The 69739-nt window shown below is 53.0% G+C and overlaps 2 protein-coding genes across 3 annotated transcripts in view; one reads left to right on the forward strand and one right to left on the reverse strand.

Annotated features, from left to right (window-relative positions):
• The first annotated feature begins 40311 nt into the window (after window positions 1-40311).
• Window positions 40312-54167, forward strand: DRD2 (dopamine receptor D2). 2 transcript variants are annotated; one of them, XM_057749849.1, is made up of 7 exons: window positions 40312-40623; window positions 45304-45413; window positions 46477-46613; window positions 47802-47992; window positions 48893-48979; window positions 50775-51102; window positions 52826-54167. In XM_057749849.1, exons 1-7 carry the CDS (start codon window positions 40339-40341, stop codon window positions 53017-53019), a joined length of 1332 nt encoding a protein of 443 aa, XP_057605832.1. In that variant the 5' UTR covers window positions 40312-40338; the 3' UTR covers window positions 53020-54167. The 2 variants fall into 2 exon arrangements, with proteins under 2 accessions (XP_057605832.1, XP_057605831.1); XM_057749848.1 differs by lacking the exon at window positions 48893-48979 and having other exon boundaries at window positions 40339-40623; window positions 52826-53019.
• Window positions 54168-62663: 8496 nt separating this feature from the next.
• ANKK1 (ankyrin repeat and kinase domain containing 1) overlaps window positions 62664-69739 on the reverse strand; it is a 14446-nt gene continuing 7370 nt past the window's right edge. Inside the window, exons 2-8 of the mRNA XM_057750303.1 lie at window positions 69449-69739; window positions 68124-68275; window positions 67837-67886; window positions 67077-67232; window positions 66241-66359; window positions 65565-65601; window positions 62664-64740 (exon numbers count right to left, since the gene is read on the reverse strand). The exon at window positions 69449-69739 is cut by the window's right edge and continues 4 nt beyond it. Coding sequence (XP_057606286.1) covers window positions 63437-64740; window positions 65565-65601; window positions 66241-66359; window positions 67077-67232; window positions 67837-67886; window positions 68124-68275; window positions 69449-69739 — 2109 coding nt within the window. The 3' untranslated portion in view covers window positions 62664-63436. The remainder of the gene's footprint in view (window positions 64741-65564; window positions 65602-66240; window positions 66360-67076; window positions 67233-67836; window positions 67887-68123; window positions 68276-69448) is intronic.

Here is a 69739-nt window from a genome sequence, read left to right on the forward strand (position 1 = left end):
GAATGAACTTGGAAGCCAGACTGATGCAGGCTCAGACCTGTGTTCTGCCAGAAACCAGCTATGCTACCTCAGTCGAATTATTACAACCCCTTTGAGATTCAGTGTATTTCCTCCATAGAATAGGGGTGACCATGGCACTCACTTCATAAGGTTTTATAGGAAGTGAACGAATCATGCCTATAAAGTACTTGGCCTAGTACCTGACATGTGGTAAACTCTTAGTGAGCATTCACTGTCATTATTCTTATAATAATTATTAAGAAGAGTTGAAATGTCTATGGGATCCTTCCAATCTCCAAATTTTGTCTTCTTTCTTCTGGAGGGAAGAAGGACAATATTGCAGATGAGGAAATTAGAGAAGGAAGGATTTGACTTATAGAATGTTATCCTTGGAAGGACCCCCTCTCACACAGCAAGGGAGCACAGCAGAGCAGGACTAGTACTCAATTCTACCCTGGGGCCCTTTCTGCCACACTCTACTGTCACCAACCGCAGGTTAGAACATAGAGAATTCAAGAAACTCAGGGACTTCCCTGGTGGTCCAGTGGTTAAGACTCTGCACTTGTGCTGCAGGGAGGCATGGGTTTGATTCCTGGTCAGGGAACTAAGATCCCGCATGCCACGTGGTGTGGCAAAAAATAAAAAAAAAAAAAATTAAAAATTCAAGGAGCTCAAAGAAATTAAAGGCTGAAGAGTGGAGTTTGAGCCAGGAACAGTCCAAAGTGAGGCCAGAAACATAGGCAGGAGCCAGACTATGAACCCTGAGGCCTTTGGAAGGAGACTGGACTCCATCCTGAGGACAACAAGAAGCCATTCTGAAGGATTGGGTTTTAGGCAATAAAATAACTCAATTGATCTAATTTTCATTAAAAAAAAATTACGGAGGCTGCCCAGTGGGAGAACTGATGGTAAAGAAGGAGGTTGGAAACAGAGTATTGAGGAGGGTTGTCAGTTGTCTGGGAGAGCCATCCTGGGGGCCTAGAGTAAGTGGGGAAGTGGAGATGGAAAGACATGGGTGATTCGAAAAATTATTTAAAATTCAACAGAACTTGGTGATTGATGGACCAAGGAGAATGAAGGCAAGGGAGAAACCAAGGATCATTTAAGGAGAATGAAACTATGGAATTAAGGATGTTGGGAAAAGAGTCTGAATGTTGGGCCAGAAATCTGATTCAGGTAGAAAGGAACATGAAGACAGGTTGTGGATATTAGGAGGGAGTTAAAATCAGTGGACTGATGGTGTGGAAGAGATCAGAGATCTGCTATACTTGGAGTAATTGAGTATGGAACTGGGATGCAAAGGCAATTGTGGTCACAGAGAGAGAGAACTAAATTTCTGACTCCAGAGAGGAGAGGTCCTGGGCGACAATAAGGTCCAGGATGCAATCAGGAATCCAGGAGCAGGTGAATTAAGTGGAGCGTGTACTTGGAGATGAGGCGGTCAAGACCAAGGTATTTGAAGCCCAGTCAATGGCAGGACATGGGCTGGAGTGGAAGACAGTGAGCTAGGTGCCAGAATCTTCAGTGAAGTAGGGGATGTGACTAGGAATCTATGGTCACATCAGGAATCTATGTTTATCTGACAGAGAGGGGTGGAGAGGTCATGGAAGGGTGGCCTGTACCTCAAGGGAAGGGGGTCTTACAAGAGGGTGGAGGAGGTGGTCAGGAGTTATAGGGAAGGACTGCAGAGAAGTGGGGCCCTCGGTTGAGGCTGGGATGGGAGGAGCCCCCTGCTGTGACCCAGGGCACACCTTTCCAGGCCTCATTATGCTGGATTTCTCCTCTGCTCCTTCACTAGCCCATGAACTCATTAGATTACATTCCTCTCTTTATCTACAGAGAATGGAAGAGAAAGAGGAGAAGAAAAGCGATAAAAGGGTGGTGGGAGGGTATAAAGCTGCAGATGAGAGAGGTGAAAGGGGTGGCGATTACAAGGAAGAGGAAAGAAAAAGGATCTGTGGACATTTGTTGTTCCTCTGGGCTCACTGTACCACACCCGACTTTGAGTATGTTGTTTTCTCTGCTTGAATGCTCCAGCTCTTGACCTGAAAGGCCAACTTCTAGTCACCTCTTCCAGGCAGCCTTCAATGATTTTCCCCCTACACTATCCCACCAGCCTAGGCTAGGAAGCCCTCCTTTATATTTCTATAGCATGAAGTGTATGATTTATCATGTTGTACTGTAATTGCCTGCTTACTGGTCTGTTTCCCCACTAGATGGTAAATTCCTCAAAGACAAAAATGCAGTCCTTACCTCTCCAGGTTTAGGTACCAGCTTACTGCACTGCACGTGGCGAGACAGTGATCAGGGGAATCCCCCCGCACTCCACGTGCATACAAGAAGAAGACAGGAGGACACGCTGTCTTCTGCTCATCCTTAAACTCCCCCATATTATTAAGGCAGGCTAGAAAGCTCCTCCAGCAAGAGATGTAGACTGGAGAGCTCCCAGCATGTCAAGGTTGTAAAGAATCTTAGGGACCTCACCTAACTCTTCATGCGTGGATGAGAAAATCGTGCCCAGAGAGGTGAGTGACGCATCCAGAGTCTCAGGGCTGCTTAGCCCAGACCAGACCCGGATCCCGGGCCTGCCAGCGACCCAGGCCATTCCCCGCCACACTGAGCCCTTGCCCTGCACTGTGCCTGATAGCCAGAGACAGTGTTTGCCACACAGCTTGGCCTCAGATAGCCACATCAAGAGTTTCCTCTGTAACCAGCTTCAAAAATCATCCCCTTATCCTTTCTTCCCATTTCTAGGTACAGAATTGCTGAGTTGGTGACCCTTATTTCTCAGCTCTACTCTGTTGCCTGGAAAAGACAGACAAGTGAAATGAAGTAGGACCAAGTGGGTACTTACATATTTTGAGGGGCTTACAGCTTTGAGTGATGGGGCTGCATGAATGGCTATGAATGCTTCCCTTTTCTCACAAAGAAACAGATTGTAGGCAAGCTGGTGCTCACTGTGTGTATCAAGTGACATGTGAAAGCCCTTTGCATGCTATGTTGTTGTCATTCACAATAACATAATAAGGAGCACTGATCACTCCTTTGTCATCAGTCAGATCTTAGGGCTGGGCAGCAAGGAGAGGACAGGAGAAGGAGGAGTTTCCAGGCCCTACACTGAGCACATGCTTGGTGGTTGGTAGGCTGTCAATAAATAATTGTTGTGTGAATGAATGAGTGCTGTTTTCTTGCAGAGCAGGCTGAGATTTACTAAAAAGCTGATACATCACATCCTGAAGGAATTGCGTTCCATCATTCTAAAGGAACTGGATAAAACCCAGGCAACCAGCCCAGAGAAACTAAGTATCCACTGTCTTCATTTCTAAGCACTTTTGCTTGGCTCCCAGATGTGATAAGAAAAGCACATAGGAAAGGATGGCTGCAAACCTATGTGGGTTCCCTGAGCCCAGAGGCATCAAGAAGCCTGAAATCAAGGTGCCAGCAGGGCTGTGCTCCCCTGAAAGCTCCAGGCTCTTCCTTGCCTCTTGTAGCTTCTCACTGCTACTACTGGCTTCCTTGGCTTGTGGCAGCATAACTCCAATCTCTGCCTCCAGCTCCACATCATCTTTGTCTCCCTGTGTCTGTCTGTCTCCTCTTCTCTTACAAGGATACCAGCTGTTGGACTCAGGGCCCACCCCAACCCCATACAATCCTATCTACAACCTTAACTGATTACCTCTGCAAAGACCCTATTTCCAAATAAGGTCAGATTCTGAGGTTCTGAGTGGACATGAATTTGGGGGACACTGTTCAACCCACTACAGAGAGCTTCCTGCTTCCCTGGTTCCTTGTCCCTAGAGACATCCTTTGTCTCTTCTGGGGCAGGACCATTTCTCTTCCAGACACCTGTTCTTGGAATGGCTGCTTGTTTATCTAATTGAAGCCTCATCTCCTGAGTTAGAAAGCAAATAAGGATAAGAAAGAAAGCGATTAGTAAGACTGGGAGTTCGGGATTAAGAGAGATTCACTGACCGGCTGGCTCGATGGTCAGTAAAGGGGAAGCTAGGGAAAGTTTGGAGAAAGAGAGGAAGAGGAAGGGGGTCCCTGGAGTATTTCAGAAAGGGGAAGCCTGTGGGAACCTGGATTCCTGCAGCAATTTGGCTGAGGCCCAGTGAGGGTGGTGGCTGGGTGTAAGTATAAAGTGCCTGATATAGTCGTAAGGAGCTCAGTGATGTGGAGTTGTTCAGTCAATGTTCACCCTACAAGCATTTATTAAATGCCTTCTGTGTGCCCTGGTCCTCAGTCTAATGTACTCATTTCACAGGTGAGAACACTGAGGCTCCAGTCGGCCGCGGGAGTCATCCAAGGTCTCTTGGGGGCAGAGTCATGGCCAAAAGCCAAGTCTTCTAATTCAACGTACCTTGCACAAAGCAGTGTTCTTCTGTCACATTCTCTAGCCTGCCAAGGAATCCCTGGCCCTTATCAGGGAATAGTAATAATAATAATAGCAACCTGTGCATCTGGGCAGGGCTTGATCATCCACAGAGTGTGTCCCCAGATGGCATTTTTCTACTGCTCCCTGATGTGGTGGGACTGGAGGCAACAGTGCCGAGGGCTTCCTGACTCCTGCCCCAGAGCTCAGCTTTGCTGGGAGTGGAGGAGGGGAGGTATGGGATCTCCCTGGAGAGAGAAGAAGGGCTGGGACCACAGACAGAGGCTATCAGAGACTCTGCATTAGAAACTGTAGACCTGGAGGGAACTCCATCATTAAGTTTGTCCAGATGGCTGGTCCTCTAGGACCTGGGAGATGCTGATAGAGCTTTCTGGGTCCATGCCTGCAAATAAGGAACCCAGAGCCTTGCAGATTCACCTTCTTGGGGTCCTGCCTTAGAAGACAGCATGGCCGCATTTCGAGCTACCTACAGTGTCTTCCAGTGGGGCTGGGCCCTCCGAGCCTGCTCTCTTGAGCTTTCGAATCTGGGTGCTGGTCTATAGTAGATGCTCAGTAATTACATATTAAGTGACTTCAGTGAACTGGAGAGAAAAGTGAATTCACTCACTGTGACAGGTGTCTTTGGTGGGAGTGGGGGGTGTAATCAGGGAAGGAGCTGCTCTCAGCCCAACTTTGGGATTTGAAGTCTTAGACCCTCAACCTGTGGCCTGGCTTGGGACCTGCACCAGCACCCTGAGCGCCTGGAATGCCGGGGCTTCCCAGTTTCTCTGGTTTCCTGAGCATTTACCTGCCCTTGGCAGCATCTCCCTACTCTGTCTCCATGGTAATGTCATAGCCTAGCGGTCTGCGGTCCTGGTAGGGAGAAATGTGGAAAAGGGTAAGGACAGAGGACATGTGGCCAGTGGTGTCCACATGTCTCTTCTGAGCAGTGAGTCTCCAGCAGGCGAGGGAGGGGCCCCCATCAAGGCTGGAAACGAGGAGGGGCCGGGGCTGAGGGCCCCACAGCAGTGCCCCCAGACATTTCAGAAAAGGAGCCAGTAGCTCTTGAGCAGCAGGTGAAGGGGGCTTATGGAGGCTGGTGGCTCAGGGATCTCTGTGGACCCCCACAGGGTCCTCAGCCAACAGCACTGGCTGCTGGGCCCTGGGAGCAGCCAGACACACTGGGATAGTGATCAAAATGTGCAGTCTGTCTGCAGACAGCCCATGTGATGGTGCCTCTCCGCATGCCCTCTGAGTTTTAGTCTGTGAGACAGAGATCCACGAAAACCTAACGGAATGGACACAAAAAGCAAAGAGAGAAAAGGTAGAACTGGGATCCCGAGCATTTGGCCAGGCCACAACGCTGCTCCTTGGTGCCCACTGCCCAGTTTCTTGGAGATCCTATCTGGCCGTCTGCTATTTGCTTTCTGCTTGTACAGCCAAGACCCACATGGGCCTCTATAGAGATCTAGAGAGTCAGGAGTCTTAGATTCTAGCCTCATTATTCTGACATTGTGAAGACAGTAGGGAAGACTTGATTCAGGACTATTGTCACAGGGGTCAAGACTATTATGAGATGGGAGAGAGGCCCGCTGCAACTCCAAATATGCAAGACAGCTGGGGGATTACAACCAATGAGCAAAGTTCAGTGTGGGGAGCAGTGGATGGGAGGTTACTCAGTGCAGACATCAGGGGTAGGGGATTCTTGCTGAAGGTGGGCCACTGTGACCAGGTATAAAGGATGGGAAGTTTTCTCCAAACGCACAGCAGGATTCTTGCTAAAACTGAGCTGGGCCAAGACAAGGACCAAGGACAAGGTCTAGTTGAAAAAGATTCTCAGAGGAGCCTAACTAAAGTTTGGTCAACCCTAACTGGGTGGCCTAGGGATATTTAACCTCCATTGTCCTCTGATTCTTATTTCTGAAATGATGGGATTGGATTGCATGAAGTCCCTTCCAGTGCAAACAGACCACAACCCGCAGCAGCTGCTCTCATTCTTTATATATATGTTATTTATTTATTTATTTATTTATTTATTTATTTTTGGCTGTATTGGGTCTTCGTTGCTGCCCACAGGCTTTCTCTAGTTGCGGTGAGTGGGGGCTACTCTTTGTTGTGGTGCTTGGGCTTCTAATTGTGGTGGCTTCTCTTGTTGTGGAGCACGAGGTCTAGGAGTGTGGGCTTCAGTAGTTGCAGTGCATGGGCTCAGTAGTTATGGCTCACGGGCTCTAGAGCACAGGCTCAGTAGTAGTGGCACACGGGCTTAGTTGCTCTGTGGCACGTGCGATCCTGCTGGACCAGGGATCGAACCCGTGTCCCCTGCACTGACAGGCAGATTCTTAACCACTGTGCCACCAGGGAAGTCCCAGAAATTCAATGAATTCCAATCCATATGCACGTGTGCGCGCGTGCGCACGCGTGCGCACACACACACACACACACACACACACACACACAAGTAATGAGAGCTTGTTTGTGGTGGTATCCGCACAGCATAAGTTGTGATGGACAAGCACATTTTTTTTTTCTAGATCACAACTGATACATGTCCTTTCAAATAAATTAGTCCTATAATCCTGGCTGCCGTATTTGGAGGAAGAGTAAACCTGCATGCCAGTGTGAGGGTAACGCCCGCGGCCTCTCCATCAAAACCCATCAGGGGCTGTGTCTCCACAGGGCAAAAACATTGAGAAGCAGTAAACACAACCTTTTTCTCATTTTTTCCTAGTGATATTTGTAGGCCTACACCTGGCGTTCTGTGTCACCCCTGTGGGCCAGAGATTACAAATGCAGGGGAGTCGAGGCATGAAGTAAGGAAACTGGGGAAAGAAGCATTTATCAAAATATCAGACCTGGAAAGTGATCTTATAATTTAAAAAATTACACTTGTGTGTTTATGTATAAAAATTGCTAAAGACTCAGGTTAGTTATAATTAACCAGCTGAGCTATTGCCTCAGGCAGTTGTTTTTCTAATTACAGGTCTTGGGTGTGTCACCAGCTAGCCGGGAGCCCCAGGGGGAGCTAAGAAAGTCTGGTTCTGTGCTTTCAATCCCTTTTAGAGGGCCTTGCTGCTGGCCCTCCACCCCCACCCCCCTCCCTTGCACTGGGTCTAGGAGGGTGCAGGTCTTCTGAGCCCCTCTCCGGCCCAGACTGGTCCTGGCAGGGCCCTGACCCACGCCCAGTGAGCAGCCCTGGAAACCAGAGGCTCCTGGTGGGTCCAGCTTTCATGGCTGGGTGGTAATTGGCCCAGGCTCTAATGAGCAGGGCCAAGGTGACAAAGCCCATCAGCCACTTAGAACTGCTACCTCCAGAGGGACCAGGCTACTGCATCAAACCAGTGGCCCGGAGAGCTGCCACTTGGATGGCACATAATTTCCAAATTAGATATTTCTGGGGCTTGGATTTTGTGGTGCAGACAGTGTTCAGAGGCGGCTCTGGCAGAAACTGCAGAAAGCAAACAAATGGAAATCTTACAGGGAAAGTGATTTCATTCATAGTCAACAGGCCCGGGTTTCCCTCTCCCTCTCCACCTTTTTCATTAAGATGCAAATGGAGCTTTTGTTGCCAGGAAGTCCTGATGCTCCAGTCCTGCTCCAGGGGGTTGTGGTGATGGTGAGGATTCCTGCTCAGGTTCTAGGGGATCGAGTTATCCAGTGACAGGGGCCTGGAAGAGGGGAAGGAACTGTTGGAATCAGAGAAGCAGCAGCTGGCTAAGTGCCAGGGCTATTGCTCTCCTTCAACTCGGCGGAAGCAGAAGTACTATCAACCCTGCAGATTAATCCGCAAGTCCCTGCCTAGAAAGATACAGACACACAGAGACCACTGCGAAGTGCTGTATGAGAGCACAGGGCCATTGTTTTCATTGCTGGGAGCTGTCCTTCTTGCTGTTTACTTGTAGCTCTCTCTGGTCGAAAGAATGAATATTCATTGAATAAAGCATAGGAGGCATATATCCTTTAATCATTCAGACCCACTGGGGGAGAGCCACCATCTCCATTTACAGGCGGGTCTGCTGAGCCTCAGGGAAGTGCAGTGACTGATCAAGAAAGTGGTACAGTCAGGATTCAAAAGCAGCTCCGTGTGACCTTTCCAAGAGCTCCGTGCACTCAGTCTGCCTCTCCCACATACATACAAGCTTTGAGAAGGAGCGTGTTTTCTTTTGATAGCCCCGCAGGGCCTAGCAAAGTGCTTTGCATCCAGTAGGCACAGATGCATATTTGTTAAATAAAATGAACGCGTTCGCTTTTAGAGTTCTTGTAAAGCTACTTGAGGTTGCCCTAGTTTCCTACGGAGACTTAGGCAAGTTACGGACATTTGGTGTCTTGGCTTCCTCCTGGGAGAATCTTAGATGACGGTCACCTCCAGAGCTGGTTGGATCTTGGATTGTCTGAGGTCAGTGTCTCAGCCCAGTGGCTCCTACGGAGATGGCTCCCTCTCAGAAGATGCACATGAAGACGCACGTGGTTCACTCATCCTTTTGAGGGGCGGGGGAGAGGGGAAGGTCAATTCCATTTGGAACCACTAGTCATTGCTTTTTCTTTTCTTTTTTTATTGTGGTAAAAAATAAACCCGTATAACATAAAATTCACCATCTTAACCATTTTTAAGTGTTCCGTTCAGGAGTGTTAAGTGTACTCACATTGCTATGTAACGGATCTCCAGAGCTTTCTCATTTTGCAACACTGAAACTCTATATGCATAGACAGTAATTCTGCATTTCGCCTTCTGCTCAGCCCCTGGCAACCACCATTTCACTTCAGTTTCTGTGAGTTTGACTACTTTAGATACCTCCTATGAGTGAAATCACAATATTTGTCCTTTTGTGACTAGCTTATTCCACTTAGCATAATGTCTTCAAAGTTGATCTATGTTGTAGCACGCATGAGAATTCCCTGCCTTTTCAAGGCTGGATAGTATTCCATTGTATATGTAGATTACGTTTTAAAAAGTTTATTCATCCATTGATAGACACTTAGGTTGCTTCCACCTCTTGGCTATTGTGAATAATACTGCCACGAACATGAGTGTGCAAATATCTCTTTGAGATACTTTTAATACTTTTAGATGTATACGCAAAAGTAGAATTGTTGGGCTTCCTTGGTGGCACAGTGGTTAAGAACCTGGCTGCCAATGCAGGGGACACGGGTTCGATCCCTGGTCTGGGAAGATCCCACATGCCGTGGAGCAACTAAGCCCATGCGCTACAACTACTGAACCTGAGCTCTAAAGCCTGTGAGCCACGACTATCGAGCCCATGTGCCACAACTACTGAAGCCAGCCCGCCTAAAGCTGGTGCTCCACAACAATAGAAGCCACCACAATAAGAAGCCTGTGCACAGCAGCGAAGAGTAGCCCCCATTCTCTGCAACTAGAGAAAGCCTGCGCACAGCAACAAAGACCCTACGCAGCCAAAAATAAATAAATAAATGAATAAATAAATAAATAAATTTATTTTTTTAAAAAGCAGAATTGCTGTTTTAATACTTTTAGATGTATACCCAAAAGTAGAATTGCTAGTAACTCTAATTTTTGAGGAACCTCCATACTGTTTTCCATAGAGTTTCTATCACTTTATATTTCCACAACAGTGCACAATTTCTCCAAATCTTTGCCAACACATGTTATAGTGACTATCATAACAGTGTGAGATGATATCTCACTGTGGTTTTGGTTTGCATTTTTCTAAGGACTAGTGAGGTTGAACATCTTTTCATAGGTTCATTCATTCTTGGTGAAACTGAACAAAGATCTTCAAAGTGGTAATAAAAAGGCAGTTATCACAGGGTTCCTTGGCCTGGGTCCAGGGAGCCCCGTTTTCACAAGGGGACTGAGTAGAGGGTGAAGCTTTTGTGCTCTCCCCTTCAGCCAGGATAACGTACAGAGTATGTGTTGATCAGCTCCTGATCAAGCCCACTGCAGCTTGACAGGGGAGGAGGGCAGTCATAAGTTACAAAGGGAAAAGCCAGGGCTTTGCAGTGAGACTGGTTCAAATCTCAAGTCTGCCTTCTATGGCCTGTGTGATCCAGAGCAAATTACTTAACCTCTCTGAACCCTAATTTCCTCATCTGTAAAATAGATTATTGTGGGAGATCTGTGTGATTTGTGCTGGTAAGTGTTTTAACAATCAGCTTTCCAAGAAACAATAATATTCTGGCTTGTAGCACGTACTGATTTTGTTACGTAAATACTCAAACTGTGGCTGATTTCAAGCTGCCAACTTGGCGTCATGGAGTGCAGTTGGGAGGAGGGACCTGACTGTGCAGTGCCTTGTCCAGGATTTCGCAGGTGTCAGGTTCTCAGTTAAAGTTTCCTTCCTCTCCTCCTTCCATCACAGGCACTCTGCTTGATCCAAGAAAGATTTCTTGGGTCCATTTCACGTGTTTATTCAAAAGATATGTATTGACCTCTTATAACATACAAAACCCTGTGCTGGGAGCAGAGTACAGGGGCACAAAGAACAGGCAGCGCATCTGTTTTGAGTCTGTGACCCTCAGAGACTCCAGCTTGGTTAGGTGATCCCCCCACCAGCACGTGCTGTCATCTCTCTCATGTAACATTGTAATCGCCTTTGTACCTGTCTCTCCCTCCAAGCTGTGATCTCCTTGGAGACAGTGACTGCGTCTTTGTTTGGCATCCACATTGCCTGGCATCTCAAAGGTCCTCAATAAATACTTGTTAAATGATTTCTGAAGCTAAGGAGCAGATGAAACTAACACATCTGAAACATTCAGAGAATAATACAAGGTTAACAGTCAATCGTGATTACGAGACTTCCAATTTGATAAGAATCCTACTGCTTCAAAGCATTTTCCGTTCAAACAGTTAACGCTCATTGAATGTTTGTGGCATATCAGACATCGATACTCGACACATTATCGCATTTAATCTTCACAACAACCCAGTGGAGTCTGTGCCGTCATTACCAGCATCCCCATTTTCCATGTATGAGTAAAATGAGCAACAGCATTTAAGTAGATTTCCCAATAATTTTTTTTAAATTTATTTCTTTATTTATTGGCTGCACTGGGTTTTCATTGCCTGCTTGCCTTCTCTTGTTGCGGAGCTTGGGCTCTAGGCTCACGGGCATCAGTAGTTGCGGTACATGGGCTCAGTAGTTGTGGCTCGAGGGCTCTAGAGTGCAGACTCAGTAGTTGCGGTGCATGGGTTTAGTTGCTCCGCGGCATGTGGGATCTTCCGGAGCAGGGCTCAAACCTGTGTCCCCTGCATTGGCAGGCGGATTCTTAACCACCGTGCCACCAGGAAGTCCCAATTTCCCAGTATTTTTTATTGTATGTGTAGAGCCAGGATGGAGCCTAATACCTAATCCTTACTGTCTCAAGAAGTAGAGAAGGGTTGTGTTATTTCCATTACAAAGTCTTACCTCCATAAAGGTGAGAAAACTGGCTTCGAGAGGGAGAGAGAGATTAAATGACCTGTCCAAAGTCACACAGCAAACAGGATGCAGAACCAGGGTTAAGACCTAGGCCTTCTAATAGGACAGTAAGGTGCAGTGTGAGGGGCCGTACACAACAGACACTCTTTCAGAGAAGGGCAGCACTTCTGGGATGTCAAGTGGTCAGGGAGACTTCCAGAAGATGTGGGGCTCAAATCGGACCCTGAGGAACTGGAGGTGGACCTGGGTCAGCAGTTGTCATCCTCCTGTCCTCAAACACAGAAACATACACACACAGACACACATGCACACACATCCCAGTGGCCCTGCTCCCTGGTCCCCAGAGTGGAAAGCAAGGGGATAATGTTTAGACAAGCTCACCACATCTCAAGGAGAGGTGCTTGGCAGCAGCTGCTGCTTCTCCCATGTGGGTGTTTGTTTATCTCCACTGGCCCCTAGGTTGCCCAGATGGCATTGACCCTTCTCATGGCCTCCATCTCTGACTCCTGGAGAGGTTGTCATGCTTCCAATTGCTTAGAAAGTGCCTGTCTTCCACACATAATCTGGAGTCAGCCACCTCTCACTTTGAGGGCAGCAGTGCAACTACAAGGGCAGAGCCTGAAGCCCTGAATCACTGTTAGAGGAGGCGGTGTGGAAGCTGCCCCCCAGGCAGGCCGGTGTGACCCGTGTGTGCTGGGCTGGCATGGAGCCAGAATGTGCATGGAGCAGTGAGGCAGTGGAGTTCACTGCTCCATCCCCAGCTGCCGGGATTTTCCCATCAGTGCTTCACTTTTGAGTCATGTAAACTGTTAAAGTAATAATTTTCAAAAGTTTTAAAAACATGTTTCTTGAACATTCACGAGGCAACCAGGGAGATGACAAAGCTAGGTTCTAAAGAGGATAAAAGAAAAAAAATCAGTGAGAAAGAAATGGAGCAAGCTGGTATAAGATTGCTAAATTAGACACAAAACATTAATATCTTATGGGACAACAAAATCATAAAATTGGGGACTATCTTCTCTACTGGATGGGAGACATTTGCATATTATCAGCTTCTCCCTGTTAACATCTGTCTTACGGAGTGAGCCCCTAGTGGGCAGTAAACCGTAAATAAACAAAGGACACTCCCCTGGTGAATCAGATGAGCCTTCTGGTGGCCTTGATGCCTTATTTCCACGTTTTTTAAAAAATTAATTAATTTATTGGCTGCATTCTGTCTTCGTTACTGCACACAGGCTTTCTCTAGTTGTGGCGAGCAGGGGCAACTCTTTGTTGCGGTGAGCGGGCGCCTCATTGTGGTGGCTTCTCTCATTGTGGAGCACAGGCTCTAGGCTCGTGGGCTTCAGCAATTGTGGCATGCAGGGTCAGTAGTTGTGGCACATGGGCTTAGTTGCTCTGTGGCATGTGGGATCTTCCCAGACCAGGGATCAAACCCAAGTCCCATGCATTGGCAGGTGGATTCTTAACCACTGTGCCACCAGGCAAGTCCCTATTTCCATGTTTTTTTTAAAAACAGCTCAAAGGAGTCCAGCTGGTCCTGTGCTATATGGGATTCTGCCAGTAGCTGAGTATGTCTAGTCCAATGATGCATTCCCAGACTAGGGAAATTACCACAATATGGGGTCGGGGACCCATTGGACCTATTATGAGAAGGACTGAGCTCAAAACCCCACTGATCAGCTGACCTCCGTAAGCCCCTACTAGGACTGGTGGACCACAGTGATGTTTCGGGTTTCCTGGGATTAGTGTCAGTTCAGAGCCAGGGTACAGTACAGGGAGACCTCAGAGAGATTGCAGGCTTAGTTCCAGACCACCACAATAAAGCAAATAGCTCAATAAAGCAAATCACGTGAACTTTTTGGTTTCCCAGAGCATGTAAAACCTATGTTTACACTATACTGTAGTTTATTATGTGCAATAACATTGTCCCAAAAAAGTACATACCTTAAAAATTACTTTATTGCTAAAAAATGCCAACCATGACCTGACAATGAAGGAGTGCCACAAACCTTCAATTTGTAAAAAATGCAACATCTCAAAGCACAATAGAATGAGGTATGCCTGCAATCCCTAAAAAGTCAGATTATCTCCTTTTCTTCGGTGCACAGTCACCCTGATAACAGCCTGTGGATCCCTTTGGAGAAGGCTGGGAGAAAGACTCACCATTAATTTTTCGAAGTTTAGTAAGGTTCTTCCTGCAGGGATCCTGGCCTCCCCTTCACTCAAGGCATTCTGGGTAAATAAATTGGCTCAAGTCTGGGAATTGATTGAGGGGTTATGACTCTCTTTTGTGGTGATTCAAGTTAGCCTTCTGTTCACTTGATCTAGAAGGACTCCTCCGATTGTACAGATAAGAAAGCATCTAGCAGATGACCATTCACTTCTCTTCTAGAGACACCATTATCAACCCGCTGATGTCACGGGTTCCTGTAACTCAGACTCTTCTGATGGCTGCTGTGACTCTGCTGCCTTGTAGGGCCTGGAGACAACGTGGGCTTTGGGGAAAGAGCCTGTGAGAAAGGGTGAAATGTGAGTTCTGAACCGGCTTTCGCTACTAACTAGCTGGGTAACCTTGAGTAAATTAATAAGCCTCTCTGAGTCAGCTTCCTTAACTTTTAAAAAAGGAGTAATAACCCTGCCCTGCTTGGACAGAAGGCTATTGTGAGGTCTTTGGAAAATACAACATTGTCTTTATTATTGTCTTTTGATTGAAGTATGGTTGATTTACAATGTTGTGTTAGTTTCAGGTATACAGCAAAGTGATTCAGTTAAACACAGTGTCTTTTTTATTTTATTTTATTTTGTTAATATTATTATTATTATTTTGGCAGCGTTGGGTCTTCACTGCTGCATGTGGGCTTTCTCTAGTTGTGGCGAGTGGGGGGCTACTCTTTGTTGCGGTGCCCGGGCTTCTCATTGCGGTGGCTTCTCTTGTTGCAGAGCACGGGCTCTAGGGCTCGTGGGCTTCAGTAGTTGCGGCATGCGGGCTCAGTAGTTGTGGCTCACAGGCTCTAGAGCGCAGGCTCAGAAGTTGTGGTGCATGGGCTTAGTTGCTCCAAGGCATGTGGCATCTTCCTGGACCAGGGATCGAACCCTTGCCCCCTGCATTGGCAGGCAGATTCTTAACATTTGTGCCGCCAGGGAAGTTCCCACAATGTCTTTAAGCTGTGGCTGTTTGTTTAACTTTGGTGTTTTAGATGATGTGCGTGGAGGACACAAGCTGGGTTTGACCTATCAAAGTACTTTGACTCAAATGATGTGATGAATTTGTTGCCAGCCCTGTAAAATAATGGGATTTCAAATAAATGTCTAGATGTTGATCTTCTTTGAAAGGCTGGAAGTCTGGCACATTTCCATATGACGGTGATAGATTGTAGGACAACCTTTAAGAGAAGCCGTTCTCTGCAGTTTACCTGCCCTGCGCACTACTTCACTGCTGAACACCACATTTATTGAGGGCACCCTCAGGTGCCAGGTGTGATGCTGGGGATAGATGCTTCCAAAATGCGAACGATTGGTTAACAGTTCGATGTGACAAGTGCCACAAAAGGGTTAGTGCCAGTCTGAGCAGTAGCTCAGGAATCCATCAGTTCTGCACACCAGGATGGGCTTCTGCTCCCTAAACACCACCCCCCAGACTCCTTCCTGGCTTTCAGCAGTCTCCTCTGACTTGAGGGTGACTTCTCACTTCTCTGGTCGTCTCTCCGGCTCCTGTTCTTAGAAGTCCCATCTGGCTCGTCTGAGCATAATCTCTTGCCAGATATTTAGGTTAGTTCTGTTCCTCTTCAACTATGACTCCAGCTTAAAAACCTTGGCCTTAAATTCCCAGTTGTTCCTCCAGGCAGATGCCATCTCGGTGGGAAAAGATCCATGTCACTCTGTCACTCTGCTAGCACAGCGTTTATTAATCCTGCAGATTTTCCCGAGCACCTGCTATGGGTGTGTGCCCAGTGGGAGAAGCAGTGCACTTTTCAACCTGCCCTTGGCCTCAGTGACCTGTGCCGGCTGGAAGGATGGCTGCCTCTCACAGCTCATTGTATGGCTAAGCCCTTGCGGTCTGACCTGCCCGGCACATCTCGGGCACCCCCTCCTCAGGGATCTAGCTGCTTCTCAGCTTTTTAATGAAGGCTAGTTAAGAATGTCACCTTATCTGAGCCTCCCATCGGAACTCTGAGGGGAGAGGGGGTGCAAGGGAGGAGGTACCCCTGAGCCCGGCGGTCAGGGAAGGTCACCTCTAGAGGTAGGCTTTGCCTCTTGAAGGGTCAGTGGGATGCAGCCAGTGGGGAACGGAGGCAAGTAGAGAAGTGGAGACTTTCAGAGTTGAGGGAATGGGGAAGGACGAGGCAAAGAGGAGGTCAGAACAGCATAGATCAGCTCCAACTAGAGTTGCCTTTCCACAGGAGAGCAGCAGGTTTAATTTATGGAGGTCGAAAATAGAAGAATCTAGACTGCCTCCTTTGGGGAAGTGGTTAAAGGTATTTTGAGCAAAGCAATGATGGGAGTTGAAAGCCGTGGCTGGGGGAGGTGGTCTTAGAGAATGTGCAGGGGGTTGGGAGGTGAGAGCGGGAGGAGAGACCCTGAGTTCCTGCTCTGTCCTCACATCGCCGCCGTCCACTTGGGGCCTCTGGGCCTGGTCTCGTCCCACAGGCTAAGCTCCTCCGGGGCAGGGGTGGCCGGGGAGAGCGGCCCGCTCTTTGTCACCCCATCCCACCTCTGGAGGACCCGAATGAGGTCTGAGCCCAGGCCTCTCCGGGAAGTGGGAAGGGGCTTGAGGAAGGCACTGGGCAGACTGCTTTGCCCTTGCCCTTGCCCTTGGGTAGGGGCAGTTAGCAGTCCCAGGCCTGTCTGGTTCTGCCTTCCCCTGGTTCCTTCTTTCTCGGCTGGGCTGGGCCTGGGAGAGGTGACTGACGCTGCTGCCAGGGGAGCACCACGTTGCGATTACTGAGACACCAGCTCCTTCCGAGGGGATGACATTGTGGCAGGGACTCCTGGGCTTACTAGAGTGGGGAGCAGCTCTGGGAGGGCGCCAGGAGTCCCTGTGTTTCCAGGAATAGCCAGGGAGCCCCCCCCCCACAACCCCAGCAGGGGGCGTGGTCTCCAGCCGAGCCTCCCCCAGGCTGGGCTCAGTCGCCAGCCAGTGGCCTCCAAGGCTGGGCTGCCCCAGATTGAAGCTGGACCCCTCCGCATTGCTCCAGGCTCCCCTCTGGGCACGGGTGCTCTGCTGGCCTGTGGACCAGAGATCTCATCAGGACTCAGAAGGCTGTCAGAAGACGGCTGAACCTTCTTGTCTCGGAGCTCGTTATCTCTGTGACTCACCCAGCTCTGTTTCCTGGCTCCATCTCACAGAGAGATGGTGACTTCCCAGCCTGCAGGTCCTCTGAGCATGTTCTCTGTTGCTGGCCCCACCCCCAGAGACCTCTCAGGATCCTTTTACGGGGTCTTACCTTCATCACGACCACAGACATCTGCTTTAATGGGCAGTAACCGTAGCAGGCAGCTGTCCCCAGACTGACGGGGAGGACTGCCTGGACCCTCTGAGCACCCTCCTTTTACCACGGGCCCTTGGCACTGGCTGGGCTGGAGCTCGTATGGTGGCTGGGGGGAGGGGGGAGGGGTGACTGGGAGGATGGAGCCTTGAGGCTCAGAGGTCACACAGCTGGAGGTGCAGGGCAGAGCTGTCCTCCTGTGTCTGTCTGTCCTGTTACCAGTGTGCACTCAGCCCCAGAGCTCTGCTCAGGTGCCAGCTGATAGCAGCATGGCTGGCTGGCTTGCATGCTCTTGGAGTGCTGAGAAAGCAGCATCTTTTCTTTTTTTTTCCCCCAGAGTGTGATACGGAAGACTTGGAAAGTGGTAAAGTTTTCTTTCTCTTGTTCTCACAGCTACTTCCATCACCCATGCCAGGCATCCTGTGTAACAGGGATGCAAATTCAATAGGAAACCAGAGGGAGCGGGCTGGGAAAGGTGCAGGAGCAGGGGAGAATTTTATAATTTTAAAAAACAGCCTCACAAAGCTGTGCAGTTGCCAGTGCAGCAGCCGTGGGGAACAGTCATGGGGACAGAGGAACAGAACACACCCGAGCAGGGAGTGGGTCTCTGGTCCTCGGCCCACACCTCTCCCCTTCCAGGCCCAGTGTGTGTGGGGGCCGCTATCTTTGGAGGTTGGAGCAGAATTGGGATGGGTTTGGACTTCCTAGGGTCCGTTCCCAAGGGCTCTGAGGCCTTCTGCACAGATCTGTAGCAGCTCAGCATTCTCAGCCAGGTTCTAGCTCTGCTTCAGTCAAGGCTGTAAACGAGAACACAAGTGGCCAGTTAGGGTTTCTGCTACACCAGGCTGTCAGCACGTGTGGCAGGCGGGCAGGCAGAGGGGAAAGTGTGGATGGTTTCGTGCAGCTCCTCCCACTTTGTAAACACCTCACTGTGCTGACGGCATCTTCTTCATTTGCCACAGAGCCCTGCTTCCTACATGGTGCCAGCACAACCACACAGCTCACTGGGGCTTCCTCCTGTTTGACTGTGCGTTACCAGTGGGCTGAGGCCAGTGGGACCTGGCTTTGGTGATGGCGGAAGAAACGTGGGCTTTGGGGAGCCCAAGGGGCCTGGCTTTGAACCCCGGACCTGCCATTTACCGGTTACGTGGTCACGAAGTCCTGGGTGGAATGACAGGTGGAACCAGCAGCACCTTATTCTAGGAGAGAGAGCATTCTCTCTTCACACACGCGCGTGATAAATGCTACCTGATTCTTCTTGTTTTCACAATGACTTGCATCAACCTCTATTGTGAAATGGGGTCATTGTACTGACTTTGGAGGGTTGGTATGAGGCTGAGTGGTGAGATGAGTAAAATCTCCGAGAGAGTGTTTTGCTTTCCTAGTAGTTGGTAGGGGCCTCACAGCCCAGTAGCCAAGAGGAACTCTGCTACTAGACACACCCAGGCTTCGGTTCCCCACTGTACAAAGTTACGAACCCCCTTAGACGGCCCTGCTTCATCTATGATGAAAGGATTAACAGCATTTACTTCTTAAGGCTGTTCGAAGAATTAGGAAAAAGGAGTGTCAAGTATACAACATGGTGTCGGCGTCGAGTACACAGCCGCTGGTCAAGGAACAGTGGCTCCTGTTACTGTTACTATTTCTGCTGTTGTTGTAAATGAGAGTCCCTTTTCTCCAACACCGGCAGCAGCCCGGTGTGTGACCCTCAGCTCCTCGGGGGTAGAAACTGGTCTTCTCAGCAGAAATGACTATGAGAAGAACTTGGACGGTGAGGGTGCCTGGGTAATTAGGGTGGGATCTGTGGACCTTGGGTTCAGAGAGCAGCTCCAGGGGGCCCTGGAAAGGGGTGAGTGGGAAGGTGGAGCTTAAGACCCTCTGTTTGCCTCCCATGTACAAAGCAGAGTCCATGTGTCCCAGCAGGAGTGATGCAGGCCCTGTGGGCGGCCAGGAAGCCACAGGAGGAGGAGCAGAGGACAGGCAGAGAGAAAAACTTCCTGGGCCAAGACAGTGGGCAAGTCACAGACTCAGGTCCCTGGAAATGCACCAGAGCCGCGGCTGGGAAGTGCCTCCAAGTCAGACCACTCTCAGCATCTTTGTATCCAGTACGGGACTGGGGATAAGCTGTCCTTGGATAGAGTCCTGCTTCTACCATCTACCTACCAGCTGGGACTGTGGATACATTGTTGACCCTCTCTGGGCTTCAGTCTCCTGAAAAATGGGGACATTATTAAAATTAAAGCAGGGTAACTATATAAGGAGTATCGCTATGCCGAGAGCACAGTAGGTGATTAAAATGACTGGTATTTGTCAATTGGCTGATATTAATTTGCCTCTTTCTTCTCTGCCTCCTGCCCCTTGAACTGGAAGCTTGACACCTACCTGATGCTCTATCTGTGCTCCATCCATGGATGGGGAACCTCCTCTTGGCTTAGGAGGAGTTCTGGCATCCTTGTCTGCAGGTGGGAGCTGTGGCCCAGCCCCTTCACTCAGACACCGGGTACCGGAGATGCCACCCACCTGACCATTCAGAGTTCCACACCGGGATGCCTATTTTTGTTTGAGATAATTTTCGACTTACCGAAGAGTTGCAAAAGTAGTACAGTGTTCCCGTGTGCCCTTCACCTAGCTTCCCCTAATGTTAGCATCCTACTTAGCCACAGCACAATTATCAAAACTAAGAAAGTAAGGTTGGTTCAATGTTAACAACTAAATGACAGGTGTGATTTGCATTTTGCCAGTTTTTCCACTGACACCCACTTTTTCTGGTCCAGTATCTAATCAGAATCCCGCATTGGGTTTAGCTGTCTTATCTCTTTAGTTTCCTCCAACCTGTGACAGTAACTTTGTCTTTCCTTGTCTTTTGTGACATTGAGACTTTTGAAGAGTATTGGTCAGGTATTTGCAGGATGTGGGACAGCTATTTCAAATATTTATGATGGAGTGAGCAGCACTGAGTGCTACAGTTTTGCTTGAATACTTTTCCACTTTCTTATATTTCTCTAGACCCCCAGAGCCTTTGCTTCTGCCAGAAATTTGCCGCACAGAGTGAAAGATCCCGTTCAGCTACAAAAGTGGGAGGAAGTGCATTTGTTTAGCATGCCACGGCAGGCATGTCACCTCTCCTCCCCCACAGCATGTCCTCTTTCTGACCCACACTGTCTGGCTTGTGCTCACAAGGGGGCCTCCAGTGCTGAGCCGCTCACTCTGTCCAGATGGTAGACTCCGTGAGAACAGGGGTAGCCTGCCTCATTTCAGTTCTGTATCCCCAGTTCTTAATAACTGCTGCATGTAGTAGGGGCCACAAACACACACTGAATTTGTGTGCAATCCCCATCACCACCAGCCGCCATTTATAGATGGCTCAGGGCATACAAAGGGTAGGCATGCAGGCTATAGACATGTCAGATATATCATTTTATCAACAGCTCTGTTGAGAGACTGTAAACACAGAAAGAGCTAGCGTACTGGCCAGACAATACAGTAGAAGCCCTCTTGTCCAGCATGGTTGATTGACCAGCTGAGAAAGTTCATTAAAGAGAAGATGCATTAGGGGCGCTCCCGGTGGTGCAGTGGCTAAGAATCTGCCTGCCAATGCAGGGGACACAGGCTCAATCCCTGGTCTGGGAAGATCCCATGTGCCACGGAGCAACTAAGCCCGTGCACCACAACTACTGAGCCCACATGCCACAGCTACTGAAGCCCATGAACCTAGAGCTCATGCTCCACAACAAGAGAAGCCACCGCAATGAGAAGCCCACTCAGCGCAAGGAAGAGTAGAGACCCGCACAGCAGCGAAGACTCAATGCAGCCAATAAATAAATAAATAAATTTATATAAAAAAAGAGAAGATGCATTAAAAAATGATACTTCAAACATTTCATTTTACCTTAGAACATTCATGTCCATTAATTTAGCAGACTTCTGGTGTATACTGGAGCCTTCTCTTGGAGCTGTGAGTCCAGCAGTTGGAGTTTTACCTCATCTTATTTGCATTAGAATCCCCATAATGCTTTATCTACAACTTCCAGGATTTTTACTTTTATTTTTAAAAGCAGAGCAAAGTTTGAACTTATAAAACAATATAAATGTAGACTCCTAGATTTTCAGAATTTTTAGAGATTATCTCATTCACACGGAACTAGTCAGGATTTTTTAAAGGGATTTTTCTTTATCAAAAAATGTCCCGGGCTTCCCTGGTCACCACCAGTGGTTAAGAATCCGCCTGCCAATGCAGGGGATGTGGATTCGAGCCCTAGTCTGGGAAGATCCCACATGCTGCGGAGCAGCAATGCCCACGGGCCACAACTACTGAGCCTGTGCTCTAGAGCCTGTGAACCACAGCTATTGAGCCCACATGCCACAACTACTGAAGCCCGCATGCCTAGAGCCTGTGCTCTGCAACAAGAGAAGCCACTGCAGTGAGAAGCCCATGCACCGCAGCAAAGAGTAGCCCCTACTCTCTACAGCTAGAGAAAGCCTGCACACAGCAACAAGGACCCAATGCAGCCAATACATTAATTAATTAATTAAAAAATGTCCCTAATCCATGCAAATTAGTTTTAATGGAATCAATTGTTTTAATTTGGTATTCATATTTTATTGTTTATTCAAAAGTGAGCAAGATTAATGGCAATTACAAGAACAAACGACATGCACAAGCTTGGGAACAGATCTAACTGATGGGAAAGCAAACAGCAACCCAGGTGTGCCAGGAGTGCAGGCAGAGCACAGCTTCCTACAGTGAGCAGACTGTGTGCCTCAGGCCCTGGTCAGCATTCTTTCCTGAGAGTGATGACTAAACCAATGAGCCAACAACGTGAAGGATCTTGGAGAGCTTTTAAAGTGTATGGCCTTTCATCTTAATTTAGTTATTTGCGGGCCTCCCATTTCATGCCTAGCAAAGGAAGAATAAGATATAGACCTTGCCATGAGAGAGCACAGGGGATGGGAAGAGACAGACTTGCAGGTACCCCAAGTGCCAAGGAGAACAAATCTTACATGTGAAATGGAAAAGGAATAAAACCAGTAATTCTCCCGTGAAGGAGATCATGGAAGGCTTCTTGGAGGAGGTGGCCTCAGAGACCATAAGTGAGAAAGGAATTTGGAAGAAGCAGGGACCGCTGAGCATCAGCCTCTCAAAATACTCAAGAGGGTGGTATTTTCTGAGGTGAAAGCAGAAGGTACCAGCAGTAGCTGGGTCCTCTGTTTACTCTCATTCTCATCTATACTGGAAGGGACAGTAAGTAGACCCTGGTATATTCGTTAGAATTACAGATAAGGAAGGAGGATGCAGGCGACCAGTCTTCCCTCAGGGAGCCCAGCGCTGTGCAGAGCGAAGATGATGTGCCGGGCACCTTTCCCGGGTCAGCCCTGGCCTGCCTATCAGGCTGGTACATGAGGTAAACTCCAGACCTAGGTTTGTCACATGCCAAGAAGATAGACTGTTTTGTCTCAGCCTGCAGTGTGCAACCCAATTGATGAAGAGATTACCACTTTCTGGGCTGCAAATGTAATTAGATGATCAATTATAGAGAGTCTAAAGCAAAGGTAGACTCCAGGGAGAGATATTTGTTTTTACTGTGTCACTTTGAATATCAGCCAGGCAGAAAAGGCCCCAAGAGAGGCTGTGCTTCAGAAACAGTAGGACAGGGGCCTCCAGAGAGAGGGCTGGAGTCTTCAGGCAGGGCTGGGGAGTGAGAGAAAAAGCTCTGCTTTGTCCAAAAGGCACCAGCGTTTCCTAAAGCCCCCCCAGCCTCGAGGGTCCCCATCTTCCTGCGGCCACCAGGCTTAATGGTGAGGACCAGGTGGGAAGACACTAGAGCACCGTTCAGACACAGCCTTTGTAGCTCAGCAATGTCTTTGCAACTCTTACCCTGGATACTGGTATAAAATAGGGGATGCAAACTTACATGTATGCTGGGGCCTGGAAATAGATGTAAACTGAGTGACACCAGCTGGGGGTAGGGTTATGAGGATTGATGGGGACTGTGGTAAACTTGAGGACCCTGTGCCCCAACTCACTGGAAGGGGGAAGGCAGGGGAGGAAGGGAGGGCTGCCCTGGGGCCTGACCTCTTGTAGGCTGGGGCAAGTGGGGAGAATGCAGGGGGTGAGGAGCACAGGATGGAGGTGTAGCTCCTTCCCCCACCCTGCCCGCTTCCATCCTTGGAGTGCGGAAACAACCTCTTCCCCAAAGCTGGACCCTCCTCTGGTCGGGGAGGGCCACTGCCTTCTTCAATTAGCGCACACTCTGGGTAAAGAGGGCTGCCTCTATTTGACCTTAGCTTGCTGTCGCCTTGTGAGAATGCTGACCCAGTGTTTCCAAAGTCCTGTGCTTCTTTGCACAGAAACCTGTATTTTCACGTGAAATCTCCAAATTTTAAAAAATGGGCAGCAAATTACAATCTTTCAACAATGATATGTAAGCCCAACAAAATATATCTGCAAACTAATTGTGGCAGCTTCTGGTATGAATGGGTTAGCTAACCAGTGCTGAGTCTCTGTGGCTGGGCTGGCAGAAACTGTAACTAGGTAGTCAGCAACCTTGCGAATAGAAAGGGTTTTACCCGTCTGTCATCGTCAGCCTCCACTTTTCCCATACAGCAAAGTGGATCGATCCTGTGTTCTGGCATGTTCTGGCATGTTCTGGTGTGTTCCAGCCCGCCCAAAGTTGTTCCTGCCTTGGGGCTTATGGCACGTGGTTCATTGGAAGGAGATAGCTAATCTGTTTCTCAGATACCCAATGGCTTAGACCTCTTGGACAGCGATTTTGTGTGTGAGAGCGCGTGGCTTGTGGGTAGAAGCCGAGGTGCCTTGGCTTATTTTCATGAACTTGGCAGCTGGAACTAATCCCCGAGAAGAGCTTCCCCTCCCTCCTGCCACAGCCATCAGAGCTCTCCATCAGCCTATGCCTCGGGGAGCTGTCACAGCCTCATTACTGCTAATTCATCTTCACTTAGTGCATCAAAAGGCTGGCTGATTTATCAAATAGGGTGGGCGCACAGGAAGTTTGATTAGCGATGTTATGTTGTTTGCCGTGTCAGGCTCAGAAAACTTAGCTCATTTGTGTCCCGGGAGGCCCAAGATAAGACCGAAGAGTTTATGTTCTGCCTGAAATGTTCTCAGGATCAGAAGCTAGTGTGACAACTCCAGCCAGAGGTGTTTCCTTAGTGACATTCCTGACGGGCACTTCTTCCGTGCGTCTCTCCTTCCCTCCCTTCCTCTATCCCCCGACTCCACAGGTGGGTCTCTGGATTCAAGTTACCCAAAGAGGCTGGTGAGCAGGGTTTCTGGTCGCATCCGTCATCCTCTGTGGCCGAGCAGCTCTCCTGCCTGGGAATCCTCACGGAACATGTCTGGCTTTGGGTTACTGGCCTCTGCTCTTGTCTTCATCCTTGCCCACGTCAGGTTGCTGGGCAGCAAATCCAGAGGTTCAGCCCTTTTTGTGGACTCCTGGGGAAGAATAGGATAGGAAAACCTCCCCCCAAATTGTCTCCAGGAGCAGCATCCCACAAAGAAACCTCACAGACCCTGTGGCCCTGGGCTGCTCCCTGAACAGATGTTCAGGACACCAGCCACAAGCACATAACCTGTGGTGTGCACGGTTTCACCAACTTCCAGAGGAAAGCAAGAGGAGAGTGTCAGGCTTGGAGAGCAACCCTTATAAAGAAAGGATTATTTCCAGGGGGTGAACAGGCTGGGTGGGGACTGAGTATGTAGCAGGTTCCCAGATGCCTGCAGCTGCCCATCTCTGCTGGCATGTCTCTGGGGAGATGCGCATACACAAGAAGCTGCATGAATCAGGTTAGACTCAAGAGGGACACCCACAGAGCCTCTGGAGTCATTCTCCTTTAGGTGACTTAACGGCTTTGAAGATGCTGCTGCTGCTGGCCATGTCAGTGGCCCTGACGGTAGCTACTACCTGCCGTTTATTGAGCCCTTTGTATGAGCCACAGAGGGAGCCATGCAGGGTCAAGCAGGGGGCCCAACTAGAGACCTTAACTGCAATCCTGGTAATGAAAGCAACTGGCTCTGTGAACTTGAGTGACTCCTTTCACTTTTCTGGCTCTTAGTTTTTTAATCTGTAAAATAAAGGGACTGTATTAGATATTTTCGAAGGCTTCTTTGACAAGTTAAATTCAACACTTCACATTTTTTCCAGGTTAGTCATCAAGAGCATGGGAACCATTGAGTGTGTCCTCTGGGCCAGAGGCTATGCTAAAGACTTGATGTACCTCATTTAACCTTCCCAATAACCCCCCGAGGAAGGGGGTCTCACCCTGTGTTAGAGCCACGCACAGCCGCACTGTTGCTCTCAACACCCACTGGCACCACTGACACTCATTAGCACTTAGCAAGCTGGTGTCCTTCTCCGTAGATGCTAAGGATACACATGGGTTTAAGGCAACCTCTGCCCATCAGGCGTCACAGGCACATCACAGGGATGGGACAGACACAGAAGCAAGGAAGTACCAAGGAACGCGGGCGAACAGCCAGTGAGTGGCCCCAGCCCCCGTGGCTCCTTAGTGAGCATGTGTGTAGGGTCAATTTCCAGATGACAAAGGAAGGTCTAACGTGAAGTGCTAATAGCACACTAACGTTTTTATAGGACTTTAGACTTTGCAGGACACTTTGAAATGTATTTACATGATTGTTTCACCACTTTCTGAAATTAGGTATGACTGCTCTCATTAAATTATTAATTATTAAATTGAGAATCAGGGAAGTGACTCATCCAAGGGAACTGAATTATCCTTCTGCCTGTTAGACACGTGCAGGTAGATGAAATAATCCAGTGCTGAGGTTGCCTGATGCCTCGCAGAGTCTCCCAGGTCCCATTGGGCACATACCCCACCTGTGCCTTCAAGAATAGAGACATCCCACCCCTGCTGTATCCGTAGAACTTATAAGGAAGGCTGCAGGCCAAGCAGGGCTTCTCCTTGAAGATTTGGAAGGAAGAGTCAAGGTTGCTGCAAATCCACATTGCACGTGCTAAGAAGACTGTAACCGAGGTCACCTGCCAGGTGCCCCCAGCATCTCAGGGCTTCTAGCTCAGGGCTGGTTGGTGGGAACCATGTGTTGGGTATGGCTGGATACTCTCTGGAGTGTTCAGAGGATTTGGGGGTCTCTTTCTTTCAGGGCTCCTCATCTCAGTGTGGGTCTTTTGTGGGATCTGGCAGAGCTCACCCTCACACCTCCAAACCCAGCAGTGATACTAGTTTCCAGTTATTGAACATCTATCACTTGCTGGCCCTTCATTTGCATTTTCTAAGTTAATTTCACAACCACTCCAATGAGGAGGGATTTATTGTCTCCATTTTACAGATGAGAAAACTGAGGCCCAGATGTATTACATTGTCAAGGCCACACTGCTAGCAAGTATTGCAAGTGAGACTGAAACCCAGGCCACATTAACTGTTCTCCTTCAATTCCCAGGACAGAAGGAAGCCACTTCTCTTTATTTTCTGGCTGTCTCTGCTTAGAAAAGCCTCAACGTTGAGGACAGAGATGGAGGGGAGGGCAATGCAGTGCCGGTGCGCACATAGCTCGCCCTCCGGACTGTGCTCATGGCTGAGACTGCCCTTCTGACCTACTTCCATTGTGTGGGAGAGGAAGGGAGGGGTCTGTCCGGGATGCCCAGCCTGTTGCTTCGGCAGGGAACCTGCCCCCGCTGCCTTCTGTGGCTGTGCCGTGTGCCCCTCCTCTGAGTGAGGTGCCAGCAGCCCAGGCTGGGCTAGGTGCCCAGACCCACAGCGCCACCCTGTTGGGGGGTCTGCACCCCCACCCCATGGAAGGAAAAGAAACACAGGACGGAGCAGGAGGAAGGTGGACTGAATTGGCCCAAAGGGATCAGCCCAGAGGCACCAGCTCTCTTCCTTTCCACCCAGAATCCTACGTGTCTGCCCTCCTCTGCCTCACTCGATCCAGGCAGTCTGGAGACTCCAAGAGTGTCATTTTCTGGAAAACATCTGGTTGCCTGAGGGCACTCAGGACTCTGAGGAAACTTGGGTGTGGCCTGGACTGCATCTTCCCTCTTTATAAGGCTGTGAGGGGTTCCTAGATGTCTCTTGTGGATGCCAGTCTGAGACCCAACAGCCTGGTGAAGTGAGGCTCTGGACACGCCCTTGAAGGAACCACGTTTTCAGTGAGATAAAGGCATCAGTCTCCTGGGTGCATTTGGAACCAGGTCCCGCAGACCTCACTGCCTCCTGCTGTAGACCCAGACACAATCCCTGGTACAAGGAGAAGAGCCTGGGTAATGGAGGCAGATACACCTGTGTTCATAAGTTACTGCATTTGGGTGAACTTGGGCAAGTTACCGTCTCTGTGCCTGTTCCTTCATCTGTAACATGGAAATAATATCTAATCTCATAGGGCTGCTGTGCGGATTAAATGAAATGCATGTGCACGGAGCTTTACACAGTGACTGGCATAGGATAGAAGCTCAGTAGCCATTACATTTGTCATTAAAGTGGGCATCCATCCCCCCACCTCCTGTCCCTACCACCCTAGCCACCATCCTCTGTGAGAGGGAGGAGACAGCCCATTAGACCAAGGAAGGGTTCTGGGGCTCCAGCTGCTGGACAGGAGACATAGGAGTGATGGGGACAGGGGGACGGTCTGTCGGGCAAGAAAGGAAGTCAACATTTACAATAAAGAAGTAGGATCAGAAAGCTAACTTGAAGCCTAGCTTACATCCATATTTTCTTTGGGGGGGTGGGGGAGAGCGGGTGGTGAGGGTTAAAGAGCAGATTAGACCTTTCTAAAATAGTTGTTTGTTATAGAAAATTTCAAACACGCACACGATTAGAAAGAATAACACAATGAACCTCAATGTATCCATCACCCAGCTTTAACCACAATCAGCCTACAGCAGATTTTGTTTCATCTGTATCGTCTCATATTATTTTCAAATAAATCCCAGACATCACATAATTTCAACTGTAAATATTTCAGTGTATATCTCTAAAAGATAAGAACTCCAAAGTAATTAACCGGAACGCCATTGCCACACCTAGAAATTGTTATCAGTAATTCCTCAGTATCATAAAAAAAGTGTACACTTTAAATATTCGATTGTCTCATGAATGTCAAGGATCACGAAAAGTTGGTTTCTCTTGAATCAGGATTCAAATAAGGTCCACACGTTGCTATTGGCTAATAGGCTTTTAAGTTTCTTTTATTGTAAAGGCTCTCTCCCCACCCCCATCTTTTTCTTTTGTTTCCTTGCAGTTTATTTTTGGAAGAAACCAGGTGGTTTGCTTCGGTGCCTTTTCCGCAATCTGGGTTTTGCTGATTGCGTTCCTGTGGTGACGTTTTACCCTCCACTCGTCTTTGAGACACCGACACCTAATAGCTATTTGTGGGGGTGTCAAAAAGTCAAAGGTGGCTTCCCGCTGCCCCCGCCCCCCTTCAGAAAGGGCTTTATCCTTTGTGGAAAATTAAAGTCCCCAGTGTCCCCAGAGCCGGCCTGCTGGGGCGGAAGGATGGAGGGACGTGGGGAGAGGGGCTTGCCGAAGGTTCCCAGCCGCCTGATGGCTGTCAGCTGTTATTTGGACTGGCCCCTCTCTCCGTTTTTATGAACAAGGTTGTCTTTTCATAAAGCAGAGCAATTTTCTGCCAAAGAGTGAGGATTGTTTTTTGTCCTTCTAGAGCAATAAGGTTCAGGATTTGTCTCCCTCTTGACTTTCAAGAGCATGTTTTCTCAATTCTTTCCCGAAATTAAAGTAAAGGTCAAGGAGGCTGGTCTGAGCCGAAGCCCTCCCTCCTCTGCGGCTCCTGCTGGCGAGGTGGGCGGCTCCGTGGGCCTGCCTCCCGGCCTCCTGTGACCCGGCCCAGCCCCCAGGGCAAACCAAGCTCCATGTCCCAATTCGTTTCTTCCTGGGGGAAAACCGAGGAGGGAGAGAGAGAAAAGAAAAGAGAAAGCAGCGCCAGCCTGTGGACCCCGTCCTCACTTCAGATTCCCAGAGCAGTTGCTAGAGGTTTCCTGTGTTCTGTGTCCCGTGCCTTGGGGAGGAGGCCCTGAGCCCCACGCCCTCCCCGCGGCTTCCTAGCTGCCGGCTTGCTGCTCCGCACGTGAGCTGCCCCGCGGATCTGCCCCTTTGCCTGCACGGTGCTGAGCACCCAGGAGTCTTCACCCAGAGGCAGAGCCGGCGGAGAGCAGTGCCGTCCACGCCCACCCCCCACCTGCCACTTCGCCGTATGGCAGCCGCGCTCCCCCACCCCTCCCCACACTGAGTCACTCCAGCTACCAGTTAATTAATTTGTGACACGTTGACAGCTTGTGAGGAGACGTTCTTACGGAGCCGTCAGAATCCACAGGGATGGGGGTGTCAGGCAGATGCCCCTTCCTGCATGCGCTCCGCATGCTTCTGTGGCCCCAGGGCCCCCAGCCCCGGCCCCTGGCAGACCTGGGACGCGGCCAAGAGGCCCTGAGTTCCTCTCCAAGTGCTTCGCGTACCTAGGGACACGTGGCCAGACCCAGGGATGCTGGCCACCTTGGGAAGAAGCAGAACCTCTGAGGGGGTGGCCGGGATGAAGCCTCAGAGGCGAGGTGCCCTGGTCACCCTCAACTCTGTTCATCTGCTCCCAGACGAGGTCTCTTTCCGGGGCCCCTTTCCACAGCTGGCCGAGGAGCTGTGTGTGCCTCTGGCTGGGACACCCCACCCCCTGCAGCTCCTCTGAGGGGCTGAGTCTCTGCGGCACCCAGTGCGCCCCCGGGCAGGCTTATAGCCGCTGGCTGGTGCTCGGTGAGGAGCTGGCTCCCGGCCACCGCCTTGGTCGGCTGCGACTTCACACCCACAGGGAGTGCTTTCCAAACACTGTGAACCCCTGGGTCCCCAGGCTTTTCTGTAGCCCAGAAGCCATCCCCATCAGCCTCTGTGCGTCCCTTTTCTACAGAATTCAGGTTCTCTCCCACCCGCTTCCCCACATACCTACACTCACCTTCACACAGGGCGTCCTCCTTTTCTTTCAACGCCTTTTAACCCTGCGTGCTCAGGGATGGCCCACCTGGACAGCTCCCCAGATGGGCCCCAACCAGCTGGGCATCCACCCCAGCCACCTCGTGACTGGGACCCAGAGGGCCAGGGAGAGATCTCAGAGGAGGCTCCTGGTACCCCTCGAGGAGGACCCAGGGGAGAAACAACACCCGGGGTAGAAAAAGACCCGGGGGCCGACTCCGTCACACTGGAGTGAGATCCCAGCTCCCATGGATACCTCTCAGACATTTATGGAGGGCCTCCCATTTCCAGGCGCCGTGCTGGGAGGTGAGGAGACCATGATAAGATAAGACAGGTGTGAGCCGTACACTGGTGCAGCTCACGGTTTGTCAGGAAGCACAGACACCAAACAAATAATTAGACAAGTAACAACTTAATTACACCTGTGATAAGTGCCACCAAAGAGCATGTGTGCTGGGAGAGCTTTAAGCAAGAGGACGTCTCTGAGCTGGAGCATCAGGGAGCCTTCCCTGGGGAGGGGCTCTCCTGAAGGGCGAGAAGGAGGAGGAGGTCAGCCAGGATGGGTCCTGAGCCCACGTGGAAGGGCTGGGGCTTGCTGGGAGTCAGGATGCTGGAAGCCCAGGGGAGGGAGCAGGTGGTCCCTATGCTGGCCATCTGTGGATCTGGTGACAAGAAGTCAAGTGAGTGATCAAACGTCCCAGGGTAGCTTCTGTTTGCTCTGGGGTGGGAGGCAGTGCTTGGCCACGTTTCACTCCAGGGAGCAGTGCGACTAGCTCACCAGCCTCAGGTTGGGCCACTGAAGGCCCTCAAGACAATGCCCAGCCTCCTGACTCCAGCTGGGTGGGGCCAGACACAGCCAGACAGCAAGCATGGGAGAGACTCACGCAAGCTGTTCTACCCTTTCTAAGGAAAGCTGGGCAATTCTCCTTGTAGATAACCTAAGTTCTGCTGCTGAGCTGCCCCTGTGGAACTCCGGGTTGGACTAGGGAGGCTTGCCAGGCCTGGAGGGGCACCAGGGCTGGTGTCAGTGTGCGGCCTCGCCTCCCCCCAGGCCACTGCAGGCAGGTTTCCCTAATAGCCTAGGTTTCTTACAGCAGTCCAGACCTGTCCCCCCAACAGCAGCACGGAGGTTCCAGGGTGGGGGGCGATGCAGCCATGGAGAGAGTCTCACCCCTGAACTCTTGGACCCTCAGCATTGCTGGGAGCTGGACCTTGCCCGAGCCCCAGAGGGTCCCTCCCCAACAACTGCGAAAAGGCAACCGGTATTTCCTCCAGCTGCTGCTGCCTGAGCCAGACCCGCAGCCTCACCACCCTGCTTCCCTGTGCCGGATGCTGGGAAAGATGCTCCGGGCAAGGAGAGGGTGAGCCCTGGCTGTGTGAGGGGGTGTGCGTGTGGAATCATCCATCCATTGCCCCATCCCCACAGCTCAGTCTCCCCTATTCTCCTCCCCAACATCCTCTCTACTCCTCCTGCCCCTCCTCCCACAGACCCTTCCCTGCTACCCCAGCCCCTGGCTTGGCAGCCTTTCTGCTCCTTAGCCTTTCCAGGTAAGACCTGACTGTGGGCGTCCATCCAGCACACCACTTCCCACGGTCTGGGGCCAGAAGGCTCTCGAGGCTGCCTGGCTTAAGGCTCTGGGGACCCCGGCGGAGGCCACCTTCATGGGTTCAGTAGGCGAGGCTTTATTCAGTGACTCTTCTCCTTTTTCCTTTGGAGAAGGAAGGAATGGTGGGGGGGCTTCTCCTCAAACTTTCCCCTCCCACCCTTCCTTCCCAGAGCTGCCTGTGGAGCTAGGGACCCAAGTCACATCCTGGACCTTTGTCTGGAGGCACAGAGGGTGACCGGCGGCCTCACCAGGGTCGTGGGGAGGCGCCCCTTGCCACTCACTCCCAATTCCAGCCCAACTCCAGCAGGCTGCTTTTGAAATGCAAATGTGAAGTGCTCCTCCCCTACTGCCGCCCCCCTCTTCATTTTCATTGAAATGCCTCAAGTCTCAGAAAAGAGGGGAAAATGATGTGTTTAAGACAGCAGTGTCTCACCCGCCATCGAGCCCGATAAGGGATTGTTAAATTTTAATTAGACAATTTGATTCCTTCAAATGCCAACCTCTCAGGGGAGGCAGCACCAGGGAAACAGGTTGCTTGAGTTTATACTGTGTCAAGTGTTCCTCGCCCCCCTCTTCCCAGACTGCGCCCCAGAGTTTCACTGGTGGATGGAGTCAAAACCAGAGAATGGAATCCTCTCTCCTCCCGGACCACCCAGCTCTCCTCCAGGGTCCCAGGCATCCTAATGGATTGACACTTTTAGCCCCACCCCACCAGGCTAGGGACCAGGGACCAGGCTCCAAGTCCATCCTGAGAAAAATTATCAGTGTGAGGTGTCAGCCTCCAACTGTGAGCTTCAAAGGAGGTTTTCTCTTTCAACATACTTGTGAGAAGCTGTTTCTGTTTACAGGCTGGAAAGTAACCTGTAGATCAGCCTGGCTCCCAACTGCAATATCTGCCCCATCCCCCAGCCCCTGTGCAGTCGATGCCGAAAGCTGTTTCTCTGTGCACCAGTGCTGAACTCGGAGACAGAGTTTTGGGTGAAGTAGAAAAGAATGGCTTTATTACTTTGCCAGGCAAACGTGGACATAGTGGGCTCCTGCCTTGAAAAACTGTGTGTCCCAACCCGGGAGGATTTGATGCGGAGTTTTAGAACAATACTTCCAGGGTGGGCTTGCTGACAGGATTAGGGTGTGTGCAGGGTCTCCGATGATCAGATGGTCAGATGGTTGGATGGTCGGGTGGTTGGTCGGGTCTCTGAATCTTGATGAGCTTCTCTGGTCCCTTTAATCTGGCCTCAGGGGGTTTTTTGGCTGCTCCTCCCTTGGTTAGCAACAGTTTGAATCTGCCCTTTGGAACTCAGGGAAGGTCATGGAGGCTGGCGTCTTGCTGACAAGAAACGGAGGACAAAAAGGCCTCCGTGCTCGGGAGTCCCACAGGGTCCCGCTTCATTGTACAGTGGCTGGTCTGAGCAGGTGGCTGTCTGGGCTCACGCAGCACTCCTCAACTTGAGAGCTAGCTAATTTTTCAAATTAGAGCACACACGGAAAATGCTGACAGTTGGAAAGCATGTACGGTAATGGCAGAGGTGCTGGGAGCTGGACACGCCTGGCCCCACATTCCACTTGCCCTGATAACCCCACATAACTCCATCCTCCCGGACAGCGTGTGAAGAAGCTCTGCTGTGTAGGCTCTGAAGAGAGCAGGTGTCCCAGGAGGCTGCGGTTAGGCTGGCCGTTAGGGAGAACTTGAAAGGGGGCTCCTGACCACCAGTGTAGATGATTGTAGAAGATCTTTCAGTAGGTCTTTGCCTTCTGTGCGGGAGCAGGGCAATGAGTCTTGGAGACACATGAGGCCCAGGTGATCTCTGGCACTTTGATGGCTGGAGGCTTGCAGGCACCCACAGAGATGGAGTTTCCCCGTGCTTCCCGCTCCCTCCACTTTCCCACATGCCAGGGCAGCTGAGAAAGAGGAGCCTAGGTGGCCCCAGAGCATGCCTGGAACCTCATCGGGGAGGCTCTCTGGGGAGGCTGGGCTGGGGAGCAGCAGTTGCCCCATTTTGCTGCCCAGGGAAGGTGAGGGTGATACTTGGGGGAGAGGCAGCCACTCCCCCAAGTACCACCAGGCACCCGCAGGGGTCTTTGTTGGCCCGGGCTGCCTTCATAAAACATCCTAGACTGGGCAGCCTAAACAACAGAAATTTATTTTCTCATAGTTCTGGAGGCTGGAAGTCTGAGATCAGGATGGTCAAGTTCTGGTGAAAGCTCCCTTCCCGGCTTGCAGAGGGCTGCTCCTCACTATGTGCTCACAGGGCAGGAAGAAAGAGAGGTTACGCTCTCTGGTGTCTTTCCTTATAAGGGCAGTCACCCCCAGCCTCATGAAGACCCTCCCTCATGACCTCGTGACCAAAGACCCCATCTCCAAAGGCCACCACATTGAGGGTTAGGACTTCATATGAATTTTGTAGGGACACAATTCTGTCCACAGCAGCAGGCTCAGATCATCCATCCCTCTCCAAGGAGATGGGAGCAAGTAGCGAACCCCCTCAGAGCTAAGAAATGGCTGAGACCATGCATGTATTTGGAGCTCACTAAATGACACTGAATGGGGACTGTGATTTGGATTTCTTACGCACGAGGCAGGAACCACCTGGGAGGAGGATGAAGGTGGCATGTTGAGGCTGGTGAACAAGTCGATCATATTTTCATAATCCCAAATCAAAATGCTTGTTCTCACAAAAATTTTTTTCAATAATATGCAGTCTAATTCATGTGAGGTCTGTAACTGTAAGAATAATTCTCCTTGGGTCATACAGTTAGCCAATCTCCTTTTATAAAAAGAGCAAGAAATTTGGACCATCCTGGCAAACCTAGGGTGCCACCTGTTGTGTGCCATTTCCCACCTACACGAGCCCCAAGGTAGGCATTGATCTCACCTGGCTTCTCCAGACTCAGGACCAGGCTAGACTTACCTGGAGCTCTTCCCTCTGCCAAGAGGCACGGGCTCTGACACAGATGGAGAAGTTTGATGGACAGGGCAGGGGCAGGGATCTGAGGGGTCCTCCAGGTGCCCCCAGAGTGAAAAAGACTACAGCCTGGCCTCTCCTTTGTGCTTTCTTCTGACTGATGCCCCTTGGAGCCCTGGGCAGAAGGAAAAGAGGAAGGGATGAGGCTGGGGCTGGAGCAAGGGGACCCTGGGGACCAGCAGGTTTTCTCAGGCCTCCTGAGAAAATGCCAGCGGGGAAATGCCAGGAGGTCACTATATTGTGTCCATTCTAAGATGCATATCCTTCTCTAACATTTTAATGTCTCTGAAATCAGAATGCATTTCACAAATCAACCCTGTCTTAAAGCTGTATTGGAGTTTGATGGCAGTTTTTCTTTCCTAGGGGTGCATAAAACAGTGGTGCATCTTACATTTAATTCTGTCTTAAAGCCTAGGAAATATGGCAGTTGGTATTATGGTCTCTGGCTAGAGCAGGTGGGCTGGGAGAGCTGGCTTTTCCAGGCCAGCTGCTACCCCATCCCAGCTGCTACCCCATCCCAAGGGTCTCTCTGACTCATCCTGTAACCACAGCCCAGGAATAAACTTTGCCTTTTCTTTTCTTCAGTCCTTCCCAAGGACTCGATTGCTGCATCTTAGAATCCTTCTCCCCTCATCTAGACCCCACTTTCCAAGGATGAGCAGTAGGAGGCAGAGGGTGTCACAGGAAGAGGCCAGCAGGATCTCTGACCCTGATGGGCTGCATTTGGACAGCGCCTGTCACTTCATCTCTTGAAGACTCAGGCGTCTCATCTGATTGCTTGTTTCTTGGAATTATTTTGCCTGGTTTGGTTTTGTAAACGTTTGGTTTTTCCATGAGGGTTTACTTGTGCCAGCCACATATGCATCATCTTACTTAATCCTCACAACAATAATTGCTCTCCCTATTTTGCAGATGGGAAAACTGAGGCTCAGGAAAGCAAAATGATCTGGCCAAGACACCTGAGCTAGTAAGGCTAGAGTTGGGATTTAACGCAGGTGTTTTGGTCTTCAGCCCCTCTGTTATACTAGTTTCTCTCATGCCGGAGTCCCCCATCTGTGGGAGTGGATTTGCAGAATCCCCGATCAGCTTGAGAGCTAGCTGGGCAGTCTCTGTGGGTGAGAGATGTCAGCCCCAATTAGGAAGGTTGCTGAGGACACAGGAGAAGCTGCAGTTCACTCTGGGTGCTGGTTAATAGGGTCTATAGGTATTTAGGTATGTTCCACACTTTCCCATTTTTTTCTACAATGTAATTATATCACATTTGTATTAGCAAAAAGCAACAAGAACAATAAATGCTCCATTTGAAAATGAAATGCATGAGGCCTTTCCAGCCTTGGGTGAGGCTTTTTCTTCAGAGTAACTAGCACCAGAGAGGAATAAGTGTTTACCCCTAACCACCCCCCACCCCCACCTCCGATCAGCAATGCTCACATTTGCCATTAAATTGTACCTATAAGGTAAGTCCCAGCTGAAGTTCCTGCCACTCCAGGAAGCCTTCCATGAACACTCCAGCTGTGCCCATGCCCACATGCTGTGCGGTGTCTGAACATCACCGTGTTGGGTGCTGCGGTGTGCCGTCTGGACACCCTGTGGGTCTCAAGCACTCCTTCCCCAACCACTGGGAGTGCTGGCAACTGACTGTTTGCAGCCGAGTCCACCCTCTTGGCTACTGACAACTGCTGAAGAGAGATGCCTGTCTCAAGAGTGCATCCTTTCCTTGGGACAGCTCACAACGTGTGATGTTATGAGAGGGAACAAAGGCTTGACCCTGTTGCCCTAATTCAGGCTGCACTGCAAGGCTTGCTGGGGGGTCACCCGAGGTCTTTGGTGTGACTGTGAAGCAGCCCAGCTTCTCCACCGCCCTGTCCTGCTCCCTTCACTGCCCTGCAAGCCCTGATCAGAGAGCATCCCCAATAGATCTCCTGCATGCTGCCTTCCTCCTCGGTCTGCTTTCTGGGGAACTACATGTAACACCCATGATATTCTCCGGCTGCATCTCTCTTTTGTCACTTGTTGATTGATGGGCTATGTTAACAGTGTACTTCAAGTGTGGAGGGGTTTTCTTCCCAGTTGGACCCAGTGGGCCTTTGATTCAGTTCTGCAAACAGCTGTTAAACACTTACTGTGTGCAAATCACAGCATTAGGAGTTGGAAGAGAAAAACAAGGTATTATGCTTTTTTGTTTATTCCATGAATAAGATGAGGCATGAGAAAGGCAAGGTGTAACCCTTGAGTTGCTTACACTCCAGTGAACAAAACAGACACGCAAATGGGGAATATTCTAGAACAGAAGCATGAGACAATGCCGTGAGAGCCCTGGGGAAGGAGGGAGCTGGTCCAGTCAGGAGGACTTGGAATGGATTTCAGGGCAGGAGGATTCTGAGCAAGGCTTTCTTTGAAAGATGTGTAGGGACTGGCCAGTAGGGGCAAGGAAAAGGAAGTTTTCCAGACACTTTTCTGATTTGTAGAGTGGGGATAAGAATTACAAGCCTTAGAGATTATTTTGAGGATAAAGGAGATAGTATATCAAAAAAAAAAAAAAAAAAGAAGAAGAAGAAGAAGAAATATCAAAAAAGAGAAAAGAAAAGAAAAGAAAAAAAGAAAAAACTTGGCAAACTATCATTTCCTTTGCAAGCAGACGAAGCTATAACATAGGCAGTGTCAGGGTCGTGCTGCAGAAACGCAAGTCTGGTTGGGCGTGGAGAATGGGTTGGGTGGGGGAGACAGTGGGCTGGGTGTCCCCATCAGATACCCCTGGCCCTACACAGAGAGGGACTGAGGAGGTGGGAGGGGGGCAGAGAGGAGCAGTCAGGATCATGGGGAAAGGGAGTGTGTCTCCGAGTCTCCAGGCCCCTGACAGGGCTTGGCGCAGGACTTCAGGCCCAGCAAGCTCCATAGATGCTGACTGAGCAAATGAATGGCAGGAGCAGCCCCTGCTGCCTGATCAATATGTACATGCAGGTCTCCCGCTGCGTGCTCCAAATGGGAAAGGGTACCAGCGGGCTTTGCCAAGTGCACTGTCAATATGACACAGTACTCCACTACCTTGGAACTAGAAGACTTGTTGCAAGGTGGCATTCTGTGCCACCCTGCATGAAATTGGGCATTTTGCTTTCTCTAAGGGGCTCTAGAGTGCTGATGGGTTGGACATCATCTATACTCCTCAGCTGAGAGCTTGGCAGAGAAGGTGTGTCAGAGGGATGAGGGTGTAGAGGTGGGCAGACCCTTCTCCGGGGTCCCCTCTGACCCATTGTGGCTGGTGTGCCTTCCTCCCTGATTTGGACATGGTACCATGTTCAAATCAAATGGCATAAATTGCTGGATTTCAAATCCATTTGGGTAGCAAAACACCTGGAAGTCGTGGAGCTTTGTGTGGAACGCCTTGAAATACTGATCATTTAGCTCCATTGTATGAAATAGGAACACTTTTGTTAGCAGGAAAGCCAACTATATTATACGTGCATTATGTTTCAATCACAACCAAAACGCAGGCTGTCAAGCTCATCAATGCCTGCTGTCTCTGAGCCCCTCTGCTTGCTTTTCTCAGTGGGCAGCATCACCAAGCCTCTTCCCAGAGCCCAGTGCAGAAACCTGGAGTTATCCTCACCTTGTTGCTCTCCCTGTTTGCCCACCCCTCTCCCACCCCACATCTATCCAATGACCAAACTCCATGAAATTGGCTTGCAAGTTAGCTACTGATTCTGGACACGTTTCTCCATGCTCATTCCCGTGCCTTCATTCAGACGGCCACCATCTCTTACCTGGATTACAGTCACAACCTCACTTCCATCTAACACACCCCTGCACTACACAGCCAGCAGCCCTTGCTAAGCACCAGTCCAATGGAGTCATTCCTCTGCCCCCAGCAGCCTTCCAGGGGCTCCAAGCTTACAAAACCCATTCTGGTCCATGAACAGTCCTCCAGTTTAATTTTCCCCAGCTTCACTATCATGCTCTATGTTTTTATTTTGTTTTATTTTATTTTATTTATTTATTTATTGGCTGTGTTGGGTCTTTGTTGCTGCGTGCAGGCTTTCTCTAGTTGCAGAGAGCCGGGGGCTACTCTTTGTTGCAGCACAAGGACTGCTCATTGTGGTGGCTTCTGTTGTTGTGGAGTATGGGCTCTAGGCACACGGGCTTCAGTAGTTGCAGTGCGTAGGCTTCAGTGGTTGTGGCTTGCAGGCTCTAGAGCACAGGCTCAGCAGTTGTGGCACACAGGCTTAGTTGCTCCGTGACATGTGAGATCTTCCCGGACCAGGGCTCGAACCCATGTCCCCGGCATTGGCAGGCGGATTCTTAACACTGCGCCACCAGGGAAGCCCCACGCCCTGCATTTTTAGACAAAGAGAATTATTTGCTATTTGGGACCGTGTTGTGTCCTCTCTGGCTGGAACGTCTCCCCTGGACACAGTCACCTGGTTAACTCCTCCTTCTACCTCATCTCCGATGATGCCTCCTTCATGAAGTCTTCTCCCCCTGAGATGAGATGCGCATTCCTCAGAGCTCTCAGTGCACAAATGCAGAACCTCATCAGCTCTTCTTTGGGTTCCTGGAGCCTCCTAGATGGTGTCCTGACACCCCACTGAGGGCCACCCTTTGATTCTCTACACAGCAGCCAGACTCTTCTCTCTGAAAGGCAAATCTGATCACGAGGCTCCTGCTACCCTCAGGTCAAGTCTAAACTCCTAGGGTGAATTACAAGGCCCTCTGTGATCAAGCCTGTTGCAGCCTCTAGTTCAACTCACCCCAAGCCCTCTGCGCTCTGGCTGCCCCGAATCTCCCATCAGCCCTCCAACATGACACCCACTCTCCAGCTCTGAAATTTGCTTACCTGCTTCCTATATCTGGACCCTTCCCCTGGCTCCCGACTATTTACCTGACTACATCCTTCAGGTGTCGGTTGAACATCACTTCCTCAGGAAAGCCTTCTTTGGAGCCCCAAACTAGGTTGTGTCTCTCTCCCTAGTCCATGTTCCAGTGCCTACCGCTCATAGATTTAGTTGCTTGGTGAATCGGCTATTGTTTCTTTTAGAATGTGAGCTGGAGAACCATGTGTATTTTGTAATTGCCTACGTTTCTAGCATTATATAGAACAATGCTCAATAAGTATTTATAGCATCAAGGATGAACGAATGCATGTGTCTGTTCTTACCACTAGAAGCTGAAACGCCTCGCTAACTTGTCTTAAGTGTGGGGGGCATGGGATCTGCTTAATTGTTTGTTGACTAAATGGGTGAGTGAGTGATCAGCTCTTTTCAAGCTCATTCATTTTATTATACTTAAAACATTGTACTTTCTCCCGTTTTACCATCTGCAAGAACTTGCTGACAAAAAGTGGCAGCAGGCCCCGAAGTTTTAAGAAAATGTGTGGAGGCAAACCTTAACATCCTGAGGCTGGAGCCTTCCCTTTTAACCTCCAGGGGTGGGTTTTAGCCCTGGAGCCCTCTGTGGGGGGCAGCATGCTTTGGCGGGGGGTGGGGGGGTTCTCCTGCTCACTCCCTGCACCCGTTTCTCCTGGCCAGAGCCTGGCCACCCAGTGGCCCCGCCGCCCCCATGGATCCGCTGAACCTGTCCTGGTACGATGACGATCCGGAGAGCCGGAACTGGAGCCGGCCCTTCAACGGGTCCGAAGGGAAGGCCGACAGGCCCCACTACAACTACTACGCCACGCTGCTCACCCTGCTCATCTTCGTCATCGTCTTCGGCAACGTGCTGGTGTGCATGGCCGTCTCCCGCGAGAAGGCGCTGCAGACCACCACCAACTACCTGATCGTCAGCCTCGCCGTGGCCGACCTCCTGGTGGCCACGCTCGTCATGCCCTGGGGGGTCTACCTGGAGGTTGGTCTGGGCCCCCGCGGTGCTCCGGTGCCTGCCCCGGGGGAGGCCAGGCTCCTCGCTGCGTCCCACCAGGAGGGTGCCTTCTCGGGTGGGCTCTTCCTCCACTCTGGGCTCAGTCTTACAAAATGGGTAGATTGTCTCCTTAACGATCCCGACTGCCTGCTGTAAGATGCTTACTAAGTGCCAGGCCTCGCGTTCGTCCTTCACGTACAGCATCTCCCCACCGAGTCCTCACAGCATCTTCTAGATGCTGAGCCGGGTAGTCAGAGAAGTTCGGTGACTTCTCCAGCATCACACAGCGGCTGGAACTTGGGCCCCAGAGCCGGCTCATCAGGTCACGTTGAGGATGGGAATCGTGGACGAGGGGCTCCGGGGACAGCATAGGCTTGTGCTCCCCGGCCTGAAATCTTCACCCCTCTCTCCCCGCTTCAGAATGGGGGGGGGGTGTGCTGCTCCACGCGCTCCTCCCTGCCCACCCCCCCCCGCCGTGTGTACTAGCCTGTATCTGGGACCACTTGGCCGAGGCCGCTGTGAACTGTGCCGCTCCCCCTTTCCTCGGGAAGGACCCCATGGTGACCCACTGCTTGGCTAGGAACAGAGCCTGGAATAGTGAGTAGGCAGCCCCCGCTGTGGGCCAGGCGCTTTCCCCAGACACACACTCAGCAAATCCTCGTGCCGATTCTGAGTCGATGCCATTCTTCGCACTTTAAGGAAGAAGAAACGGAAGCATGGAGAAGTTGCCTGTCTTCACCCAGATCACAAAGCAAAGGGAGAAATTTGAGAAGTGCTGAAGTGGGGACCCACCTCCAGGAGGACAGTTTCCAGAGCCGGCAGGCAGATGAGGGAGGGTCTGAGTGGGCACAGTCTGGATCCTGCCACTTTCTCTGCCCAGGGTTCTGGGGTGGAGTCTGGGTGCATGGGAAGCTGACCGGGCATGCAGGAAAAAGCTAAGGCCAAGGTCACCAAGGTCTCTGAGCTGTTACCTTCCTGACCTGGATGAGAGGGCAATTTACCTGTGCTGCAGAGGCAAGCCCCTGCCTGGGAAGGAAGGGCTTCCACCTTTCAAAGAAAACACAAAACCTCTTTAGGTTTGAGCAAAGGAGACATCTAGGAGAAGAAGCAGATATGGGGAGGAGAGGCTGATCCCTCTGTCTCCATGTCCCCAGGGGCTCCTATTGTCACTACCACATGGGCCCACCGGGAGCTCTGGGTTATCACTCTCTTGGCTTCCTTTAGCACGGCCCAGACAGGCTGGACTTCCCAAATGATCTGAATATTAAGAGAGAACCAATAAGAATCAAACAATAGATGCAATACAACCTGAAAACATACTGGGGCCACCAGCCAGGCATCCAGTTCCTCCATGACTGCACGTTTATGGGGACCCCTGGACTCTGTCCATCCTACGTCCTGTCTGAGGGCCTCTCCCTCAGGAGCCCTTTCTTGATTCTTAGGCCTGTTCCCCTCCTGCTCCCTTGCAAAGGAGGTTCCCAGGTCAGAGACCATCAGGTGAAAAATGATGGGTGTCTGGCCAAGCAAACAACCTCTCTGTGCCTGGTTTCCTCATCTATAAAGTGGAGGTAATCATAGTGCTTATGTCATAGCATTGTCTGCGAATCATGTGAGTTAACATGAAAAGTGCTTAGAATGGCAGCAGGTACACAGTAAGCATCGTGTAAAGGTAGCCATGACAACGGTGATGAAGATGAAGATGAAGATAGATAGTCACACCTCTCCACACTGAAGCACCCTCCCCATACCCAGGCAAAGAGGTGCCGTCTTCCAGAGGAAGGCGTGCTCTGCTCAGAGCTCTGGGGCTTCCAGATCCACCATCCCCACCCAAACCCTCTAAGAGAGGGCCAGATCTGTGCATTAGGGATCCTAGGAACCTGTAAGTCTTTCATAAAGATATTTTAAACATACCTGTTCACATTATTTTAAAGGTGAAGCTCAGTGTTTCAGGGGAGCGTGGAGAACAGCGTCTCAGAGGGCAGTGCTCAAACGTGTCCATCAAAACAAGAGCTGGACAGTGGGCCTTGCTTACATGACATTGTCTCAGCTACTTATTGTCCCTAGAGAATGTCCCAAGTGGAGTCTCACCCTATCCCAATATTCTATGAAAGCATCCTCCCAGCTCATACTGTACCCTCTCCAAGTGATGTTCTTGTTGTCCAGCGTTTTCCGTCCTGTTCCATTTCCAAGGATGTTAAATGCCTCTGATAGCCTGCCACATTGGCACCCAGCCAGGTGGCGCTGGATGTGCACTGTTTATTCTGCTCAGTGTATGGAAAGCAGGCTGGTTTTGGAGTGGGCGGACCGGGTTCCATTCCCGGCCCTACAACTTTCCATCTGGAGAAGCCGAGAGAAGAAAGCCAGGGCTCCCTTGTCTGCATTGCCATTTTGGCCTCACAAACCTTTGAGGGGAGAGTTTGCTGGGTGCATTTTCCAGAAGAGCAGATGAAATTGAGAAAGTGAGCAGAGTCAGAACGCAGTTATGTACTCACTCGGTCAACAGGTATGAGCACGTTTGCATCCTGCTTCACCCTTGGGGCTGGGCTCTAAGGCCCTGGCGGGGCTATGACAGTGCACCCTGATGGAGAGGACAAGGCCCACCCTGCAGGTCGCAGCCTCATGTAGGCAAGAATGTTGATGAATGTTGTCCAGAGGTGTGGAGGAATCAGCCCTGGGGTGGGACTAGGAAATCTGGAGGTCAGTCCTCCCTCTGCTACTAAATCACTGGGTGATCTTGGGCCAATCTTTTTCCTCCCTGACCCCAAGTTAGTCTACCCTTGCAGTTGTAATCGCTCCTTTCCTGCTTTGTGTTTATCTAGTACTTTTTACATAATCATCTCCTCTTTTGACAAGCTAGATGGCCCCTTCCAAGGCAGCTCAGGAGAGAGCATAGGATGTGCTGCCCAAAGAACTTGCTTCAGTTTCCAGCCCCGCTGCACACCATCTGGGTGTGCGCCTGAGCTTCATTCCCTCGTCCAGGGGTGGGCATAAGCCACCCCCTCTTGTACGAGCTTTAAGAACAATAAATGAGGTAAAGTACGTGCCCACGTACTTTAGGAGATGCTCTATACATAGTGCCTGCCAGCACACTTTCTTGAGCCTTTGATTCAGAAGCCCCTAACTGCATTCTAGAGCAGCTGCTCCTGGGACCTTGGAGGAGGCCCCTCCTTCTGTGCTCCAGGAAGGCTTTGGCAGCAGGGATTGAGAGCTCCCTGAAGACTTTGTCAGGATTGTTCACCACTGTGCCCCAGAGTCTAGGATGGAGCCGGACACATAGTAAGTTGCTCAATAAGTGTCTGTAGGAAAGAAGGAAGGCGAGGAGGAGGGAAGGAAGCAGGAAGGATGGAGAAGACAGCCCTGATATCTCAGACCTAGATCCCCAGGGGGAGGAGAGCAGCTTGGAAATACTAATCCTAGGAGGGCATCAAAGTGTGGCATAGACCAGGCAGGCCTGGGACCCTTCCAGTGGTGCCCTAAAGGTAGACCCTGTTGATGCCAGGGAAACCCCTTCTATCCCCTTCTACCTCCGTGCTCCCCTGCCTGGCCCCAGGACAGCCCGCTCCTGCCTGCCTGGCCAGCGCTTGGACACCAGCGCCCCACATGAGCCCCCGCGAGGGCAGTGCTCACGAGAGGCCTCCCGTCTTCCGGGAAAAGCTGCTGTTCCCTCCGTGCCGTGCCCATCACTGCCCTTAAATGCTAGTGATTGGCTCTATGCCTGAGCAGCTAAGCGGGCAGTGCTGAGAATGCGCGTGATGATCCGCCCCGCTGCCCTGCTGTGCCTTGCAGAGTGGGCACCGCGCAGCTCCCGCCACCAGGAGGGGGCTTTCCTGCTGCTCTTTTCTCCAATAGGCAGCAACCCGAGCTGTCCCTCCCTGTCCTGACTCTGTCCTCAGGGATGGGGCCTGCTCCAGGCTTCCAGGGCTGCCTGCTGTGTGGGCGTGCGTGCCTGTGTGTGTAACGGGAGGGGTGGCGGTGTGGGTGTGCATGGGCCATGAGTGTGTGTCCGGGGAGGGGGGAAGAGGGGCACCAAGTGCTCCTGCCACGAGCTGGGCTTCTCATTTCACACCGAACCAGGGAGGTATCATTACACAGCTTCCCCAGCCCGCCCTGCTCCTCTGAAAGCTCTAGGCCAAGCTTCCCTTGTCTCATTCTCTTAAGTGTAACGAGGAGCAGAAACGTCCTTACTGCTTCACAGTCATCGTCTTCACCACTGTTCTTAACGGACACTTACTGGGTCCCAGCCGTGTGCCACACACCAAGGGGCGGCCTGGCTCCCCCCTAGACCTGGGCCAGGGAGGGGCAGAGGCTGAGCTGAAAGGCCTCCGGCGAGTCGCGGCACTTTTCTGAGGTTCAGTTTCCTCACTGGTAATGTGAGGCTCGCAAGGTGTTCACACAAAGGTTTTACAGATGAGGGTTCCAAGCGGAGGCACTCGGGTAAGCTGGTTGTCTTTCTTCTAGCAAACCTCCGGCACAAAGTGGCCTGTGTGTCTAAGAGGAGAGGGGCCGGGGCAAGGGCCTCAGGCACCCACGGCCACGGCTCTGCGTGGCTGCCCCTCTTCTTCTCGGCCGGAGAGCCGCGAGGCCCCTGCCGAGCCCAGGGCCCGACCCACCCCAGGACACCAAGCTGCAGTGCCTGGGTCGATCTCCTCTATGTTGCTTTGTCCCTAGGTGGTGGGCGAGTGGAAATTCAGCAGGATTCACTGTGACATCTTTGTCACTCTGGATGTCATGATGTGTACAGCAAGCATCCTGAACCTGTGTGCCATCAGCATCGACAGGTGAGCCCAGCCAGGATGGGAGAGGTGACCCAGACCCCTCACCTCCTGGGCTGCCCCACCTCTCCTGCAGGGTCAGGCTCTGTCCAAGATGCCGTACGGCTGGCTGTGTGCCTGCGTGTCCACGTGTTTGTGTGTGTGTGTATGCGTGTGTGCATGCACACGTGAGTGTGTGCACATGTGTGGGGGAGCCTATGTGTCTGGCTGGGAGAGGACAGACCCCCCAAAAGGAGGCCGTCTATGGACAGTGATGCTACCAAGAATAGCCAGACAGGGACAGGCATAGAGGAGAAAGCCTCTTTGAGCTCTTGACCTGACTGAAACCCCAGCTCTATCATTTCTTACTTACGTGACCTTGGGCAGATTGTGGATGTTTTCAGAACCCTAATTTCATTGTCTAGAAAGCAAGCACAATGACACTTGCCCATGTGCGACTCTAGTGTCTGGTTGTGCATTTCATGTCCAGCGCATGGCACATGGCCAAGGGGGCCCAGGCTCTTCTCACCTTGCTGAGCTCTATCCTCAGAGCCCTTTTACTAATTTGCACACATGGGCCACATGGGCTCCCAGAGGCCCTGGCCCTACGCCCCTCGCAGGATTCTTGGAGAATGAATGGAGCCAATGTCTCAGAAGTGCTGGGTAGGGCCACTTGTGGGATCATCAATTACCATTGTTATTATTTTCTGCTGAATGAGACCTGACGCTTGCTCTGAGGGGCCCAGCTACCAATCCATCAGCAAACGCTTCCACCCGCCACGGCCCCAGCACAGGTGCACCGGGGACAGTTTCAAAGGTGCAAAGACCCAGGCTGTGGCCCCCTCCCCCAAAAGCCTAAAATCTAAGCAGGGAGACTGGAGCAGTTGATACGATCCAGGATCGAATGGTAGCCAGTCAGTCATTAAGCACTTGATCGGGTGTCACCAGCTGTCCTCCCTGTCTGAGTTGGGGGCAGGATTTAGAGTAGACAGCAGGTGGACCAACTTTCCATCCTCCCAAAGTGGGGTGTCTCTGTAGTGCGCAGGCTGTGTAGTGAGGGGTCCCTGGGCCTGTGCCCATGCCCTTGCAGGTACACAGCCGTGGCCATGCCCATGCTCTACAACACGCGCTACAGCTCCAAGCGCCGGGTCACCGTCATGATTGCCATCGTCTGGGTCCTGTCCTTCACCATCTCCTGCCCGCTGCTCTTTGGCCTCAACAACACAGGTGAGTTCTGCCTCTGGTTGCCTGAGGCTCAGCTGGCCTGGGTCCTGCCCCTGTGCAGGACCTCAAGGGAGCTGAACCCTGGTGCGGACACGGGTGGTGGCCCATCAGGAGCCTGTTCTCCACCTCGGACTGAGGCCAGGCTGAGTCTCCCGGGCCAAGCCTGACTCCGAGTTGTACCTGGCTGTACCTGGTGAGGTCAGAGAGGAACAGTGGCCTGGGGCACAATGGGGTTGGGTGAGGAGTGGAGATAACGCTTCAGGAGGATTTTCGTTTTCAACTTTGTTTAAATCGAAGCAGACCAGACAGCCTTGAAAAATGCACGTATGTGCCTGTCTGCATGTGTGCACACAGGGTGGGAGGCTGCTGAGCCTTCAGCACCCCTGACAATAGTGTTTGTATGATGAAGCTGCAGCCCCAGGTCTGGCCAAACCCAGGCCAGGCCTGAGTCACCTGGAGCAGGAAAGGTAGAAACAAGTAGGAGGCTAGCCCACTGTGACTGGGTCCTGTGTGAGGCAGTCAGCAGCATCTCAGACAGAGGAGGCACAGCACCCATCAGGGAGGTAGATGACACTGGTGTGCCTCCAAGAGACCATCACCATACAGGACACAAGGAAGTCTTGAAAGCATGTGGCTCAAAATCTAAGTGTCCTGAGAATTCCAAGAAGCAGAAATAGGGCTAAGAGTATTTGAATTAATCTGGAAAGGCCCTGGGTGAGAGGACAGATATCTGCTAGATCTGGAAGGGAACTTGGAAAGACATTGGAACACAGGTGAGTTCAGCAAAGAGAACCAAGTCATCTTGTCCCTAAAATTAAAAGGTGTCAGACCTGCCACCAATACACAGGAAAGCCTAACATAGTAGTTTACTCTTCTTATATCATTTTCTCCCATCATTTTTCCCCCAAAATCGTGGCTCCACTTGTGTGCTCATGGATGACAAAACTAATGACTAAGTAGTGAAGGGATATTAATGGAAACACTCGGAAGCAGTCATCACAGCTTAGCTTTGTGCTCATGGTTGTTTTTAATACTCTGATTTATGCTGCGTATTTATTTACATCTAACGTTTCCAGGCCGCCTTAGGCGTCTAGTCATATTCTCGGTAACATTGCTCCTCGGCGGCTGGGAAGGCACTGTGGCCTGGGGGGGCCTGCTGACGCACCCACGCTGGGGCTCTCCTCCCCGCAGACCAGAACGAGTGCATCATCGCCAACCCCGCCTTTGTGGTCTACTCCTCCATTGTCTCCTTCTACGTGCCCTTCATCGTCACCCTGCTGGTCTACATCAAGATTTACGTCGTCCTCCGCAGGAGGCGCAAGCGGGTCAACACCAAACGCAGCAGCCGGGCTTTCAGGGCCAACCTGAGGGCCCCACTCAAGGTCCTGAGATCTCCTCCCCCAATGTCCCTGCCTAGCCGTGACCTGGGGGTGCATGGGGTCCAGGCTGGAGGAGCTCCCAGGAGCTGGATGCCAGCAGATTTTGAAGGCTGGGACCTCAGTGGGCGACTTGAATCTCCAGGAGTGGGAGGTGGGGAGGAGGGCAGAGACCACCTCGGAGGAGAGGTCTTTGCATGGAGACTTTTGTCTGAACCCAGCAGCTCTTGGTGCTCCTCTTCTTTGCTTTTCTTCCTTCTCCTTTCCTCACTCTGGCCCTACTGTCTCCCTTTCTGTCCCTCTGATGACTCCATCCCATCTCCTTTATCTTCCATGCTCTGTCCTCTTGCATTCAAACCTCCTTCTACCTCACCTGCTCCCACCTCTTTCCCTCCTCTGCCCCCCTTTCATTTCCATATTTGCATCTTGTGACTTCTCCCCTCTGCTCAGCTCTCCCTGAGGAAGACGGTATGTGGGCACAGAAGGAACAAGAGCTTTGGGCTTAGATACATCAGGTTCAAATCCCAGCACCACCACTTTTTTGCTGAGTGACCTTGGGCAAGTTGCTCAACTTCTCTGAGCCTCGGTTTCCTCATCTGTTACATGTGAATACTGATCTCACAGGGTGGTCTTGAGGATTCAGTGTGAGAGGGATTGAGCATGCCTAGTAGGGTGCCTGATCCTTAGCAGATGCCACATAAAAGTCAGGGCCCTGTTGTCCTTCATCCTGCCCACCTCTTCCCATCACAGACCAAACTTCGCCCTCACCTCAGTCACCTCCTCAGGCCCCTGCCCTCCTAATATCTGCCCTTTTCTGAGCCCCTGTGCCCAGCCTGACTGCCCTACATTGGGTTTCTGTCCCCACTCCCCTCCCTATCATGACCCATGTGCTGGCTCACTCCACAGGGCACCTGCACTCACCCCGAGGACATGAAATTCTGCACCGTTATCATGAAGTCTAATGGGAGTTTCCCTGTGAACAGGCGGAGAGTGGTAAGTGTGCAGGTCAGGGACCCGGAGCCCGGTCTCTGCCTCTAGGGAAATGCACCTGCCATGATTCTCGAAGACCTCACCAGCTGGTCAAAGGGATAAGCACCTCCCAGCTTCCCCCACTTTGTTTCAGCTGAGCCCAGGCTTACCACACATACTCGTAAGCAGGCGTGGAGTAAGACAGCTCAATTCTGCAAGGCACAGAGAGGTATCCCTAGCACAAGGAAATGGTTGGGAGAAAGGATTTGGCCATATAACAATAACAATAATAATAATGGCTATGCCCATTAATAGGACACCTACCATCTCCCTATTACCTCATCAAATCCTCACAGCAACCCTGAGAGGTAAGTCTTATTGATCTTATAGATCTTCATTTTACAGAAGAGAAACAGAGGCTCAGAGAGGTTAGATAACTCACCCAGGGCTAAACAGTTAGTGAGAGAGTGAGTAGTTGAGCCCAGACCTAAGTGCCTCTCTGAAATCCATGCCTGAGTTCTTCTTACTTACATAAGCTGCCTTACAGACAGGCAGGTTCTGGGTCTGGAGGCTGGGTGCTGGGAGTGGAGGGAGGGAGCAGAGCAGGCGCGGGGCTCACAATAAAGTGCAGCCTGTAAGTCGAGTCCAGAGGTGCAGAGTCCCAGCAGAGCCCAGGCTCTGCTCAGTGACAGTAGCACCAAGGTCCAAGCAGCAGATGTCCCACCCCCTGGGGTGAGCAGAGGATGGGCCAGGGAACCCACAAAGAACTGCACAGCAAATCCAGGGCAGGTGTCTTCCGGAAGCAGAGCCCCTGCTCTTCACCTGAACATTCACTATTCACCGGCAGGCAGGACTCCAAGCCACTGTTTGAGATAGGGGCTGAGACAGGGACTCAGGACTGGAGCACCTGGGCTCAAGGTGAGGCTCCACTTCAGATGCTCAGGCCGAGACCTCAAGGCCTGGAGTGAGGGAACAGGAGGAAGGACCTGGGAGGCCATGAGGACCTGAGGCCAGGGCCCTCCAGATCAGCCCAGTGAGGAAGATGTGGGGGCCCAGGGGTTCACCCTCTGGCACCTGCGGCAGTCTACCGGGAGAAATGGATCTCACCTGTGAGTGCTGGGTCAGCCTTGGGTCAGCCCAGCAGCCCCTGTTTCAGCCTGGCAGGAAGAACAGGGGTGCCCTCTATGCAGTTAGAACGTGAGCTCCTGGAGGCAGGCACTGAACGCCAATCAGTAACTTATTCCCAGTAGCCAGCTTGGTGCCTGCAGTTAGCTGGTGTTCAGCAAGTGTTTCTCAGTTCATAAAAGAGAAGGGTATGAAGCCCCCACAGAATGGTGGTGGGGTCACTGAGGCAGCCTAAGAATTGCTCTGAGAAGGGGGCAGGGGGTGACCCAGCAGGTTGGGACTGCCGTGTGCCCTGGGTCCTGTACCCAGGCAGATCCTGCCTCCCAGTGATCATCCCCCTTGCCTCTCTGAATATAGGCATTTATTGCTTTGGGTTTTTCGTTTTGTTTTGTTTTGTTTTATTTTGTTTTTTGGCCATGCCGTGTGGCATGTGGGATCTTAGTTCCCCAACAAGGGTTTGAGCCTGTGCCCCCTGTATTGGAAGCGAGGCGTCTTAACTGCTGGACTACCAGGGAAGTCCCTACCCCTTGCCTCTGTGGCAAGTGACCCTCTGGTGTTTGCCTCTAGAGGGGGATAGGGAAGGGCTGGGTGGGGCTGGGTGAGGCCGGGTGAAGCCAGATAGATCAGGTGAGGCTGGGTAGCTGATGGCTGAGAACTTGCCTGGCTCTACCCTGAGCTCTCTGCCTCTGTGCAGGAGGCTGCCCGCCGAGCCCAGGAACTGGAGATGGAGATGCTCTCCAGTACCAGCCCGCCTGAGAGGACCCGGTACAGCCCCATCCCGCCCAGCCACCACCAGCTGACCCTCCCTGACCCGTCCCACCACGGTCTCCACAGCACACCTGACAGCCCTGCCAAACCAGAGAAGAACGGGCATGCCAAAGACCACCCCAAGATTGCCAAGATCTTTGAGATCCAGTCCATGCCCAATGGCAAAACCCGGACCTCTCTCAAGACCATGAGCCGCAGGAAACTCTCCCAGCAGAAGGAGAAGAAAGCCACCCAGATGCTCGCCATTGTCCTCGGTGAGTCAGCCCTGGCTGCTGGACACAGCCTGGCTCTGCCCAGCCCTGGCTGAGAAACGGACCCATCACTGCAGGGCCCCTTACCTACCTCCCATTGCTCCCTAATCATGCCTGGTAGGTCACAGGATGGGCACTTTTCAGGTACAGGTCAAGCCCATTGACATACCTGACTAGGTAGATGCTATAATTATGCTCATTTTAAAGATGGGGAGACTGAAGTTCGGAGAGCTTGAATAACTTGGTCAAAGAGGATGCATGACTTAAACTTAGGCAGTCTGACTCCAGAATCTGAACTTGACCAGTTTATCATAATGACCCCTAGAACCTTGTGACCTCGGGCAAGTCATCTTTCTCTCTCATGTCCCCATCAGTAGAGAGTAGGTTACTTCTCAGGTTTGTTGTGGTCATCAAATGATACCCAGCAGTAAAAGCATTTTACAAACTACAAAGTAGAACACAGAAGTGTTGTTGATATTGCTGTTGTTGAGGAATCAGGAATTCCACTTGCCTCAACCAAGACCCTGTGGGCCCAAAGCTGCGAACAGTAAACGGGGCTGTGAGGGGGCCCCCGAACGAAATGAGGGTGAGCGAGACAAGGCTTTAGGATAAATTCTCTTAGAAAACCAGATAATAAAGGTCAAAAATCAAGGGCTGGACTGACATGGGTGATGGGGACAGTGGGGAGGGACTGATGTGCCCCTGCCTCCTTGTAGCACCAGAGTAGCTGTGACACCCATCCACACCCACCACCCCTTTGACCTCCCAACAGTCCTGTGACATGAGAAGGACGGGTGTCACTATTCTGGTTTTACAAATGAGAGCTCATGGCCATAGCGGTTAGGGGACCAACCTGTGGCCACGTGGCTGGAGAAGGCAGAGCAGGCTCCAGCCAGACCCTCTGCTCCCGTCCTGGGGGGTCTCTGCTCTGTGGCTCACCCCTGCCCAGGCAGCTCTCTGTCCCCGGGGACTCCCGTGTGCCTGTGTGGCATTCTGTGCACATGGTGTCTCCCCACAGAGCATCCCACCAGACAAGGGGGCCTGAGTGAGGCAGGCAGAGTGGTGGGTGGGAGGTCGGATGCATCACAGTCTTGTGTCCCCAGGGGGGGATCAGCAAGGGGTGTCCACCAAGGCCTGGGGAAGCTGGGGGAAGGCGAAGCAAGAGCCTGGCCATCTGGGGACCTTGATAGACTGGAGTTCAGATCTCGGCTTGGCCACTCAAGAGTGGAGTGGCCCTGCACACATCACAGAGCTGCCTCGGTTTCCCGTCCCCGTGGGGATGCGGGAGGACTAAGCGGATGGGCCTCCAGCTCTCCCTCCGGCCCAGACTGCATGTTCCCCACGGCAGCGAACCAACTCTCCACTCCCGGCTTCTGCGGAGGTCTTCGTACAGACAACAAGGAAGTAGAGTAGACCTATCCATTTCTGCCAGCTGACCTCTGTCAGGATGTTAACTGTTCGGATGTGTTTTGAAGCCCACTGTGCTTCCCTATGAGGTGGGTATTGTTATATACTCTCGACAGGCAGGAGAATGAGGCTGAGGGAGGTGAGGTGTCTGCAAACGGCGGTCAGAGGCAGGTCCAGCATCCAAGACCACGGCTCCCTCCGCGGTGCTCTTGCAGCCGTGGTGCCTGGGCAGGGCCTGCAGCATGCAATTCAGGTCTCCCTGCCCCCCCCCCCCGCCCCTCCCTGGCCTGGCCGCCCTGACCGCTGCCTTCTCCCCCAGGCGTGTTCATCATCTGCTGGCTGCCCTTCTTCATCACCCACATCCTGAACATACACTGTGACTGCAACATCCCGCCCGTCCTGTACAGCGCCTTCACGTGGCTGGGCTACGTCAACAGCGCGGTGAACCCCATCATCTACACCACCTTCAACATCGAGTTCCGCAAGGCCTTCCTGAAGATCCTACACTGCTGAGCCTGCTGCCCACCTGCACAGTAGCCTCCTTCCCACCCCCCAGCCCAGCGGCCCCGCCTCGGGCCCTGGGCGCCGCGGGCAGGGGGGCGCAGGGGGGACTCGGCCTTGTCCTCACCCGCAGGCCCTGCAGTGTTAGCTTGGCTCCACGCCCCTCACTGCCCACACACCCTCGCTCTGCCAGGGCAGTGCTAGAGAGCCAGGCACGGTGTCAGCCCTCGCGCCAGACCCCAGGCTCAGGGGCAGCTCACGGAGTCCTCTCCCACTTCCAGACCCTCTCTCCTTGGCACCAAAGACACAGCCGCCTTCTCTGACCTCTCTCTGGGGCTCTGGGGTTGCGGGGCCAGTGTCAAGGCTCAGAGGCCATGCTGGCCTGGTCGTCACAGGCCTGTGCTGGATCAGGCACTGGGGAGCAATGGACAATTCACACCGTCCAAGACCCACACCAGGGAAGCCAGAGCTCTTGACCAGGCCCCAGGCAACTTCAGGCCCAGGAGACCCATGTACGTACCAGGTCTGGATGGACCCCAGAGAAGCCCAAGCCAAAAATCTGCACCCCTCCTCCCACCTGCGCCTGGCGGGGGCCGCCGCTCCCATCCACAGCCGTGGTCCTGACCCTACCGCAGCTCCCCATGAGGTTTCCATACCCTGAGGGGAGGAGCCCTGGTCTCCAGGAGCCCAGGAGGGTCTGTGGGGAGAGGACCCCCAGCCCCACCCCGAGCCCCCTCTGCTGCCCCGATGGACGCGGGTGCGTCTCCGGAGCAAATTGTTGGGCCGGCCCGGGGGGCCCGTGGCATGTCTAGGGCCTGGGTTGGGGGTGTCTGAGGTCCTCTGGGGGGCTGCCCCTGCCACCCTCTGCTGCAGACACTTTCCTTTAATCTTCCTTTTGCCTCCTCGCTCTCCCGCCCCCTCTTTCCACTGCCTCCGCCTTAGAGGAGCCCGTGGCTGAGCGGCTGCGGAACACCGTCCGGCCTGGCCTGGCCCGACCCGAGGGAGGAGGGGAAGCTGCTGCTTGGGGGAGCCCCCGGGCCCCAAACTCTGTACCATCACTACACATGCTCCAAACTAATAAAACTTCGACAAGAGTCACATCCAGGGCCCCTCAGGCAGAGGGTGCCGTGTCCCCTCCGTCCTCCGCATCGGGTGTGGCCAAAGCTCTGTGCCTGTGCTGGGGTCAGAGCTGGAGAGGCCTTCGGCAGACCCTCCGGAGAAGGCACCCCGACCACCAGCAGAGGCGACAGGACTTTGGGGGAGAGGAGGGGAGGAGCTGCTCCAGGAAGGCCAGGGAGAAGATGTGTACACCTGCGTGTCTCCCCTCATTCCAGCCTCTCCTCCCAAGTGGACCTGAGCCCTCTCAGCGCTGCTGTTGGGTGGTCCTGACCTTCAACCACCAACCAAGATGGATGGGAGGGGAGAATGTCTCCAGGGGCAATCCCACGGCATCCCCAGGGCTCCCCTAAGTGCCAGAGGCAAGCCAGCGGCAAGCCAGGCTGTCCCCGCTTCCCCCCTCCTCCTCCTCTCCAGTTCCCGGCACCCCTGCAGGCCCTATCCTTAGCCCCACTCGCCCACCAGGGCGGAGAAGGCTCCGCCGGAAAGGTGGCCTTCGAGGCGTGGCTGTGCCTGTGTCTGTGTCTGCTCCTCGCCCTGTCTCGCATCAGAACCCGCTTCCTCCGGGGCAAGTGGGGAGGCCCCGCGTGACGCAGCCTGGTGTCCTTCCGCCTCTCGACCTCCAGACCTGTCACAGCTCCAAGCCTTCCGGGGCCATGACTTGGCACTGGCCCAACAAAAGAAATTTGGCTCTTTAAAAACGAAATGTAAATCAGCCCGGTGAAGGAGGAATATTCTTCCCGCTTTGAGAATAACAGCAGTGATGACAAACAAGGTGCTGGCACCCACGGGCTCAGGCTCCGGGGAGCTGTCAGGGCATAATTTGCATGCTAAACACAATATTTTTAGCACCAAAGTTTGGAGCACTTAACTTGCCCTGAACACGTAATTATGGACTTTGATCTTCTCCCTAAACCTGAACGTAGCGTGAAGCCCTGGGAGAGGCTCCTGTCCCCAGAGCACCCCATTCCAGAAGGTGGGCAAGACAGGCTCCTAGTCTGGCTGGGGTGGGGGTCAGTAACCCAGTGACCCCCCCTCCTGGGGAAGGCATCAGACCCTCAAGGGGGCTAGAACTCCCCAGGGACCTCTCAGCTCTGTTACCCACCCCGTAGCCAAGGCGTGTGCGTGCACGTGCGCGCGCGCGCGCGCGCGCACACACACACACACACACACACATTGTCTATGAATGATCTTGACCTCGTTGGGAGCATAAAAGTTCATCTTATCATCAGAAATCTTAGGAGGTCACATGGGTTTACTAGCTGTGGGAATTGGAAGAGATGACCAAAGGAGGGAGAGAGAAAAAGAGAGGAAGGGAGGGAGAGAGGGAGGGAGGGAGGGCAAAAGGAAGGATGGATGGGGGAAGGAGGGAAGGAAGGAAGGAGGCAAGGAAGGAAGGAAGTATGGATGGCGGGAAGGAGGGAAGGAAGGAAGGGTGGATGGGGAGAGGGAGGGAGGGAAGGAGAGAGGGAAGGCAGCCTGAGAGCAGTTTGGGAAGAGCACTGACAGGGAGAAGAGGGGAAGAGGGCAGGCAGGGGCGGGAGGCGGGGCGGAGAAAGTTGCCCACAGCTGTCATGAAGCTTCAAATCTTTCTGCCAGACAGCAGATTGACAGCTGGAGTGGGTAGGGGGAGGGCTAGGCTCCGCCCCCTCCCCTTCAGTGCTTCAGAGGCAAAGGGATGGTGTGACCCAGGAATGCCAAGGTGGAAGAGGCGGCCCAGGTTCTGGCTCTCTCCCAAGAGGCCCTGACAGCGGCCCCTTTGCCCTGACAGCAAGGGCAGAAGCGAGCTGGAGGCTGGGCAGCCTGCGGCTCTCTGATTTTCTCTCCTCTCTGCCTTTTCCTGTGCTTCTACCTCTGTACCTGTCTTTGTCTGCAGAATGCCTTTTAATCAAAGGATCATTGATCTGCCTTTAGAGAAAGTGAAGTCTGCACCCCCACCCCCCTCTCCCAGAGCACAGCAAGGAAGCGCTACTTAAGGCGTGAGCCTTCCTGGTCAGGCACAACGGGGCAATTTGCATCGTCCTCTCAGAGTTCCTTTTGTGACTGGGAGTCTTCAAAACTTCAGGCCCTTGCTCATCCCCTACTGGGTTTTGGAGATGTCCCAGGTGGCTGTGGGCCGGGGCAATGTCCTGGGAATTGAGAAGGCAGTAGTGCAAGATACACTGCACCATCTTGTCCATCTATCCACCCAGCATTGTCTTACTTGGTGAATATTTATTGAGCTCCAGAGCCTGAGCGAGGTGCTGGGAGTGAACAGTGAAGAAGAGGTCTCCATCTCTGCCTTTGCAGAGGTCACAAGCCAGTGAACATCGGACGTTAACCCAACAAGCACACAGTAGCGGTAAAAGCTCCTGGCAGAGCCCTGGCTGGCTGTGGCGCCCGCGGCCACGGCACACGCCCAGCCCCAGGGCACTCTCTACCTAGATGACTACGGCGACACAGGAGGCAGCAGCCCCGGCGTGCCTTGGCTGGGAACACGTAGGTAGGGACCTGGTGGGGGCAAGAAGTCTGATGGCGGAGGACCTCCTCAAGGAGGGAGGCCCCCAAAGAAGGAACCGCACATCCTGCTCCCTGGTGGGCTCGGAACAGGGCAGTCAGCTACCTGCATCCAGGGGCTTTGAGGACTGGCCCTCCTTGGGGACCTTTCTGGGGTGCCCACATATCTGGGTCCCTTCCCACACCACCCCTGTCCTGGGGATGCGTGGGGTGGCCTTTCCTCCCTCCTGGGCCCTGGGGCCCCGGCTGTGTCCGTGGCAGGAGCGGCCATCTACGCAGGGGCCACAGGAGGCCTCGCCCCACCTGCTCTCCTGTCCTCATAACCCCTGGGGGTCGGTCCATATGACCCCCCCCCCCCATTACAGAGGAAAAGCCTTTCGTACAGGGAGGATGGCTGCCCGGGCGTCAAGGCTGGCCTTCGAGCCCAGGCCTTTCAACTCGACATCTTATATTAATCATCCTGCCCTTTCCCTGACCAGTCCTGAGAGAAGTTGGGAGAGGCTACTGTAGTCAGAAAAAAATTTTTTTAATGGAGAGAGGAAAAGAAAACCCATTTTGGACCAGACTTTTAGGATGTGGCCCTTGGGGTGAGTACGAAGAGCCTGATGGCCCCTTGGGCTGCCAGAGCAAAAGAGCACGCGCGGGGCTGTGGGTGGGGCGCAGGTTGGGGGGCAGTGTTTAGTGGGGTTCAGTGTGGGAGGCCAGATTCTGAACATCCACGTGCCTGAAGTTCCCCCCGCCGCCCCACCAACCAGGTGCCCTGGCTCTGGTTCTGGGGGATCCAGGGAAGCAGGAAGCTGGCAGGGAGAGCAGACTATCTTTGCAGAGGGAGACCCACGCTGGCTCTGTGGGGTTATGGGGGGCAGGGAGAAGGGGAAACCTGGTAGGAAGAGCTTCCCACCCCCTCTCCCATCCCAGCTCTGCTACTTGGCAAATAAAGAAGGGTAAGAGCTGCTGGGCAGAACCCCCCGGCCTGGTGGGTATCTGCAAGGCCTTTTACATGGTTGGAACCGTGCAGCTCCAAGTCCACAAGAAATACTGCCCTTGACTGTACGTTCTCCCATCTTCACCCTGGCTCTGTCCTGAGACCTGGAGATGAGTGTGTGAGGCTGGAGAGACAGAGGCAGCCTCCCCGGAACCTCAGGGGCAGTGGGAGCAGATGCTGCGGGTGAAGCAAGGGGGTGGGGGTGGGGAGGTGGTACCGCCTGGGGCCTGGGAGACGCAGGGGATTTTGCAGGAACAAAGCTACGCCTTCTGGGTTTTCCTGACCAGGCCCAACTCCAAACACTGTCCTATTGGCCCCCTGAGAATAGTGTCCTGTTGGCCCCATGAGAGTAACCTGTGGAGGCCAGGCTCTGTGCTGCATCCGGGGCAGGGAGAGGATGGAGTGGGCAAGAGTGGGCAGAAGTTCCCTGGAGGAGACAAGTTCTGTGGTCTAGTTCTCCCCACAGCGGATGCTGCTCTGGGCTCCAGAGTCTGAAAGCCCCCAGCAGGGACCTGCCCCAGCCCCTCTCAGCCTCACATACAAACCTCACTCCCGCCACCACCCCACCCCGCCCCGTGCAGTTGCTGAGCAGGCTGAGCCCTCGTACTGCCTCTGCCCATCAGAACATCAGCCCTGGACCCTACCCACTCCTGACAGATGCACACATGGCCACCTTGCTTTGCTGACATTGAACCCCCTGTCTGAACCCCCTGGGACCTCTCAGCTGGGCGTCAGTGGGTACGACCCACTCGTGGGGCTTGCCCTGCCCTACAGCTGACCAGATGCTACTTTAGGTGTGTCCCAAGAGGTCTCAGAGTCACAGCCCACACCAAGGCACTGAAGGAGAGCCGCCCCTTCCTCCCCTGGATGGGCTGGCAAAGAAAAATAGGCAGCCGCTTTCAAGAGCATCCTTGCCAAAAGGCTCTGTTCAGAAGGCTGAGTCGTCTGTGCCCCCTTCCAAGACAAAAATTCCTCTGACTTGGGAGATACTGCAAGAAAGTAATGTGTCGAGTGATTACTAACAGCTTTGCCCTTTTGCCACAGGGCATTTGATTCAATTATTACCACAAGCCACTGAGATAAGCGTTATCTCTGTTAGATGATGTAGCCAAGTCTAGCCAAGTTTCAGCAGCCTGAGGTCACACGCTAGTGGACGGCCCAGCTTCGGAGCCCATGGTCTTTCCACTACGCAGCCCCCAACAGCTTCCCTACCCACCTCAGCCTGGCCTGGCAACCACCTCTGTCCCTTAAGCTACAGCAACAACCCTGCTGCCTATATCTGACCCAGCAGGCGTGGATGGAGTACAGAGGGACCGCCGGGTGCAGTGCGGAAATAAGCAGGTGCAGTGATGTGCTCACGCCCAGGCAGGAACCTTGCCACAGCGGGTGCTGGGACAGAGTGACCACCTGCAGCTCGGCAATCAGAGAAGGCTTCGCGGGCAGGGACAGGCAAGTTGGGTCTTGAAGGATAGGATGCTGACAAGCACTGAGAGGAGGGGACCAGGAGCACAAGCAGAAGAGGGGTGCGGAGTGGGCCTGTGCTGGTGAGTGCAGTGGCAGGACCAGCTGTAGAAGCAGAGGCACTGGGGCCTGGGGTGCTGGAGCCACTGCCGGAGGCCTGAACAAGGCAGGAGTTGTGTTCTATGGGTGGTGGTGCGGGGGGGATGGGCAGGGAAAGAATGGTCTTGGACAGAGGACCAGAGCTGCCCTCTGCATGTTCAGGGAGACCCGGGGCCCCTCTGGTGCTCTGCCCACTGGCTGTCCCCTCCCCCAGTCCAGTCCCTGTCGTCATTCTTTCCTGGAGATCCACTCCCCCCAGGTCGGCTTTGGAGGGACAATAGTCTCCCAGGCCCCTCATTTCCTTGATGTGACTTTTCAGTCCAAGGCATTTTCCACAGATCCCTGGTGACTGCAGTGTGAGGTGGCACAGGTACTGGGATCCGGGAGCAGATGCCACTGGTTCCCAGAGACGGCCTGCCTTCTGAGATGTCACAGAAGCCTCCTTGGACTTCCACACTGCACAGTTGACACAGCTTGCCAACCTCCCTGCTCATTCTGGTCTCTTGGCCTCACAACCAGGAGAAGCCCCCCAAGGATGGCTCCTTCTAGCACAAGAGGCCTCCCAGGCAGAACAAACGGGACCGTCTGCATCTTTGGGGACAGCCAGATGGGTGGTGCCACCTCCCAGGGCCCTCCTTGGGGAGGAATGGATGGGTTCAAGCAGCAGCGTTGAGGATGCGGAAGGAGGCTCTTGTCCAGATTAAGGGTAGTGAGTGCAAGAGCAGAATAACGGTGAGGAAGGACAGGACCAGAACAACAGAGGAGAAGCAAAGTAAAGGGAGTCCCAGTGTGAGCCAGGGATGTGAGTGATCTAATATCATCTCCTCAACAACACACATTACAAAGAGGGAGGCAGAGCTCAGAGTCTAGGTGAAAGCCCCACCCCAGCTCTGCCAGACTCCAAGGCTCTTCACAGGCAGGACCCCCTTCTCCATCACCCCCTGCCTCAGCCTACACGCAGCTAAGGGGTCTATGGAATGCACGGTTCATTCTGATGACATCCTCCTTCTGCTGGCAGAGTGACAGCAGCTCCCAGCTGACCCTCACTTTGAGGCCAAGCTCTGGAACCAGGAATGGCATCAGGGTCTCCCCGTGAAGTGCCCTCCCTCTTGTCCTCATCTGCTCTTCTGCTGTGCTGTCTGCAGTGCCCAGGCCCCTTCCACCTAGTCCAGGCCCTGCCCTTGTCTGCTACGTCCTTGTCCTCCTCCAACACTGCAGCTTCCAGGAAGCCCCTCCAGATGAATCCCACTCAGCTTGGTAACTGATTGGATGGGGGGAGAGGGAGAGGAAGAGCGTAGACTGTGCTGTCTGTGGCTGCTCAACTTGAACTTGTCGAAATGAAAAATTGGGTCCCTCAGTTGCATCAGCCACATTTCAAGTGGTCAGCAGCACGTGGAGTTAGTGGTAGACGGGGAAGATTCACATCCTCCCAGAAAGTTCTGTTGGGTGGTGCTGGTCTAGAAAGACTCCTAGGTTAGGAGTTGGGGTCCCCTCAACTAAGAAGGGTGAGGAGCAGGCTTGGGAGGAGAAGAGGAGGTTCAGTTTGGGACACTGAGTTTAAGGGCCTATAGGACCCCCACGGGGAAATGTCCAGTAGGAAATCAGGGGTTCCTATTCTCCTCCACCCTAATCTCCCCTAAACAAGTTTGAAATTCAACTGAGACCCTCTCCTTGGGAATTGCAAGGGCCTTATGAAAATTCAATTCTAAACATCCCTAGGAAACCTCTGGAAAACAATTGTGTCGAAATGGGACTCAGGATAGTTGCCAAGTGTCTGTAGGGTCTGTGTCTGTGTCTGGCTGGGGGTAGCTTGGGAAGGGAGAAGGTGCCAGCAGGCAATGAAAGGGTGTGTCCGCTGGAGCTGACCTGACGTCGCAACCTCAGTCATCTCTTGCAGGAGAGAGTAGAGAAAGCAGGGGTCTGGGGACCTCCGCTTAGTCCCTGGGATCTTCAGATTTGAAATGAATCCTAGGGACAGCCCTGTTTGCACGTCTGTGGGATCCCTGCCATTTATAAGACGATAGGTGCAAAAAAATCCTTTACCTTTTCTAACTCCACTCTTCAAAGTCTTTCCTCAAACTCTTCCCAACAGGATAAGCCAGACACCATTGTCCTTCCGTGGTTCACTCCTGCCCATTTCCATGGGTTGATCTGAGCTCACTTGGCTTGGAACATGCAGACCCACACCCCTTCTCTGGCTCGTGCAGAATCCTAGCCTTGGAGCTAGACTCAGACCTCAGGGTATGAGGAGGAGCAAACAGCACATGCCCTCTCCCTTCACCCTTCCTGCTCCAGCATGTTCTAGAAAGACAGAGCTCCCAGGGGCATTTTTAACTACAAGTATTGCCCAAGGCTTAGTCTCAGGGAGAACAAGGAGAATGGGCCAGGCAGCTGGCAGGGAGCAGAAGGATGGAACAGTCCGCTGAGTGAGCCCTGCCCAGGTCCTTAGGAGTCTCCACTCCTCCAACCAGGAGAGGGAAAGACAGTCACGGCTGGCTAGTGACTGTCTTCACGGTGCTGCTAAGAAGGGCGCCACGGGATGCCCCCTGGTGGTTGTCCTCAACCCTGGCTGCTAATACCAGGATCCTACCCAGGAGATTCTACTGGTCAAGGGTGGGGCCAGGTATTTTAAAAACCCTTCCATTCCTCCCCACCCTGCCACACCTCCCCCAGAAGGTCCTAATGTGCCTCTGTTCTAGAGCACAACCCGTTCATAGCTGCTCCCCGGGCTCTCGGTGGTGGCCGCAGGCTGTGGCTTGGCAGGGTGAAGTGTCCAGAGTCCAAGAGGCTGGCACCACAGCCCAGACACGCATCACTGCCAGGTCTGCTAGAAAGGACTCCTGCACTCGGCACGTACGTGGGGCGACAGGCGCCTTCTGCTCTGCCTCTCTCACCCCACGCTCACGTGAGGTTGGTGGACTGATGGCCACGTACCCAGCCCATGAAGGTGACGCTCAGAGGCCAGCCTGCGGGCTGACTAGGGTTGGAGCTGGCCAGTGGTTGGGGCAGAAGATTCCTCTTCTCTGACGACTACAAAACACCCTCGAGTTGGAGGGGCTGCTCCAGCAGCGTGAAGAGGGAGAGAGAAGCAGGATAGGACCCCTAGGGCACCCGCCCCGCCCCCTCCCAAGGGTGGGCCAGCCCTGGCAGAGCCAGAGATAAAGCGGAAGCTGGGGCCGCTGAGCCCAGGACTGCTAACACAGGCTCGTGTGAGCAGCCGGAGCCTTGCCCCACAACCCGCAGAGCAGGCCAGGCCAGCTGACAGGGGCAGGACAGAGCTCCCTGAGCTGCTGTCAAGGAGGAAGCCCACACCGAGCCCAGATGCCCCTGCCCCCACCAGGTGACATCCCCACCCTTCCATCTCCCCACATCTGCCCCCGCCTCCTTCCCAGTGGGAACTCACACGCACGTATTACACACACAGCACACCACATACATGCACACACGTACTCCGGACTAACACTAGGCCCTCATATCCAACCTGGCCCCACAGCTCAGCCCATCTCTAAGGTGTGGGACTCAGACCCACAGCTTTATTGAAGTCGGATTTGAAACCTGGCCATATAACTGGACACAGTGAAGGGTGAGGCAGGGGGACCAGGGACCAACATCCCATGCAGGATCACTCATGGGCAGCTGGAGCAGACCCTTCCTTCCCCACAAGAGGTTATGCGGCAGACCTGGGTGCTGGGACCAGGGCCACCAGGAAGGTGGTGAGTGTAGCCACAGCGGGCTGGCCAGGGCTTTCAACCGGAAGGGGAAATTTCCTCCGTACTTCTAGCTCCTGCCCTCGCACAAAGCACGTGTGTCTGGCTGTCCTGACCCTACCTGAGGAAAGGGGCCAAGTCACACAGACACGAGCTGGGAGGGAGCACTTCCTTCTCCTCCACGCAGCCCTCCTTCTTCAGAGAGAGTTCTAGGCGGCAAGGGCCCCTGTGAGCTCAGGGGCAAGTGGTTAAAGGCGGCAGGAATCTTGGGAATAAAGAGGGAACTCACGTTGGGGCTTGAGTCCACATACAGGAGGAGGAGGCTGACAGTCCACTGGACACACCCATGGAGAAGGGCTGAAAAGAGATCTCCGAGCCAGGGGCCCCTTCCCCAGCTACAACCTCAGTGTACCTCTCCCTGTCCCTCCATCACTGAGGGGACCAGGTTCCTCTCTCCTCTCAAGTTCAAGGGGCAGGTGGCAAATACAGGGAAGGGGCCCTGCCAGCAGTCCAGCTTCACTTCCACCAACCTCTCTCCCTTACAGGTAACGACACCCCAGGTTGTCTAAACTTCCGTCTGGGCTCCAGGCTCAGCCCCACCCAGGATGGCCAGTGAGGGCTCCTTGCCCTCTAGGAAGGCAACGATGCCCTGCTTTTGGCTCTGGAGGGCCAGCTGCAGGGGTGTGCAGCCTACTGCATCCTGGGTGTCCAGCTCGGCACCGGCCTTGACCAGAGCTTTGAGAATGGCCATGTTGCCCTTGAGAGTGGCCAGGTAGGCAGGTGTCCAGCCCACCTTGTTGCGGGCATGGACGTTTGCATGGTGTTCCAGGAGGCTGATCACACTTAGGAAGGCCCCCCTCTGGACCGCCAGGTGAAGGGGTGTCCAGCCTGACTGCTCGGCAGCATTGGGGTCAGCCCCACTCTGCAGCAGCGCGGACACCACCACCTCCGTCCCATGGCGGGCAGCCAGGTGCAGAGGGGTCCAGTTCATGCCTCCAGGAGCCCCCACATCTGCGTGGCTCTCAATCAGCAGGTGGATGATCTCCAGGTGGCCCTTGTAGGCTGCGAGATGCAGGGGGGTCCAGCCCTGCTGGGTCGGCAGCTCAAGGCTGGCCCCGTACCTGAGCAGCATCTTGCAGATGAGGTACTTGCCCCTGGCAGTGGCGATGTGCAGTGGGCTGTAGCCGCTCTGGTCAAGGGCATCTGGGGCTGCCCCACTCTTTAACAGGTGTTGGATGGCCCTCACTTTGCCTCGTTCCACCGCCAGGTGCAGTGGTGTCCTCAGGTTTCTCTGCCGAGCATCCAACTCAGCCCCTTGGCCTGTCAGCAGCTTGACCAGGCTGACATGGCCAAAGTAGGCGGCCACGTGGAGAGGGGTCTTGCCCTCAGCTTCCCGCAGGTTGGGGTCAGCGTGACGGGAGACCAGAAGCCGGGCCACATTCTCAAAGTTGTTCTGCACAGCCAGGTGGAGTGCTGTCCACCCCTCATGCTCCTGGGCATCCCTGTGGGCGCCGTGGTCCAGGAGCAGACGGGCGGTACGGTCATCCCCATTCTGGGCTGTGAAATGCAGGGGGGCCCAGCCGTCCTCATCCGCCAGGTTGGCGCTGGCACCGTGCTCCAGGAGCAGGGCACAGAGGTCGGGCTGCTGGTCCTGGGCAGCGATGACGAGGGGTGTGTATCCGCAGGCTGTTTGGCAGTCCACGTCGACCTCGTGGGCCAGCAGCTGCCTCACCCGCTCTAGGTGGCCCTGTGCCACCAGGAAGTGGAGGAGAGTGACCTTGTTCTTATAGACGCGCAGCTGCTCATCGCTAGAGACCAGGCTTTCACTGTCCGAGCTATGCAGGACCCGCTTCAAGTAGTCTCCTGAGTCTGCTGGGAGGAAGATGAGATTGAGAAAACAACCTCTGACACGTCCAAAGGTCATCTCAGCCATCCCCCTGTCTACTGGAAGTATCATCCAGGAGTCAGGGCAATGTCTTTCCCGACATCCCAGATCTCTGCAGGCTCCACTGTCCTAGAGAACTGAGTCTCGCAGTTCTCCCTGTAAGGATGAGGCAGAAAGAGGCCAGGGTGCAAATCCTGACTCCACCTCTCAGCATTGAGTGCTCTCTGCCTCTTTGAGCCTCCAGGTCCTGATCTGCAAAGGGGACACAAATAATGCCCACCTCATGCTACCACTGTGAGGACAAATCACGTAGGTAAGAACTTCCGAGGAGTGTTTGGCACAAAGTAAATGAATGCAAATTGAAGATACATTTGCAGTGGAGCTCTGGGATCTGAACTCCTCCTGAGGCCATTAAGGACCCATTTCCTCCTGTTCTACCCAGTGGTGTATTAGAATTAAAAGCAACAGTTTCCAAAACAAAAGAAACAAACAAATGATAATCACTGCTCAGGCCAAACCCCCAAGATTCTGATTAAATTATTCTAGGGTGTCTCAGGCATCATATACTTTTTCACACCCCAAGTAATTCTAATATGCACGTGGTGTTGAACACTGATGCTCCCCTTCCTGGCCAGGAAGGGAGGAGTCCAGCCTCAAAAGAACACAGACCTGAAGGGGAAGCAGAGCCAGGACCCCGGGGGCATGTGCATTTCTGGAACCTAGGGCCGGGTGCCAGGAAAGGGAACTGGACTCCTGGTTCGTGACAGGCCTGGGAAGGAGGGTGGGCCAGGGGGTGCTCTGTACTCACCGCTGTCTGCTAGCTCCTGGCTGACCTCCTCGCTGACCTGGGGAGGGGAACCAGAAGACACCAGGCGGATCAGATGGGCAGGGCAGTTCTGGTCTCTGCCGGTCTCCACTCCTCCCTTCACCTGTTAGGACTCACATCCCACCCTGTCCTAGGAGACCCCCTCCTCTCTCATCCATACCACCAGCTGTGTCTAGGGGAAAATCCTGAGCAGGGGAGGCCCTGCCAGAAAGAGGTGGCCCAGGGCCTTGACTTCCGCTTGGGCCACAGGGAAGGCAGGGTGGCTCTGTGGATTCAGCCAGGAGCCCCATGGTAGCCGACGGCTGGTTCCCAGGTGAGGGAAGGACAGCAGAGCAGGGATGACACTGACATGTAGGGTATGAGAGCCTGGGAGAGCCGAGGTCTCCCTCTGCAGGACAGGCTCTGTTTAATGCCGCACATACAAGGGAGGACATGTTCTTCTCAGGGGCTCTGAGCCACAGCCACCACCAGCTTTTAGAGCACATTCCAGCAAATTAGGAAAAGGCGTTCCCGAGGGGCTACCTGGCTTGGCCGGCACACGTGTGCACTGCCTCTGGTCCCCACCTGCCCCTCAGCCAGGCGGCCTCATGAGGAGGGCACACCTGTGCACACATCCTCAGTGCCTGCGGAGACCAGGCCCCACCCCGCGTGCACTCACCTCCCGGGGCCGGCGCAGACACGCAGTGCAGGACACCTTCCTGGCCAGGGCCTCGCTCTCCGGGTCGGCCACAGGACTCTGCAGCAGGGACAGCAGCATGTCTGTCTCCACCGTGAGGTCTGCTCCACAAAACAGAGAGAGCCCAAAAGAAGTGACAGGCTGGGCAGCCGCTCTCTCCATTTTACATAGCCTAACATGTCCCGGGCACCCCCTCTCAAAACCCACCCCTGGGCTCCAGGGCACCACCTGCACCGCAGGAGGCAGGCACGCTGGGGCCCCGCCTTGGCTCAGAGGGCCACATCTGGCAAGGCACTGACCCTCTGGGGGTCAGACCTTTTCCATAAACCAAGGGGGCAGGACTAGGTAATCGCTAGGATGCTCACACTTACACACACGTGTGCGTTTGCATAGTCGCCTAAAGGAGTGAATGACTGTAAGGTCCATCCATGCCCATGATCTCACGGTCTGGGAACACTTTACAAATGAGGACACTGCAGCCTGAGAGGACCCAGGCTAACTGGAGACTCAGAAGCAGCAAAGCCAGGCCCAGATGCTTTCCAGCAATGAGGGTTTTCTACTCTACCTCCCATAGGGGTACACGTTAACCCAAAGAGACCAGACCGCTGCTCTCAGCTGCCACTGGCCCCTCTGCCATCCCCCTACTCTCACCCTCCCACCAATACCGCACCATGGTGTAGATTCTGCCCCAGTGCCATGCAGGGCTCTCCCTGCGAGCTCTCTGGAGTGGCCTGGGGCTTTAATCACCTCCCCTGGCCCATGGGCACCCCAGCCCCGCCCAGCTCCCCCATCCTTGTGTATGTCAGGCTGATGAGAACCTTTAAAGCAGGGTCTCTTCTTGGGGTTCTGGTCCCAGCAGCGCCTCATCAGGTCCACCATCTGCTGGGCCTCGGCCGGCCACTCAGCACAGACAGGCTGCAGGGAGGGCCGCATGCCCGCAGCCACTCGGACAATGGTGGTCATCATGCTGAAGCCTGTGAGAGGAGGCCCAGGCTGTGTGGGCACTGGGGGGCGGGGCCAGGGGGGCTGGGCAGGAGGGGTGCGCTCTGAGGGTCCCGACAGGGCAACGCACACAGCAGGGGCTCCATAAATGCACAGTGTGTTAGTAACTAGGTTGTGGGCCTACCTGAGATTTAGACTTGAGCAGCTGGGTCTCTGGTCCAGCTCCAGCCCCCACTAGGCCAAGACCGGCCATGGCCCCTCACTGTGGGCCTTCGCTGTCCAAAGACAGCAGGACTGACCAGCAGGCCTAGTTACAGGCTTTGATTTGGACTCTGCTGGGTTAGTTCCCTGACAATCTATTTACCTGACACTTGGGTGTCAGGGCTGGGGGTGGGAGAGACAGGAAAGAACACTGTGAAGCAAAGAAAAGGCAGAAAGCATGGTCTGGGCTGAGCTTTGCCCTTTCTTTCACTGTCACGTGAGCTCTAGAAAGTAGGGGGAGGAAGGAAGGAGGGTGAGGACAGGAATCCTGAAAGAGCATTATGGTCCCCTACACAAACCTGCTGCCTGCCCTGCCCCCACAAACCCCCAGTCCCTTCCAGGACCCCATCTGATGGTGCCACCGTCACCTGCTACCTGAATACGGTTTCTTCTGAGTGAGGATCTCCCAGATGACAATGCCAAAGCTGCAGACAGGGGAGAGTGGCTCCTGAGTGACCTTCTCGGACATCCAGCAGGGGGGCCCCATGGACCACACAATCCCGGCAGAGCCTGCCCCGCACCCCTCCTCCTCCTGTGTGGGCAGGGTGGGGCCTGACCTCATCCCTGTCCTGCCCTGCCCTTTGGGCCTTGGGGTCCAGGCAAGGCCGTGACACCAAGGTACTTCCTGGGTATTGTGGCCTGGAGCCCAGCCTCTATCTCACCTGTACACGTCGTATTTGGGCCCTGGGCCCTTGTTACTCTCCAGGAACATCTCAGGGGGGATGTAGCTGAGGGTGCCCTGCAGAGCTGACCTCTTGATGTACTGCAACTGGGTCGACTGTTCCATCCACTTGGACAGGCCAAAGTCTGAAACCTGAAAGGAAGCCCGAGGTGGGGATGGGGGGCAATACAGTCTTGCCTCCAGAAAACTGCCTGAGTTTCTCATCTCTCCCACTTTCTTCATTCCCAGTGTGGTGCAGCTACTGAGAGCATCAGCTCTCTCCCAGCGCTACCATGTACCACAGGATGACCTTGAACAAGTTACTTATCTTCTCAGAGCCCGCATTTCCTCATCTATAAAATAAAATGAGTACTTAACTCATAGTGCCGTTTTGAGCATTAAATGAGGAAATACACAAAAAGCACTTAGAACGGTACCTGGCGCATAGTAAGTACTTGGTAGGTGTGGCCATTACCCAAATGAACTGGAGATAAAGTTGCTGTCTTTGGTGAGCTTCTGCTCATCTCACTTCTACAGGCCCTGAACCAGTGACACCATGTATATTAACTCTGACTTTGCCTCCATCCATTGATTCATTCATACATCAATCAATTGACAATTCACTGAGTGCCAACGAAGCTGGGTACGAAGCATCAGGCAGCAGATAAGAAAGATGAAACCCCTGTACCCATGACCCTCCTAAATGCTTATTCAATAGGGGGTATAGTCACTAATGAAATAGTTTCACAAATGACTATATACTTACAATTGGGGTTAGCAATGTGAAGAGACAGGTAGGGTAAGAGCATTCAACAGGGGTCTGTGTGGGTGGATCACAGAAAACCTCCCTGAGGAGGTGCTGTTTAAGCTGAGAGCTGAAAGATGAGTAGGCCTTTGCTGGATAAAGAGGGACTGCTGGATAAAGTGGAAACAGAATGTGCAAAGGTCCTGGGTCAGAAACAATAGTGTGACATGTTATAGGAACTGAAAACAAATGGCCATCATGAGCTTTCTTAAGAATCATCTCATTTACACACATCCTCACTTGAAGCAAAGAATGTAAGGGATAGGGATTATTCTACCCACATTAGAAATGGAAGACCGAGGTCCAAAGAGGGTTATTGCAGGCACCCTGATTGCCAGTTTGATGCACCAATTTCAGTGTGCATCCAATCTGTCTGAGGTGTGATCCCTGCCTTCACTATCTGTCCACGAAGGGAGCTGCTTAAAAAACACTCGACAGGCCAGTCAGGCAGTAGATAGTCCTGCTCAATATGGAGAAGGCTCTGGAGTAACAGGGGCAGAGAGGTTCACCAGGGTCCTTACCTTGACATGCATGTGGCTGTCCAGGAGGATGTTGCCTGGCTTGAGGTCCAGGTGGAGCAGGGGTGGCTTAATGCTGTGGAGGAAGTTCATGGCCAGGCCAGTCTCATGGATGATGCGGAACTTGAGCTGCCAGCAGAGGCTGTGGGTGGGCAGCAACCTCTCCAGGGAGCCGTTGGCCATGAACTCCATCACAATACCCAGGGGCTGCGTGCATACTCCATAGATGGACACGATGTGCTGAAACTTGATCTTCTCCATTTTGGCTGCTTCTTCAATGAGGCAATTCACATT

Source organism: Hippopotamus amphibius, chromosome 9 (genome assembly GCF_030028045.1).
Source record: "Hippopotamus amphibius kiboko isolate mHipAmp2 chromosome 9, mHipAmp2.hap2, whole genome shotgun sequence".
Taxonomy (NCBI): domain Eukaryota; kingdom Metazoa; phylum Chordata; class Mammalia; order Artiodactyla; family Hippopotamidae; genus Hippopotamus; species Hippopotamus amphibius.

Excerpts from the sequence above, each read along its gene's own strand:
- DRD2 (XM_057749849.1), top strand. The coding sequence starts at position 40,339 with ATGGATCCGCTGAACCTGTCCTGGTACGATGACGATCCGGAGAGCCGG. Across the intron at positions 45,414-46,476 it reads TGTGCCATCAGCATCGACAG|GTACACAGCCGTGGCCATGC; the intron begins GTGAGCCCAGCC and ends ATGCCCTTGCAG. Across the intron at positions 51,103-52,825 it reads GATGCTCGCCATTGTCCTCG|GCGTGTTCATCATCTGCTGG; the intron begins GTGAGTCAGCCC and ends CTTCTCCCCCAG.